Consider the following 64,497-nt stretch of genomic DNA (forward strand, 5'->3'; position numbering starts at 1 on the left):
CCGCCGTATTTATAATCGATATCACGCGTTTCTAGTATTTAGGCTGCTGTACATTTCCACGTGATGATAATCAACTTCGTTGAGCCATCATTTGTGGCCAGGCCACTTCTGAAAAAGAGCGACACAGGCCAGTGGGCCTTACCTGGTAAAAAAAACGAAAAGTTTCAAAAGTTGTAATGGTCATCATACTTGCAATGGAGATGCAATCCAGGGAGGTCGCCCGTTCTGTTCGGCTCCCAGCGCGACAGTTAAAACACTGGGCAAGTCGTTTAAAGCCCCATCCGCCTTCACACTGAGGATATAAGCAGCTCGTGACTGGTGGGGCAAAGCGTAGGTACTCCAACCTCCACCCTCTTCTCTGGCCGGCGTGGAAGAGTAGGCCGAATACCCTTCTTTAGATCTTAACTCGAGTTGGGAGGGCCCTACCACCAGCAGTGGTGGCGTGAGCAGCAGTTGCAGGGCTGCGCCTTTAACCTGACACTGAGATTGTCCCCCGCGTGCGTTGAGCTGTCAGTGAGAGAGAGAGAGACTCCAGTCGACATGGAACCAACGCAAAGTATTTATTACAAGTAAAATGTTTAAGATCACAATAAAGCTTTTGTGTGTAATACAGCTCCTAATATCATCACAGTCACTCAACGACATCAGCCCAAGCCGAGCAGTAACACAAACAACACACAAAGACAAAGATCCCCCGTATAGCCTTTAGCAAGCTGTTGGAAAAGTGCTGTTAGCGAGCACCTATTAAGGCCGGCACGGCACACGAGGGGGTGAGTGGCCAGCACCACGCCCGGCCGCCTTTGTCTCCCCAGTAGCGGTGATTATAAAACACCGCACCAGGTACTCATTTGAGGCTGAGTCGACCTAGGGGAGGACCCAGCGAGGACCGGTTCAGATATTCGCTGTCACTGCTGTTGGTGCGCCGTGAGCGGGAATCGAACTCGGGTCGCCGCCGGGATCGTGGCGCAGCGCGCTAACCGCTGCGCCACCGCTCCCCACACAGACGCGTGCACACACACGATACATCAGGACGATAGATAATTCATAATTATGCAGCAACGACCGCTACTTAAGGATAAAAAGGTACACAGACTCTTCTGAAATGTGACTTCTAATAACGATGACTCTAGGAGTAAAAAAAATTACACACAACACAGAGAAAGAATCGAAACCCCCGAGTGTGTGCAAGAGGTGGCGGAGGAGGAGCGGGGTGAGATGGGAGGATGGGGGGGATGCATGTGGGCAGTGTTAATCTCGTTTGCACGTTTAACTTTAGCCGCAGACTCTGCCGAGTCGGCGTGAGCTGGCGGATTTTAAACCCAGACCGTGAGCCGTGCTCTGCTGAGTCGCAGCTCGGCTCTGGCTCAGCTCCTGAGCCACTCAGCGGCCTCAACTCGTGAAAGAACCTGAGCTGCGCCTGGGACCGTGACTCAGAGGCGGCTCACGTGGAGCGCGGCGGCTCGGAGCTGGCTCCACGTGAGCCGCAGCCAAGCCCGAGCCGAGCCGAGTCTGGGCACAGCGCGTGTGGATTTCACGTCATTCGTGATCGATTCGTTTGAATGAGATCGCGTAAGTAACTGTGTCGTACACCCTCCTCCACCCGACGCGGCCAATCAATCCGACCCCAAACATCGACCATGAGCCGCACCCGTGCGGAATTGCACAGCAGTCAATCCCCTCCGTCTGGAGGAGTGCCAGCGGACACGCGTCCCGTCAAGACACTCGCAAGTGATGCTGATGAGCTCAGCCAATCTCGCCGTGTCCACACGGAGAGTGGCCACGTGTCCACACGGAAAGTAGCCACGTGTCTACACGGAGAGTCGCCACGTGTCCACGTGTGCGGGCTCCGTCTGCGCGCTGCAGCCGCTCCCGCCTCGGCCCGCGTCTTTATTCAGACGCCTCGCCTCGTCCGTCAGGAGCGCTTTGGTCTTTGGTGGCGATGGTAGTGGTGGTGATGATGATGATGGTTCTGATAGTAATAATGGTGATTGTGGTTCTGCTAGTATTGGTTGTGATGATGAAGGTGGTGGTGGTGATGATGCTGGTGACGATGGTGGTGGTGATGATGAAGGTAGTGGCGGTGATGGTATGGATGATGGTGGTGGTGATGGTGGCGGGCAACAGTCGTAGTCATCATCACACGTGGAAATTTTCGCCCACTCACAGTCATGATTTCGTTGAAAAATTTCGTCAATAATTTCCTGAACGTAATTAACACTGGAAGGGGAGGGGGGCTGAGATTGGTGGGGGGGAGGGTTGAATGGGGGGGGGGGGGTAACAGGTGAGGGCACGGACCCCCCCCCCACCCACACCTCCACGTGGGCCCCACCCGACCCCACGAGTCCTGGTGGTGGACAACGTCCCGTGACTTGACAGGGAGCGGCGAGGTCTTCCTGCGCCCCTCGTGCCCCCTCGACACGGGCACTTGAAGCGCGGGGCACGAGGGCCACCACCGCCACTTCCAGCGTCATCAGCAGCAGCACCCGATCACAGCTCACGTCATCACTTCATAATGACCACTCGCCAAGTCGCTATCCTCTCCACCGCGAGGCAGTCTCTCTCCCGCGCTGCGGAGGAGACATCTGAAAGGCACTAGGAGTCAGATTCGGTAGCGAGGGATGTAACTCAGATTGCTGTTGGTTGTCTGTGGAATCTTTCACCAAAATTCTGCCGGTTTTTTCGAACATATTCCTCTGCCTCTTCTCAGATTGATCGACAAATGTTCAGCCGTCTCAAATGTGTTATTTTTAAGTTCCCAAACAACATCGCCTCGAGAACGATCTGTGGGGTTTCTTCCCAGCGCGTTCCACGGGGTCCTGTAGATGTGTGGTTCGCTCCAGACTGCTAAGAGGCTTTACCATTTGCGGCATAAACAGGAGGGGTTTAGATGTTCAAACAGCAAATAAACACCTATCTCAAGGCATCATCAGGTCTGCACTAACCACACGTGGCCGTGGTAAAACATGCAAACAAACGTGCTCTGACAATGTGCGCGTGGTTCTTGAAACTGATCGCCCAACGCCGGAGACCGCCTCCTCTGTGCCTCGTCTCGCCGGAGAACAGCGCCACGTGGCGAAAATCAGAGACAATGGAGACGTCAGAGCCCGAACAGCTTGGGGTTGAACATCTCAACTCCTGATCCATTATTGCCCAAACGGGTACAGCCGATTGTTTCCCATCATTTTTATACCGGCAAAAAGTCTCGCATAGATATGCGATGGATTGTCTCAGATTCTCTACGTGTCTGGCCAAGCCACTCACCCCCACGTCACCGTTTCTCAATGTAACGCAACCAATGAAGACGAACGATTTCAAACTCGTGTGAGACTTTGGCTTTAAACGTGGTCCAGTGCGGCCCCCCCCCCCACCCCCGTCCTGGTGACACCCCGCGAGTCGAGCCACGGACGCCCCGATTTGATTATCACAATCATCGTTTTTGGCTCTCATCATTTGCGCCGTGATGAGACTCTCTTTGTTCACATTGTTCAGACTTTAACTTCTCCAGTTCGCCGTTTGCTAAAGATTTGTTCCCAACGCGCTCTCCCCAGGGATTCTAAATAAAATTAACGGATCGATTAACTTACGAATACATTAATTCGCTTAGGGCGACCTGTGACCGCGAGGCAGAGTCAAAGTGCACAATGATGGGCCCCAGAGGATGGGCGGAGTAGGGGAAGAGGGTGGTGGCGGTGGCGGTGGTGGTGGTGTGGCTTTGTGGGCTGAGGTGATGCACATCACACATACTGACAGAAGCACACCACACCAGGGAGAACACAACACACAACCCCAGACAACCACACACACAACACACAGCACGCAGAGAAGCACACCGCACCAAACACCACGGGACACGACAGCGCACACCGCACTACGCGTTACACAGCCACACCATGGAGCACGCCAGACAAAAGCACACCATACGAGACATCACACCGTGACACAGCACACCTTATACACTCAGAGAAAACAGCAGCCACCATCACACAACACGCACACCACCAACCACAACGCCGACGAATGTTTCCCCAAATCCGACACACACGTCACACGCGACACACGCGTCACACATGCATCGTCTCAATGCAGCGACGAGGTGAGAAGGAAGTCGATGCACGGCAGCATCCGCAGCTCGCCCCGGAGCATCTCAACGCCGCCACTTCTGGGCGGCCACCACCACCACAACGGGGCCACCACCACGGGGCCACCACCACCACGGGGCCACCACCGGGGCCACCACCACTACCACCACCACCACAGGGCCGCCACCACCACCTCCACCACGGGGCCCTCCCCCACGCGTGTCCCAACCCCACAGCGGCGTCTCCGCGTCCACCCACCGCTCCTGCCAAGCCCGGCCCCCGCCTCGAGCCCCGGCACGCGCGTCACTGCCGTGCAACACAGAGCCGTGGGACGTCTATTGGTACTCTGGCTCCTGCAGGACCTCGCCATGGTCTATCCGCCGCTGGCCTCATCATCATTTGCACTTCCAGGACGTCGCGACGTCGCGCTGGCAAAGCCAGGGGTGGATTGGAAGAGATGCTGCTCCCACCCGAAGAGGTGTGGAGTGGGCAGCGTGGTGAGGCAGTTCTCTGTGAACCACAGCAGCCAGTGGTGGTGGAACCAGGCCCCGTGACGAGTTGGGCGAGGGACAGGAATTTGATGACCTCCCTCCTCCTCCCATATCTTCCATCATTTGGAGCTGAGGACCTACTCCCCCTATCTCTCATTTCACGGACACTGGGGCCTGAAGTCCCACTGCTTCACATCTCCTGGATTTCAGGACCTTAAGATCTCAGGACCAATTCATTGTTTCCCATTTCCTAGAGCACAGGGCGGCAAAATCCTAGGATGTACTTTTCATCTCCGAGCCCACTGGGAGCCAAAGCAGCCCCACGTCCCACTCCCAGCCTCGCCACCTTAAGTGAATAGTCTACTACTGCCCGGCTGAAGTAACCACGGCGACTTAAATACAAACTATGACGAATAATAATCATCATGATTCTCATCATCGTCATCAAAAAATAAAATAATGAAGCGACTTGCTGTGGCAACATCACTATCATCAACATCACCGCCACCATCACCACCGCCATCATCACAGCCGTCGTTACCACCATCATAATCACCACTGCCGCCATCATCATCACCATCGTCGCCGCAAGTTACTGTAAAGCTAATAAGATTGCCAGCACGGGAAACACCCCGCGAATACAATACTGACGTCATTCCCAAAGAGAGACAAAGACGGAGGCCACTAAGCCCACACAGCACACAGCTCGCAGCCAATAAACATCGACGTCAACAATAGTATCAACAACGACATCAACAGTCATAGTAATAGTAGTAGTTATAGTTAATTGCAGATTCCCATAATTCTAAAAAATAATAACTCAAGAAGCTTTGCCGTGAAACGAACAATACCGTCGCCATCATAATAATAATCATCACCATCATCAACATTGTCACCACGATCATATTATATTCGCCATCGTGAACATCATCATCATCTCCGTGGCTACAGTACTTTCTGGAACCGAGGTGCACAACGCGAGCGATGGCGATGGCAGTAACCATGGGGACCGGAGCGAGTGCGGTCCACGTGGTTACCAAGGGGAGGGTGGAGGAGGGGATGGGGGCATTGGGGCGACTTCAACAGCAGCAGGCAAACAGCAGCAGGCAACAGCAGCAGGCAGCACAAAACACATCATCACTGCATACGCCCGGCAGCCAATTGAACGCAACTCACTCACACAAAGACCCCCCGTATAGCCTTAACAGACTGTAGGGGCAAGTGCTGTTAGCGAGCACCTATGAAGGCCGGCACGGCACACCAGGGGGTGGGTGGCCAGCACCACGCTGGACCGCCTTTGTCTCCCCAGTGGCGATGTTTACACATCGCACCAGGTACTCATTTAAGGCTGAGTCGACCTAGGGCAGGAAGCCCAGGACCGGTTCAGATAATCGTCAGTGGTGGTGGGCGTCAGCGGGAATCGAACTCGGGTCGCCGGGTTCGTAGTGCAGCGCGCTAACCGCTACACTACCGCTACCCGCACACGCGCACACGTGTACACAAGCAGCACACACGCACGCATTCTGCAGTTGAGTAGCAAGCACCAGCGCCACAACACCAACCCTCGTACCGCCCCAAATGGTGTTAGTTTTCATCCCACCACCACCGCTGCCGCCGCCACCCCCACCACCACCAACATCATCATCATCAGACATGTAAGAATTCAAGTTCATCCTGTTGGGAGTTCGTGACCGATTCAGTCATTGATCACATTTCATAATCGATTCGATGATCGATCACATGAACACCGTCAACGTCCTGCCTGCGCCTTGTTCACTCCGCGTGCCTCGCTCGTCCTGTCCGCTTCGCACGCCCGTTTCACGCCTTCCATCATTCTACAGTTTCATTTCATTAAAATGTCATTTGCATATAATTTGCATTTGTGTCCTGTATAGTCGATAGCATGATTCCACGCAAGTATCAATTAACGAGCTCATTCATTGAATTGTTACATGCCTAATTATCGTCATCACCAACACCACCACCATCATCATCATCACTAAGTCTACCACCCTTGTTAACAGCCTGTTACCCTCCCACATACATAAGCTGCAGTGTTCCATTGCTTCGTATTATATCTCTTAGTAAATAGATTATCAATATTATAATCAATATCATCAATATTAAATCTTTTACATTTTGTACAAAATAAACTGTGAACTCTGCACCCTGCAGCCCGAGAGGGCGCGATTGTCAGCGCGTGATGCGAGGAGCACTGGTCAACAACAACAACCACCAGTACCACCAACAACAACCACCAACGACAACAACAACAACCACCTTCCCCCCAGCCTCGCCTCCCTCTCCCCACCAGCTTCTCAGGGGTGGATCTTCGGAGAACCACCACAACTTGTGAACCGGGAGATATTCACCAGGCACCGCTCATATTGCGTGCTGCGATTGCTAAAGAGGGCCCCCCCTCTGTGAAGAGATGTCGGGACTGCCCCCCCCCCCCCCGCTCCGCACCTCCCCTTCTCGAGTCACCAGCGAGTGGCCGGCGCGTTACCGGGACGGACTGGCTGTGGATCACGGCGAGTTCAACTCCTGGTTGGGTTGGGCGGGGAGTTGAATCCTCATCTACCCTCCGTCCCGATGTGGCCTATAAACTAGGTACCAGCTTATCGGGGGGGAGTAAACAGTGGCTGTCTTACGGATAGACGCGTCCCCGTTCTAGGAATGTGGAGTTTCCACCGGCGGGTCGTGCGAGAGCAGGGAGAGAGTTTGCTGGGAGTTGAGATTCACGTGCGGGGGGGGGGGGGACCAAACGAGTGAGACTCGGCGCCACGGAGATGCTGTTGGCGCCGTCACCGGCAGTGACCGAGATCTAGGATCACGGGGAAAGTTTTCCGCCGCAAACGCACGGACGGGGGGGGGGGGGGGGGTGACAGCGGCCAACGGCGCCAGGAGCCTGCCCCCCTCCCACGGCCACGGCCCCATTCCTACGCTGATGGAGTCCTCCACACGGACACCCCGGCTCGCTCCGTCACCCCTGTGGGGTCACGCGGGGTCACGCTCCTATGGGAACATCGCCACCCCCCTTCTCATCCTCCTCCTCCTCCACCCGTCTCATCTTCCGCCAGAATCGCAGCGACGATCGTGAGAAGGAGCAGATGGGGGAGGAGGTGGGGGCCCACGGGGAGAGTGGCGGGGGCTGATGGGGGCTGGTTGAAACTGCCCATAGGAGGAACTGCCCTCGAGTAAAACATAAGGCACTTAGACATCCATCTCACGAGAAACAATCAACTCTTCCTCCACCACCACCACCATCGCTCGGTACATCAACAACAGCAGCAGTGGCCCGTCCCAGTAAACATGCCAACGTTGGCCCAACGTTAGCCCAACGTTGACATGTGTTTGGAACATTTGGCTCAACGTTGACCCAACGTCGAGCCAACGTTGGCATGTGGTTGGAACCGTTGGCCCAACTTTGTGTCAACGTTGGGCTAACAATGTTCCACGCTCTACTGGGATATTCGCTCGTGCTTCTCCATGCCGTTGTTGTTGTCTGCTGCTGCTGCTGCTGCCGACGCGTTAAACAGCAGCGCAGTGCGGGTTCGTGGAGCGTCCCAAATTCTCCGTTTTACCAAAAAGTGTCGCCACCCCCACCGCCACCGTCGCCGCTCCGCTGTCCGAGTTACAAAAATACTGTACAGGGTAAGTGTCGTATCAAAACTGCCGGAGCGCGTGTTGGATTTAGAAGCTTATGCGATCATATCGTATATATATTTACGTATATATATTTTTTATATTATAGTGCCGCACACACAAACTCTATCGTATACTTTTCTTAAAGCAAATACATTGAATTTTAGAATATATAATTTTGTTAAGATACATTCATTGTATGACAGCTGGCTTGAAGGGACCCAATAAAATCATGCCAACGGTTTACATCATGAAATACTTAAGCTCTCCTTCAGCCCGTCCATATAAATACCCCGACTGCTTAGACATAACCAACTTGCCCGCGTTCAAAAACGAAAAGGGGAAGCAATCATCGATTAAAATCAAGAACCTCTTGCGCGCGTTCGTTAAAAATTGATCACGTCCATAGCGCGGTGAAGTTCTAACCCCACCCAGTGCTGATTATTATTATAATTACTATTTAAGTTAAGCGCAAAAAGCCAGACTTCCCTACCGATCGCTGCACCAACTTCTCCACCCCACCGTCCCCCCCACCTCCCACACCCCGTGATCCGGAAACTTCCAAGCGAAAATAAAACAAGAAAATCTCGACGGTCGTCGGCCGACGGACGTGAAACTGAAATGTGTACAGTGCCCAACGCACGCACCACCAGCACCGCAATCGAAAACCGCTCTCTCGCTCCCTCCCTCTCGCACTCGCTCTCTCTTGAGAGTCCACGGACCCAGAGCAGGAATCGAACTCGTTCAAGCCGAGCTTGGCGTCTTGCTGACGAGGCACCGAACGCCGAAAACCGGCCCAGGCATTTCGCTCGCGGGGAACCGACGCCGCTGACATGACGCGCTCTGAGCCAACGGAGTCCCCTCCCTCCGCCCGTCCGTTCCCTCCTCCTTCAAATCGGTCCTTCATCACTGTTTGCCCTCTTTTGTTCTTCGTTTCATCGCCCTCCTTCCTTCCACGCTCCCCTCGTGCCCCTTCCCTTCCTTCCCCATCGGCACGTAACAACGTGAGTAACAGCCGAGCTGTTGTGTTCTGGAAACACCTGGCAACCCACAAACTCTCGCGGTGCGGAGAGGGTCCGGATTTTGCAGTTTGCACTAACGACGCTAAATAAGATAAAAGTATAATAATTATTATTGTTACGAAGTGGATGAAGCAAGCGCATTATTAAGTGGGAATACGATACGACAATCGAGGGTGGATCGTAGATTTTAGTCATGAGGCCAGCATGGATGCTCTTAAAATAAACATGGGTAAATATGAGTTTGATTCCCGCTCATAGCCATCAAACACCATTGAAGATTATTTGAACCGGTCTTGGGCCTGCCCCAGTGCCTGGTGCGGTGTGTAGTAAACATCGCCACAGGAAGACTAAGGTGGCCGGGCGTGGTGCTGGCCACTCAACCCCTCTCCTTCGCCATGCCGGCCTTCAGGCCTTCATAGGTGCTCGCTAACAGGACTTGCCCCAACAGTCAGCCTTTATCTTTTGGGTATGTGTAAGTGTTTCCAGGACAAATCTCATTGTGGCAATTCATGGTCTCAATTTGATTCAAATATAAATTATTTTGTTTAACATCGTGGTGAATGTAGCGGCCTCTAGTGGCTGCAGGGATCAAATCAACCCATCTCACACGGCGTATGTTGCTGCACGCATGGTTGCACGTGCTTGCCTCGACCGCGTGAATCAACTGTAACCAGGACTTAATTCCTTGCTGAACATTTTGCGAGAGCTATACTGGATGTGGTATGCCTGGTGCACAATGATTTTCTGGGTGGAGACCAGGCCAGGCCCGGCTTAGTCAAGCCCTGGTGACAACCAATGAATTGATTATTTGTTACGTGCCTCCATTCCTCTCAATCCTGGTGTTCATCCTTCACTCCACATCTCCTCTCTTTCCCACTCTCTCCATCTCGCGCCCTCTTCTTCCATTTCTCTCGCTCGTCTCTATTCCTCTCTCTCCCCATCTCATTCTCTTCTCTCTCTCCATCTGTCCATCTCTCTCACCTCTCCATCTCCACTCTCTCTCTCACATCAGATCAGCAGGTACTGTGCGACGCTCTGCTGCAGCACAGGGAAGCCTGGGTAGAGGCCTAGTCCTGTGCCGGGGTTGGAGCCTGCTGCCGCGGTTGCGTGGAGGGTGAGGTATGGCTGGCAGCGACCGCCCCCAAACATGGGCGGCTGCTGCGGCTGCTGCTGCGGCTGCTGCGGCTGCTGGCGCGCGGCACCGTAAGGCACGAAGGGTCCGGGCGACGGGGGGAGGTACCTGGCGGCCAGGCCTAGGCCGAGCGCGTGCTGCGAGTAGGCCGCCGCGTAGGCCTGCCCGCAGGCCGCGCTGGGGGCCGCCAGGAAACGGGGTAGGCCCGACGAGGCCTGGTAAAGATACGGCACGGGGCCCTGCATGGGGTATACACGCTGATGCTGATGATGCTGCTGCTGATGATGGTGATGTTGTTGCTGCTGATGATGATGCTGCTGTTGATGATGTTGATGATGGTGCTGGTGGCACGGGGGCTGGGCGAACGGTATCGGGCCTGGCGGAGCCTGGGCGTAGCCGCCGGTTGCCGTGGTCACCAGCGAGTTGTACCAGCACGCCGAGTGAGACCAGTTCCCGTTGGGCTCGGCGGGGAGGTGGGCCTGAGGGTCGGGGGCAGGATCAGAGGGCGGGGTTAAGGTTAGTGGGGTCAGGGGGCATAGACCATGACGGTTACATTTCTGTGCACAGATATTTCCTTGGGTGTCGGCGGTGAATTGGTCAGTTGGTCAGGGCGGATGTGTGACGTTCTGCTGTATCTGTGTGATGGATACAGACCTGACTGTAGGTAGTTGCATGCTGCTGCTGTTGATGTTGCTGCTGATGTTGCTGATGATGCTGATGGTGCTGTTGCTGATGCTGCTGCTGCTGTTGCTGATGCTGCTGCTGTTGCTGATGCAGCTGATGCTGATGCAGCTGATGCTGATGTTGCTGATGGTGCTGTCTCGGCTGGCCGCGGTATCCCAGAGCGCCGCAGGAGGAGGTCACGTGACCACCGGTCGTCACGGTGACCACGCGGTCACGCCGCGAGCCTGCGGGGGCGGGCCGCGCGCATGCTGTCAGCTGTGTTCTATCCACTGCTGGACAAAAGTCTTCACCCACCGCCGAAGCCATCGCCATCTCCCAATGGTCACACGACGATCAACCCAGCCCCCACGCAATGCGGCAATAAAATTCGTCGCTCCAACTCCGTCCTGGAAGCCCCCTCCCTCGGGCGGGCGTTCCTTCCCTCTTTTGGCGGCCGCACTGCCATTAGTCTCGACCGTCGGCCGTCGCTTCCCCTTCTAGCCGTGCCGTGTCCCGCCCCGGCCCCGCTCGACCGAAATAGATGATGGTGACCGACACACACGAGTGTGCAGAAACAGCGCGAAGCTGCACGACCCGCACACAAGCGGATCATTGCACGCTCATGTGCCATGTACGTGTGCCATGCACGTGTGTGCCATGCGCGCGTGCCATGTGCGTGTGCGTGCCACATGCGTGCCACGTGCGCGTGTGCCGCTCTCGCCGCTGCTCACCGGGATTCCGGTCGGGGTGGAGTCGCTCCTCTCCGGGTTGCTGCTGCTGCTGCTGCTGGGCGGTGGTGCCGGTGGTGGCGGTGGTGGCGGTAGTGGCGGTGGTGGCGGTGGTGGCGGTGGTGCACTGACTGACCAGGCTAAAGCTCCCCACCCTGGCGCCATCACACCGCGTCACAGCACATCACACCACGCCGCGCGACACACGTAACATGATGGTTAAAGAGAAGCGAGTATCACGTGACGCATGCGCTTGTGGGTAAAGGGAACTCGTGTCCTGCAGCGAGAGCGATATCAGACTAGGCAGGTCAAATGACGACCCCACGTGGTATAAAGATCCCCCGTACAGCCTTAACAGGCTGTTTATGAAAAGTGCTGTTAGCAAGAACCTATGAAGGCGGAGTACGGTATATGAAGGGTGATGGGGTGGCCAGCACCACGCCCGGCCGCCTTTGTCTCCCTCGTGGGGATGTTTACGCATTACATTAGGTACTCATTTGAGCCGACCTAGGGGAGGCCCAGGACCGGTCCAGATGACCGTCACTGGTGTTGATGGCCATGAGCAGGTGCGGAGCGCTAACCGCTGCACCACCGCTCCCCCTCACCTCGCCCGCTGGCTGCGCCCCTCCGGCCTCTGCGGCGACGCCGCCTCCTCCGGTCCCCTCCGTCTCCGCGGCGACAGCGTCAGCCTCTCCATGCGTTGCCGCGGCGACACAGGCGGGGAGGACGGCGGCCCCCCCGCGGGGGCCGGGGCGTCGGCCGGGGGGGCCGGGGGGGGCTGTCGCGGGGACTCGGAGTCGGGGAGGCTGGTGCCCAGGGCGCTGTCCGTGCTGCCCAGCGAGCACGAGGCCTTGCCCACGGCCACGGCCGCGGCGGCGGCACGCGCGATGCTCCGGCACGCCTCGCACGCCTGCGAGCCCTCGCACCTACAACCACAAACACCGCCACAACGACCACAACCACAACCGCAACCATCACAACCACGGTAACAGCAACCATCAACAATAACCACCACAAAAAACATCAAAAAACATCAACAACCACGACAACCATAACCACCACGACAACCATCAACAACAACCACAACCATTACAACAACCATCAACAACGTCATCACACCGTGCGCCGCCACACGAAGGGGTGGGTGTCCAGCACCACGCCCGGCTGCCTTTGTCTCCCCAGTTTTGATGTTTACCCACCGCACCAAGTACTCATTTGAAGCTGAATCGGCCGGTTCAGATGATCGTCGCTTTTGTTGGTTGCCGTTAGCGGGAATCGAGCTTAAATGACTGGGTTCGAAGCGCAACGCGCTAACCGCTGCACCACCACTCGCTCACACACTAACATACATGCTCACAAACTCTCACGCGCACACAAATCAATGTAATCCCACCTCTTCACACCCTTGCCTCCCTCTTCCTCCTCTTCCTCCTCCTCCTCCTCCCCTTCATCCTCCGCATCTCCTTCCTCCTCCTCCTCCTCTTCCTCCTCATCTGACGATGCCTGGGAACTGCTGCCCAGCGACAGGAGGCTGGTGGGGGGGCTCGGCGTCGCCATGGTGATGCTGCCGTTGTCAAGGCGATGGGTTCCTGTGGAGGCCCCCTCTCGGTAGGCCACAGAAGTGGCTGCGTGGGGCGGCTGCAAAGAAACGACCCCGGCCTCTTGAGTACAGAAAATGCTCGGAAAATCGGGTGGGCGGCGATTACAGGAAGATCCGACACACGCCGTGAGAGAAGACGCAAACACATATTAAGACATTATACGGGCGTCGTGCAGAGATGTCAATGCTGTGGGCGTGGAAGCGGTTGCTAGGGATGACCTCATCACTCTCACTGCACCAGCCAATCGTCATCCATGTTTAAGATGATGACGTTGTTGATGATCATGATGTTGGATGATGAAGATGATATCGACTGACGATGAGGATAATGATGATGACCTGGTTGATGATGGTAATGATGATGACGATTCTGACCCCTGACCTCGGGAGGTGGGGGGCCCGCTGGCCGTGTGGGCCCCAGGCTCTTGATGCTGCTGTTGTTGTTGTGCCAACGGTGGGGGGCCTTGCTGGGGGAGGGGAGGAAGCCGTCAGCACGCAGGGGGCCACTCACGTAGCTGGGGTAGGGGTGGGGGAGAGTAGAGCAGAGGAATCACAACACACATAGAGGCAACGCACAGAGATCACAAAGACAAAGATCCCCTGTATAGCCCTTGAACAGACTGTTTGGGCAAGTGCTGTTAGCGAGCACCTATGAAGGCCGGAACGGCACACGAGGGGGTGGGTGGCCAGCAGCCACGCCCGATTGAACATTTACACATCTTAACAAGTACTCATTTGAGACCTAGCGGAGACCCGGAACCGGTTAAGATAATCGTCACCGATGTTGGCTGTGAGCGGGAATCGAATTCTGGTGGCCAAATTTGTAGCGCAGCGCGCTCCCCAAAGGCACAACACACACACAGACACACACAGATCACAAAACACATGCAGACACAGACAGCAACACAAGCCACACAGTGACCAATGTAAACAGATGGTGCGGTTAGGCCTCACCTCCTGCCAGGCCGCAGTGGCAGCCCGCTCAAGCCTGGTTGCCATAGTGATGGCTGCACGCAAGATCCCATTGGCTGGGAGGGCAGGGTCATGTGACCAGACGTGGACGGCTGTGGAACGATCCCGTAGTGACCTGCACACAGCTGCAGCTTGCTGCATCAACAACAACAACATAAACACACGAACACATAAACACAAACCCCAACACACACACATAAATGTAAACATTAACAAATGCATAAACAGCATAAACAAAATACTACAACAAACAACAACACAAGCAAAAATTTGGCAATGTCGTCAGGGAACTTCGCACGGGAATATCACACGGGATTATCACGTGGGATTCTTGCACGGGATTCTCGCACGGGATTCTCGCACGGGAATCTTGCTCACCCGATGTCGGACTGTGGCTGCCCATGCCAAGTCGCCGAGCCATCGCTGGGCGCCATCCCGCCGGGAATTCCACCGCCCGGAATGCCGTTGGGAATTCCGCCGCCCGGGAGGCCGTGGGTGCCGAGGATCCCAGGCATGCGCTGCCAGGTCTGCACGGTCACGACGGGCACAGGGTGGCCACCCCATGCCTGTGTGGCACACATAGAGACAAAGATAAAGATCCCCCATATAGCCTCAAGAGATTGTTGGGGCAATTGCTGTTAGTGAATTCCTATGAAGGCCAACACGGCACACCTATGAGGAGGGTGGTGTGGTCAGCACCGTCTTTGTCTCTCCAGTTCTGATATTTATTACACACCGCAACAAGTACTCATTTAAGACTGAGCCGACCTAGGGGAGGTCCACGGCCGGGGTTAAGATGTTCGCCACTGATGTAAGATTTGAGTGGGAAATGAGCGCATACGCAAACACACGTACAGACCCACACGCACACACGCAGAGACACAGATGTACACATGCACCAAATACACACACACATGTACATACATGGAGATGCACATAATCATACAAAGACAAAAGACAAACATCTTCCGTATAGCCTTAACAGACTGTTGGGGAAAGTGCTGTTAGCGAGCACCTATGAAAGCTGTGAGCAGGAAACGAACTCGGGTCCCCGTGTTCACAGCGCAGCGTGCTAACCACTAAACTACCGCTCCCCACACACACAAACGCACACATCAACACGCACACACACACACAGGTGCATACAGAAACACGAACAGAATTGTACACACACACGTATACAGATATGCATACATACACACGCACAAACTCACACGCGCACACACATTGCCGTGGCAACACACCTGCAGTGGCGGCTGGAAAGGCAGGGGCTGCCCCGGTGGATTCTGGGAAACCACGGGAGCGGGCGCGTACCCAGGATGCTTTGCGATGGACGTCTGCATTGTTCCTGCACAAACAAAAAAACCCAGAAATTCCAAGAATTTATTAATTTAGCAATGAGACGCGTGGCGGTGAGAACTGCCCATGAGCTCACCGGGTGAGCGAGCTCAAGCGATGGCAATCATGCGGCGTCGACAAACGCTCGAGCGCCGCGCGACCGTTTCATTTGTTTGGCCGCGTCGGGTGGCGGAGGGTTCATAACAACCCAAATTTAGCCCAGATCGTCACGCCGTGGCCCGACCCAAAGTCGTTTTGCGAATCGTGAACTCCGGTTCCTCGGTAGTTGGGGGAGGACGCGAGTGACGCGGTGGACTGAAGGCGACGATGGCTCACGGCGACTCAGGGTGGCGGTGGGGAATCCGAGACGAGGTCTCGCAGCGAGTGGCGGCCGACTGAAGGAGGCGACACGCGAGATCGAGTTTCACTCAAATATTAACCAGCGGCCGAAGGGAGGGGAGCGGTGGGAAGAGTGGGCGGGGGGGCGGCGCTGTTACCTTGGTAACGGGGCGGACACAGCAGCAGGGGCTGCTGGGAGAAGGGGTCGCGGGGGGTCAGGTACTGCGTCGACCCGATTGGCTGAGGCAGGGCCCCGCCCACGTCGCGGCCGTCCAATGGGGGCGGAGCGCCGTAGCCTCGCCCCCCGTAGCCAAGGAGCGCCGCGTCCTGATTGGTCAGCGGGAGGCTCACAGCGGGGTTGGAGGTGAAGCCGCCCACCTGGTGGAGAGAGGGGTAGGGGGGGTCAGGGCTTGCGAGGTTAGGGGTGAAAGGTCAGGCGTGAAGAGCTGGGTAAAGATGATTGTGTTTGATCGTGCGCCCTCCTCGTGCTTGCCGGGGCATCTCGCGGCGCTTCCCACGACGTCTCGTCTCAGCGCAGCACGAAGGGGCACCCCTGGTGGTAGCCATCCCTGTGCAACGCAAGGCGATGCGTTTTCCCCAAGCGAGTGACGCGCCGGTCATTTCTACGATTGGTAAAGTTGGATCCCCGGCACCGGGACACAGCGGCCTGTTCGCTTAAAATGAAACCAAACTATGTTTATTTTACCAGGTAAAGCCCACTGAGCTATGTCGTTCTTTTTCAGAAGTGACCTGGCCACAAATGGTAGCGAAGCTAAGCGGTTTTTCACGTGGAAATGTATAGCAGACAAAAACTCTTAAATGCATGTTTCTAAATGTGGAGGGAAAACCGGAGGAGCCGGAGAGAAGTTCACACGAACACAGGGAGAGGAGAGACACGCAAACTCTACACAGCAGCAGGCGTCCTGCATAGCAGGCGCGGTAGTTAACATCTCCTAGCCACCGTGACGTGGGAAGGTGAAGGAGTAGGCGCCCTCCACGACGCCGAGGCACTGCAACACCACCCCTGCCACCCAAACTTTGTAAATATGCATTCTTTATAAGTTTAGATTTTGTGGCAATGTAAGGCTTTCAATGGATGTATAAATGAGAACATAGGACTTTGTCCTACAGCAATGTATCTTATGCTCCAAATTTGTACTTAAATCTACCGCACTTTTAAAAACAGGCAATTTTCTTGAAAGAAAAACTGTAGAAATCAGTGAAAAAAATTCATGTTTTAATCATGTATTATTTTCCTTAGAAAATAACACAACTGTCAAATTATCTTATCATTTTGGTTATTATAGGCCTCTACTGTATTTTACATCGGAATGGAATTACACTTTAAACTGTACAAAAACAGAATAGATTTTTGCACACGCGGCGACTGGCGGGCGCTGGCCAGAGTTCAGAGGACAGAGCCAGCAGGTGCCATGGGCTCACCGACTGAGGGGACTGGCGAATGCACCAGCTGCGCTCCCCCCGCTGTTCCAACTCGCCGCGTTTTACTCGCCCGGCGCTCCGCTCGTTGTTGTGAGCGCCGGGAGGCTCCGCTCACCTGGCCGTGGAGCCCGAAGGCCAGGCCCTCGCCAGGCGTCTCCATGGCGACCGGCGACAGGAAGGGCGCGTTGCCGAGCAGCGCCGGGTCGAAGGGCGGAGGTCGGCGCTGGCAAACCTCCATGGCCTGGTAGGACGAGCGGAAGCTGCGAGGATGAAGGAGAAAGAGGTGTGGTGTGAGCGATGCAAGTGACGGTAGGGGAGGTGGGGGGGGGTGGAGTGGGGGGCACGACAACCGTCAAGTTCTTGCTCTGGTGGGGGCGTTTCCGCCGGACAGCCACAAGAGGCCGCCATCTCCTGCTCGCCCAGCGCTCACTAACTGCTCACCAATGGCTCACCACCACCCACTCCTAACTTATCAACCGCTCATCAATAACCTCTCACCCACCGCTCACCATCACTCACTCTGCACTCATCATCCAGCACTCACCAACCACTTACCAACCACTCAGCACCACTCACTCATCACTCGTCCACAGCTCACCCATTACTCACCCACCTACCACTAACCCTTCACCAACCACCCCCACTAATAAAAAGGTGCAGCCCTGAAACTGCTCACTAGCGCCGCCGCTGGCGGGCGCCCGACAGAGGAAGCTCTCGAGGGTGTTTGGCCTACTCAGCCACTCCACACTGGCCGGAGGGGGCGGGGAGATACCCACACTTTACCCCTCCACGCGAGGCCAGCTGACCACACACGGCCCGGACGAATCGAGGATGATACAAATATAAACACAGATTCCGATCCCATATTGTAGCCATCCCTAGTGTCATCTTAAAACCGCACACGATCACCCCCCGCGGCTCCCCCGCCCCTCCCCCTCCACTGTGCGCCCCCCTTATCCAGATACCCCCTTCTCCCCCCCGCCCGATACCGACACGTCTAATTTGAGTTTGGGATTTTTTTTCCAAAGGGAGCACAGAGATGACCTTTTGACCTTGCGGTCTGCGATCCTGAGTTGTTCCGGCACAATCCATCCCCCACTTGGCATGGCCTTCCCTCCCCACCCCGGCCACATCCGCCCCCCCGATACCCCCCCTCCCCGTCCCTCCCCACCCCCCAGGAGGCCACCAGCCACCAAAATACTCAGGCGCCGTCTGTGTCAGTCTGGCGGAGCGACTGCCTGGCAGGGGGCCCAAGCGCACGTGGGCCCCACCAGCGGTTGGGGGGAAAGGGAAGGGGGGTTGGGCGTGAGCTGCGACCCTAAAACCAGGAGAACAATCAGGCACACGCAGCACGGCGGATTCTGTCGAAACTCCGTCCAACGCGAGGACTCGCACGCACGAGTCCTCATCGAGTGCTTCATTGGTGATGATGACGTGTCATTGGGCAATTATTTTATTTGAGAAATGTGTCCGCTTTTCTCTACGGCGAGTCCTCAACAGCAACAGCACCACTTCCCACGTATGACCAGTGGACTCTGGACTTTGTAATACTTACATACCTATGAACTTCGTGGATTAATTGCACCTTATAAATGTATTTTTTTATCATTATTATTATCGCCCTCTACGCCCGAGGTCACTCTTTCACAATGGGACTCCTCTCCTGGCCTCTAGAGTTCTTACTTGGTTCAGCAAAATCCACTGGGCACTCGAACTCACTCACTCACCGATGGACAAATGACATGTGTCTGTGTGTCCGTGCGTCCGTGCGTGTGTGCAAGCACACGTACTGCTGGGTGAGCTGATGCTCGAGCAGGTGGCTCATGGTGAGGAAGGGGTGAGCGAGCACTTCGTGAGGAGTGGCCCTCTGCTCCGTGTCGAGGCGCAGCATGCGGGTGAGCAGCTCCACAAACTCCCGGCGATCGCAGCGCTCCGCCAACCCCTCCAGCGCGTCGCACTCCAGCGACGGGTGCAGCTGTGCAGGCACAGAGAGAGAAGCAGCGATGGAGATCCCCCATGTAGCCAGTGCTGGCAGCTAACACTTTTGAGGCCAAGGCCACGTGAAGTGTCGAACGCCCACTAGCAGGAGGTTACGACGGGACAGACCCAGGTGCCATGGGTTGACTGACTGAGGTGACTGGCAGATGCACCACCTGTACTCCCCACTGTGCCAACTCGCTGCATTTTAGCCACCCGGCACTCCGCTCGTTGTTGTGTCACTCCTCCGCCCTCCGTTGTTGCTGCTAGAGAGCGACTGCCTCCAACTGCCCAGTAGCGTCCTTCATGAGCGTTCTCCACAGAGGCCGATCTTTGACACCGCTGGTACCAGTCATCGGCAAGTCCACTCAGCCCCACATCCTCCTGTACCACAGCAACTCCATCTCTTCTCTAACCCATGCCTCGCCGATATAGCTCTCACAACATCAGCACACACACACGCACACACATACTCTGCCACACGCACACACGTACGTGCACTCTGCCACACGCACACACACCCGCGCACCTGTGCGATGTCGTCAAGCGAGCTGAAGATGTACTTCCTTGCCTCCTTCGACTTGAGCCCCGTCTCAGCCTCGTGCTCCTGTGGCGTCTACCCAATACACACAAAGAAAAAGATCACCTGTATAGGCTCAACAGACTGTTGGGGCAAAGTGCGGTAAGCGAGTAGCACATTAGGGGGTGATGTCGCTTTGTGTAACCGCGTCACCTCGTACCTTGAGTCTCCACGAGCCGTAGGGCCCTTCCTGCCGGAAGAACTTGCAGGTCTTCGTGGCGATGTTCAGCAGACGGTTCGGGGGGGCTCCCTGCGTCTCCGAGATGTAGCGGATCTGTGCGGCGGAGACACGGGCAGAGACACGCGGAGACACAGGGACATTAGGACACGGAGACACAGGGACATTAGGACACGGAGACACAGGGACATTTGGACACGGAGACACGGCGACATGGGGACACAGAGGGAGGGACACGGATACATGGGGAAGCTGAGACACGAGACCATCACCATGACTGGTTGAAAGGCGACTGTCTAGCTAGTCACGTGAATGGCTAGTCACGTGAATGGCTGGTCACGTGACTGGGTAACGAGCGAACTCTGAAGTGAAGTGGGCTTCCGACGAGACGATCAGGAGGAACATTATGATGACGATGAAGGATGGCGATGAGCGAGGAGGTGGTGACGATGGTGACGATGGTGGTGATGATGAGCGAGGAGGAGGTGCTCACCTGGTCATACTCCAGGGCCCCCGGGTAGAGGGGCCAGCCCAGGTACAGCTCGGCGATGACACAGCCCAGGGACCACATGTCGATCGCCTCGCAGAACGGCAGCCCCAGGATGATCTCGGGGGCCCTGCCACAACCACAAGCCACAACCACAGCCATTCATACATTTCACCGCACGGTGACAGACGTGCTGCGATCCAGCGCTGCGGAGGCAGCAGCGAGGGTTGGTGGATCACCACGCAGATGCTGTGGAACTCCCTTCCCGTGGTCGTTAGGGAAGAGCCGTACGCTGGTTCTGCCGGAAGGCGGTGCAGCTAAACTGTCCCGTCTGTATGGGATAGAGTGTTTCCCCATCGCACTCGAGGGTTTTCTCCGGGTTCTCCGGTTTCCTTCCACGTGTAAACACTCAGTAATTCGACGAAAACACGCAAGAGTGGGGGCCCTGGGGGGCGCGGGCGGTGGGGGGGGGGGGGCGCAGAGGAGAGGGTGGAGGAAGAGGAAGTGTTGGGGGTAGAGAATTGAGGAGGGGTAGAGGAGTGGGGGGCGGGGTGTCCGGGGTGTAAGAGTGATTGGGGGGTCCCGAGTAGAGGGTAGAGGAGTGAGTATGGGCTGTGGCGCTGGAGGGGCGGGGTGGAGGGGTGGAGGGGTGGAGGGAGTGGGGGTCCCGGGAATGGGGGGGGGGTGAAGCTGGCAGCGAAACCCCTGAGCTCGCAGCGCGGGGGATGGGGGGGGACACCCGAGCCCACGGGGGGGCGGAGAGAGGGGAGGAGTGTAACTCACACCAACACACACACTCACACGTGCCCCACACACACGTGTGTGCACAGCGATTCAAACACACGTGTCACACACACGTCATTTTCGGCGCTTGTGCCAGGTTAGGTGCACCTTGAGGCCATCATGTGACGCGTCAAAGACTCTTTGTTGACAGACCCAGGTGCTATGGGTTGACTGAGATGTCACCCCAAAGACAAAGATCCCCCGTGTAGCCTTAACAGACTGTTGGGGCAAGTGCTGTTAGCGAGCACCTTTTTTGGCCGGAATGACGCACGAGGGGGTGGGCACTCCCGGCCGCCTTTGTCTCCCCAGCGGGGATGTTTACACACCGCACCAGGCACTAATTTAAGGCTGAGTCGACCTAGGGGAGGCCCAGGACCAGTTCAGATAAATCATCGTCACTGGTGTTGGTGGTCGCCGTGAGCAGGAATCGAACTCGGGTCGTGGGGTTCATAGCACAGTGCGTTAACCGCTGCACACGCGCACTCACAAAGCCCGCTGTGGTGCGGGGAGTGAGTGGGGCCGCTTCCCGTGGGAGTGTTGTCGGGGGTGGATTTGGGGTTTTGGGGAGATTTCAGATTTCGGTGTTGAGGTTTTCTGGACTTGTTCTGTTTTTGTTTATCTGCGCTAAGCCAGACAAGACTCGCGCGTACACACCACCACGTGCACACACACACCACCACGTGCACACACACACACACACCACGTGCACACACACACACACCACCACGTGCACACACACACACACCACCACGTGCACACACCACCACGTCCACACACACACACACCACCACGTACACACACCACCACGTGCACACACACACACACACACCACGTGCACACACAACACTCCACATGTAGACAGACACTTCGTGGGTAGCCTCTCGCACACACCCGTGTGTGACAAAGATCCACCGATCGTGGAATCGGCTGTTAGCCAACAAAGACATCCCCCGTACAGCATCGACCTTTCGAGTAAATGCCAACACCACGCCCGACCGCCTTTGTCTCCCCAGTGGCGATGGTTACACACCGCACCAGCTATTTATTGGAGGCTGAGTTGACCTAGGGGAGGCCCAGGAACGGTTGAGACAATCGTCACTGGTGTTGGCCGTGAGCGAGAATCGAACTAGGGTCCGCCGGGTTTGTAGCGAATCGCGCTAACTGCTGCACCACCGCTCCCCCCCCACACACACACGCAGATACACACACGCGCGTGTGCGCGTAATCGCAGGTCACAGCACCCCATACCAAGTTACACCAACACGCACACACGCGTACACACGCACGCGCCTATTTATAACACAGCTGCGAGCTAATCTCAGCACACACACACGCGCACACACGCGCACACACACACGGGCACACACACATAGGCACACACACACACAGACACACAACAACAACAACCGCCATTCGCCACTAAGTGGTGGTGACATCACCACGACGCTTGTGCCAGGCCATGTGCACCTTGAGGCCACGTGAAGTGTCGAACGCCCGCTAGCAGGAGGTCACGGGGCAGACCCAGGTGCCACGGGTCGACTGACTGAAATGACCGAGATGACTGGCTGACGCACCACCTGAGCCCCCTACTGTGCCAACTTGCTGTGCTTTAGACACGCGGCGCTCCGCTTGTTGTTGTGAGCATCACTCCTCCGCCCTCCGTTGTTGCTGGAGGGCGACTGGCTCCAAATGCCCAGTAACGTCCATCACGAGCCTCCTCCACAGAGGCCGATCTTGACACCGCTGGTACCAGTCATCGGCAAATCCACTCAGCTCCACGTCCTCCTGTACCACATCACTCCATCTCTTCTCTAGCCCGTGCCGCGCCCGTTTAGCCCCCTCGATCCGGCCGAACAAAAGCTGTTTAGGTATGCGGTGGCTGGGCATGCGGGCTACATGACCAAGCCAACGCAGCCTTGCCTGCCAGAGGAGCTCACCGATGGGACTTTGCCCAGATCTTTCAAGGATTTGCAAGCTCCTCACACAATCCAGCCTGTTTAAACCCAGGATGGATTGTTTCCAACCGGCGAAGATGCTCCATTTGGGGGGTCCACGTTTCGCAAGCGTAGAGAAGGGAGGGAATGACTGTGGCCGAGAAGACCTGAAGCTTCGTGCGGAGCGACAGACCAGGTAGCTTCCACAGAGAGTTACGCAACCGACGAAAAGACATTGCCGCTCGACTGATTCGGAGTGAGACCTCTGCTGTTAAACTGGAGCCGGTCATAAGCACACTGCCCAGGTATGGGAAACTCTCCACTCTCTCCACTACTGCCCCATCACCGATTGGGAGTTGTGGGGGTGGAGTGTCCGATGGTACAAAATACCCAGGCAGGTGCTTCGTTTTGGTGGGGATGATGGTAAGGCCCCACCTCTTAGTGGCACTCTCCAGTCTCAGCAGCAGCGTCTCCAACTCCTCCTCTGAATGAGCAGCTATTACCAAATCATCGGCATACATAACGTGGTTGACCAATAGGAAGCCATCCCTTGATCGCACCCGGGCATCGATCAGCCTCCCATTATATCTGTACCAAATGGAAATTCCCCCGGTACAGCTATTGAAGGCTTCAGGAACTACGTGGTCAAAATAGATGTTAAATAATGTGGGAGCCAGAGGACATCCCTTTCACACCCCAAGGTGTACAGGGAAAGGCTCTGACTCCCGGCCACGTAGTTTTACCCGGGCCCGCTCACCATCATGAAGGTCCTTAATGATCGTGAGCAAAGGGTCAGGGACTCCGAAAGCACGAAGAACAACCGAGAGCCCTGGCCTAGCACCACAACCACCACCAGCACCACCACCACCAGCACCACCACGAGAGGCAGGGGGAGACGCGCAGGAGTGCACGGCGCGGGTCCCACGTCGCCACGGCCTCTGCGCGACCCCCCAGGGAAGGCGAAGCAAACCGAGCCCGTGCCTCCTCCTCCTCAACGTGCCTCCCGCAGCGCCACCGCTTGAGCGCCTCCACGCCGTGGGCAGCGACACCTTTGAGCCGTGAGCGAGTTCATGGATCCTCCAGGCGGAGTCCCCACGAGCGACGCGGCCTCACGCCACCATCGTCGTCGCGTTGGTGTCGGATCGACGACCTTCACGAGCGGTCACCGTCTCTGCCCCCAGGGTTATGGGCGGGAGTGGCGTTTGGGCGTGAAACACCGCGGCAATCGGCCCCGACTGGCAGCCCAATGGCCCCAGGGTCCCTCTCGCTTGGTTCAACATCACGAGCCTAAATCTTGAGACTGGATCGTGAAGGAGGCAGCTCGCTTTGACCTGCAGCTGAGCGTCACATCCTTATTGAGTGTATGACAACGACAACACTCACGCACGAACCTACACGCAGTTCAGGTAGCACACGGGGCACCAGTGTACGCCTTGCGTGTGTGTGTGTACACTGGGGTGTGTGTGTGCACACTGGGAGCGGTGGCGCAGCGGTTAGCGCGCCACGCGACACACGACGACTCAAGACGAATTTCTGAACCGGTCGTGGGCCTTCCCTCGGTTGACTCAGTGCGGTGTGTAAACATCAACACTGGGGAGACAAAGGCAGCCGGGCATGGTACTGGTCACAACATTGGTGACCATAACAGACTGTACAGCGAAGCAAACACAGACGACCCGAGTTGGCAGTGGTAGGCATGCACAGACAACGCGACACGCTCGCCAACAGCAACACGGTGCCCTTAGAAGGAAGGTAAGGGCAGGTTATATGACTGCACAGGTAACCCCATGCAGGTGAGAGCCATCGCCTGAACAGCTGAGCCAGGGCAAGGTCTATGACTGCACAGGTGAGCTGGCATCACTGGGCGCAAGGTGTACACGGGTGTACAGGTGGGAACAGCACGGCGAGTGCCGCAGGTAACCTAACACAGGTGGGCTCCACCACCGCCGCCACCACCGCCACCACACGGCAGGTCCCAACACTTTCCTCGCACCGAACCACTGGAATTTCCCTCCCATCACCAACGTCTCTTTAACCCCCGCCCCCTCCTCCAAATTCTCACAACAAGAACATCGCTCAACTCACGAACCGCGATCACTCTTATCTATCTTCGTCATCGATAGTGCTGATTGTTGCTGGTCGCTTGGGGCCGGAGCTGTGCAGCTCTGATTGGTTAACAATTCAGTGCACAGGTGAGCAAGCACAGGTGAGCAACCACAGGTGATGGCTGTTCTCCCCCCGCTTGTCCATATTGCACCCCCCCCCCCCCCCCCCCGTTTCACTTCCCATTCCAGTCCCTTACCAACCACTACCACCCGAGCCCTCAACCCCCGCCCCCCACAACTACCACCCCCACCACGTGGCCCCCACCCCTTTAACTACCACCCCCACCACGTGGCCCCCACCCCCACAACTACCACCCCCCACCACGTGGCCCCCACAACTACCACCCCCCCCACGTGGCCCCCACCCCCAGAACTACCCCCCCCACCACGTGGCCCCCACCCCCAGAACTACCCCCCCACCACGTGGCCCCCACCCTCACAACTACCCCCCCCCCCCCCCACGTGGCCCCCACCGCACCTTTGGCGAGGCGAGAGTCCCTCGGCCCGTACAAGGCGAGGAGTGGCCGCAGGGGCGGGGCTCGCCGGGCCAGGCTCGCGACGCGATTGGTCGAGAGAGTTGGCGCGTGCGGAGGAGTATTTTTGGCGGGGGTCTGAGCACGTGGTCACGGATCGGGCAAGTCGCCTGCTGTCCACGTTTAGTGTGTGTACCCACTTCAGTAGTGGACTGTGTGTGTACCCACTGTGGTAGTCCACTGTGTGTGTACTAACTGTGGTAGTGCACTGTGTGTGTACCAACTTCAGTATTGGACTGTGTGTACCCACTGTAGTACACGTGGACCTTGCGTGTTCAGTACCAACAACTGCAACAACACCTATCACTCCTCTATAGCTACTATCACGGTTCTGTTCCCGCGAACTTCAACCATGGATTATGTCACCCGTGTTGAGGGCTCGGTTGATACCACACACTGACTGTTTCGTCTGAACTGTCACCACCACACTGTGTTCAAGCACCACACTGCAGGTCACCACAGTACACTCACCCACTCACCACACTGCAGGTCACAGCAATTCACCCACTCACCTACTCCCATCACCCAATCACTAATCCACTGATCCATCCACTCACCCACTCAACCACCCACCCAATGCCGGATTATCCTCGTAGCAAAAGTAGCTACAAATGCGACGGGCCCCGCACTTTCAAGGGCCCCGCGCTAAATTCTTTCTAGCTAACAATTCCGGTTCAGCGATTCTGCACTTGCTCTATCACTATAGTACTATACCGCCTTCAAATTTTATGAACCACTGGGTGTTTAAGGTTCGCGATTTGTCTGGCTGTATAGCAAATGAAAAAATGTAATTACTTTACTATGCAAGGTAATATTTGTGTTTTTTGTTTTATTTAGGGCCCCTTTATAACCTCATATGCTCCAGGCCCCGCATGAGGCACTGACCACACCGCAGGTCGTCATCTCACTTCTCTGTCTGCGTCCCTCGCACCCCTCCACTCCGGGAATTCTCTCTCCCATCATCATCGTCTCTCCCCCCCCTCCCTCCCAAGCTATTAAATAAAAAACCTCCCCAAATTCAATAAACGCTTGGCTATTACAACTCTGAGAGTGCTGTTTGTTGCTGACTGCTTGAAATGTCTGGACTTTTAGGCCCCATGCTCAGCAGCTGTATGAAAAGATAATAGCTTTTACTCTTTCTGGCAATAAAAAAAGGTGTTAAGATGGTCGAACACCAAATGGAAACCTTTTTCAAGGAATCGAGTCTGCATTAACCACACACACGGTACTTGTGGTGAACATGCAAACAAACACGCTCTGATAATTTTATTTGGGCATTGCCTTTGGAGCTGATTGGCCTACACCAGAGACCACCTTCTTTAGGGCCCAGTCTCGTCAGTGTCGAACCAGGGAACGCCAAGCGGCGAACAGCACAAAGACATTGCACTTTCAGGACATGTATAGCTCGGAGTGAGCAGTTACAAAGTGGGACCTTTTTGCCAGTATCAAAGTATGAAAAAACAAGAATAGGGTAAAACCTGAAAATTAGAATAGGGCAAAACCTAGTCTCATTTCTTCATACTTTAATTCTGGCAAAAAGGTCCCATTTTCCCAGCAACTGTTTACACAACAACGAAAAACCGGTAACCGGGTTTAACCGGTTACCGGTTTTAACCGGTTACCGGTTTTAACCGGTTACCGGTTTTAACTGATATCCTTCATGCGATAAGATCCCCAGTCGTACGACAGGAGGGAGTTCCCAGGAGTAACCGGCACTCGAGTCTCAACTCGACCTGGCAGCTGCAGTTCACATTCGACACAAAACGCCTCCAACTCATCCTTCAACAACACCGTCGCCTTAAAATAAAAATAAATTTCTATACAATCGGCGACGTTTCGGGCAATTGTCCTTCATTCCACGTAAAAATGTGCTCTGAAGATGGAACACTGTCCGAAATGTCGCCAATTGTGTATTTTTTTTAATGTTATTTTAAGACAAAGACCACCAGTATAGCCGTAACAGATTGTAAGAGCACGGCCAACTCCAGTGACGATTATCTGAACAGGTCCTGGGCCTCCCCTAGGTCGACTTAGCCTCAAATGAGTACCTGGCACGATGTGTTAACATCGCCACTGGGGAGACAAAGGAGGCCGGGTGTAGTTCTGTCCACCCACCCCCTCGTGTGTCGTGTCGGTCTTCATAGGTGCTACTCGCTAACAGCACTTGCCCCAACAGTCTGTTAGTTTTAAAGCTACACACACACACACACGCGTTGTTGTTATTGACACGGGTCGCGTTGAGTGTGGTTGTTGTTGTTGTTATTATTGATGTTATTGAATGGTGCTTGTGCACCACCGAGGGCAAAAAACGAATTCGATCCACGGCGAATTTTCTTTTGACCCAGAATTCGGTCGCAGTCAAAATGTCCCGCGCGGGCCCCACTTGCGTCACTGAAGCGGGACAGGAAACGGCGATGGAGACGTGGAGCGCTCCGACGTGAGGCGGTTGGGAGGAAGACTTCAATGGGTCACTCGGCACGCGGGTGCTGGCAGCCACAGGAGGAGGATGCTTCATCCGATTGCTATTTGTTAAGTTATTACTATTATTAGGCAGGCGACCTGGAGACCCGGCCAAATGTGGCGTCGTGAAACCCTCCGCCACGAGACACAAACACACACGGCAACATTCAATCGAAACGTGGGGTACACGCGATTTGACAATTAACCGATGAAGTTGAAGAGCAATACTCGCAAGCAGATTCAGCAGAAGTGAAGAGTCTACATTTGGGACAATGGCTCAAAGAATAAAAATCGCTTCCGTTGATTTATCCTCAATGCTGCTGCTGCTGCGGATGAACAAGGTTGGGCGTCGTCAGGTTTATGTACCAAGAGACCGGCTCTTGTGAGAAGATGATCGTTAAGTTTTACGATGCTTGCTTTTGTTCGCAGCTGGCAGCTGACGAGAAGTGGGGGAGTGGTATTCCTGGCCCGAGAAGGAATGTACGTGGTTAGTACCCCCCTCTACCACCCCTACTGCCTCCTCCCGATCCCCACACGAACCACAACCTCCCCCTGCCCTTCCCCATCAAAGCCCCCCCCACCCCACAGACAGAATTGAACTTATGCTTTATGTTTACCTGCCTCACCACGTGCTCTCGAATTCACCTACGCACCACGTGCTTTCAGGTGTTGGGGGGGGGGAGTCTTTGTCTTTGTATGGGCATGGGTGGCTATGAACCTGGCGACCCGAGTTCGATTCCAGCTCGCACCAGTGACGATTATCTGAACCGGTCCTGGACCTTCCATAGGTCGACTCAGCCTCAAAAGAGTACCTGGTGCATTGTGTAAACATCGACACTGGGAAGACAAAGGCGGCCGGGCGTGGTGCTGACCGCCCACCCCTTCCCCCCCGTGTGCCGTGCCGGCCTTCATAGGTGCTCGCTAACAGAACTTGTCCCAACATTCTGCGAAGGCTATACGGGGGTCTTTGTATGGAGGTACATGTGAGTGTATGTGTGGGGGTGTGTGTGGGTGTAAATGTGTGTACGTGTGGGAGTGTGTGGGTGTGCGAGCATGTTTACGCGTCAGTGGCCCAGGGCGCAAGCTCACTCCTGCACAGACTCGCACCAGACGCGCTCCGTGTGCGGGTCAATTGAGGAATTCACCGCGTGTTTACACACACACATACTACACACACACACATACTACTACACATACTACTACACATACTACTACACACACTACTACACACACTACTACACACACATACTACTACACACACATACTACTACACATACTACTACACATACTACTACACATACTACTACACACACACTACCCACGTGCAGGCAAAGATCCCAGTCGTTCGCGAGCACCTATGAAATGTGGCACGGCACACGAGGGGGTGGGTAGCCAGCACCACGCCCGACCGCCTTTGTCTCCCGCGTGGCGAAGCTTACACATCGCACCAGGTACTCATTTGAGGCTGAGTTGACTCACACGGCAGACTCGCTCGCACACTTAACTGGGACAGTCGAGCCCGAGAGAATGTGACCAAGCGATGATGGTGGTGGTGGTGGAGAATGCGTGCGCGTGCCCCTGCACGTGGAGAGCGGTGGCGCAGTGGTTAGCGCACCGCGCTGTGAACCCGGCGCGACCCGAGTGGGATTCCTCGGTCGACTTAGCCTTAATTACCACGTGGCCCGGTGTGACGTCAGCATTGGAGAGACAAAGGCAGCCGGGCGTGGTGCTGGCCTACCCACCCTCTCGTGTGCCGTGACAGCCTTCATAGGTGGTTACTCGCTCTCAGCGCTTGCCTGTGAAAGGCTACGGGGAGCGGCTTTGTCTGTGCGCTCTCTGCCCGTGGCACCACGGCCGTGTTTGCGAGCTCCTATTTGTCGCCTTTGATGTTCTCCCGAGGTCGGCCTTTTGTACCTTGATGTGTTCAGTTACAATGAATGGTCACGATCATGCATATTCACGACTCATTCATGAATATTCACGTTTCACATTCATGCCTATTCATTGCAGATTTCACATTTTTATTACAATTATTATTAATAGTACACTTGCTTACCCCGGAAAGCCTCGCTGAGTCTCAAGACTCTCTCGCAGGGGGGTCCTGCTATGCGTACGCAGTAAACACCTCCGATTAATTATCACGGTTGGCTACGTACGGCGCGAAAGACGTTCAGCATGCGTACGTGCAACTTGCCGTGTAAATGTTAGCGTTTGGCAAATTTGGACCCTGACGCCCAGCTCACGATGGCCTCCTCTTCTTCTTGGGGTCTTTAATGTCCCCGTGAAGCTGACGGCGGTTGTGGGTGGTGGCTACGCTGCACGTCACCCCGTGATCCGGCGCTGTGTGCGGAGGCAGCAGCAGCAGCAGCAAAGGTTGGTGGATCACGCACAGATGTTGCGAAACTCCCTCCTCCTTCCCGTGGGTGGGGGGCGTCGAGAAGGAGCCGTGTCCTGGCTCGCCCAGGAATCAGGCGACGCGGCAAAGTGTGAACCGACATCCCATCTGTGCTTGGATAGAGCGTTGCCCCCTCGCGCGCGTGGGTTGTCTGCGGGCGCTCGGGTTTCCTCGCGCGCGCACAAAGCACTCGCTGTGATTGGCTGCAGGAATGCGAGTCGAGGGCGGACAGACGAGACGCTGCGCACGGCGGTGGACTGTGCAGGGGAGCGAGCTGCAGGCTGCACGGACGACGCCGCTCGAGGCAAACGCTCATCACACGCGCCAGGGTCAGGGTCACACCGACGCCCATCACCGCGGGTCAAGTGAGTCCGCCCCGGGGTTGCAAAGGTCAGGGTCTCGTTGTTTCCTCTAACGCTTAGAGAGGCTCCTGTGATCCGCATGTCCCCTGTTGGAGTACCCCTAACGCTGCCCCCCCCCCCCCTTTAAAGGGGAACCCCCAAAGTCACACAGGCAGGTCACAGCAACTGCTCTCTCGCTGCTTCTCTCTCCCAGGGGAAACCCCCGTCCCCCGCAGCTCTCATGTAAAGGTAAAGGTGGAGCCCTGCAATTGCTTGAGATAGGAGGGGAGAGAGGGGGGAAGTGGAGATGCAGGGGAGAGTAAGGGGGAGCCGGGGTGAGAGGGGGAGACGAGGGGGAGGGAGGGGGAGGGAGGGGGGAGGCGAGGGGGAGGGAGGGGGGAGACGGGGAGAGTAAGGAGACAGAGTGTTTGGCGTCACTAGCCGCATCTCCAAACTCTGACCTCTGCTGACCCCCCCCACTCATCCCCCCGCTCCCACCCCCTCTCCACGCGTGGGTTCCCATGGCCGGGATGAGACGCGTTCAACAGGGGTCATTACTCAGCCAAGAGGGGGTTGAAGGGGCGCAGAAGATGAGAGGGCACTCACAAGCCACGCAAACACAAAGATCCCCCGTGTAGCCTGAACAGATTGTAAGAGCAAGTGCCGTCAGCAAGTAGCACCTACAAGCCCGGCTCGGCACGCGAGGGGGTGGGTGGCCAGCACCACGCACGGCCGCCTTTGTCTCCCCTGTGGCGATGTCTACCGACCGCACCGGGTACTCGCGTGACCCAGGCCGGCGTGCTAACTGGTTTCATCGCTCCATCTCTTCACGCCGGACGTGTGCTCTCCGTGATTGCGGCCGAATGAGCGACGCAGATTTTCAGATTTTTCAAGTTTATAAATAAATTCAATGGAATTCAAACTCACATTCGGGCGTTTTGTCCGCCGTAGGTGAGCAAGAGAATACGGCTACAAAGATCGGGTGATCTATGGTTGTGGAACCGGAACCAGTGAATTGGTTGCTGGTGAACGAAGAGTCGGGAACTGGTAATCGTTTTGAGAATTGTGACGTCATATTGTATGTGACGTCACAATGACCATGTGAATGTGACGTCAGCGGACGAGAGATGGCGCACGATGATTTCCCCATTGATACCGAGGCAGGAGTTTGTCCCATCCAGTTATCAAAATCACCACCCCCCCGTGTCTCTGTGGGTCACTTCGTCCCGTTTCACTCTGTGTGGTCGAGTGCTATGTGCAGTATCAGTGCGGCTGTTCCATTGTTGGAAATAGTATTCACTATTTAAATAGAGAGAGTATTTTGGGCTGGCATCTAGTGGGGTTATTGCCAGCTATCTATTCCAGCTGGGATTTGTTCGTGCCCGTGACCCCATATTTCCACCTACGGCACACCACGTCAATCATACCTCTCGCTAAGGACTGTGGCTAGTACAAGGCCAGCACTGCTGACTACACTCCACCAGTGATCCATCGTAGGTGGTGGCGGTGATACTGCTGCTGCTGCTGCGTGGTAGCGTTGCGGGTGAGTGGGAGGTGATATTGGTCTGCGGTGGTGGGTGGTGTCTTTGTGATAGTGGTTGTGGTGGTTTGTGTTGTTGCGGCTGTGGTGGTGGTTGTGTTGGGTGCTTATCGTGGTATGTGTATGGCGATGATGGTGGAAGGTTGGTACTGCGTGGTGGTAGCAGTTGTTTCAGATGTGGTGATAGTGGTGGTTGTTGTTGTGGCGGTTGTGCTGTTGTTGTGGCGGTGGATGCTTGTCATGGTGTGTGGCTGGTGGTGATGGTGGAAAGTTGCCACCAGCGGTGGTGGTTGTGTGTTGTTGTGGTGGTACAGGCTGCCACCAGTGGTGGTGGTTGTGTGTTGTTGTGGTGGTGGTGGTACAGGCTGGCACCTGCGGTGGTGGTTGTGTGTTGTTGTGGTGGTACAAGCTGGCACCAGTGGTGGTGGTTGTGTGTTGTGGTGGTGGTGGTGGTACAGGCTGGCACCTGCGGTGGTGGTTGTGTGTTGTTGTGGTGGTGGTACAGGCTGGCACCAGTGCCAGGTTAATGAGTACCCGGCGGCGGTCTCTATGCCGAACGGTCGCGCGGTGACGCGGTGACTCCGAGCACCGCACCCAACACGACCCCGAGAGAGACAGTGCCGCACCACGGCGCCGCCACTCACCGCTGCCGAGTTTGACTCCAATACATCCCGTTCATCTCTCGCTCTCTCTAAACCAGCTCAATCAAGCCTCCAGTAAATCGCGTGGCTTCTGTTTGGCCACCCCCACTCTGAACCCCTCCCCCTCTCCCCGCCGCCCGCTGTGAAAACAGACGCCGCTCCTCGTCCGTGCAGCAGCAGCAGCAATGCCCTCATGCAGCCTCTCCCTCCCCATCGTCATCTTTCCTGAACCATTTGCTCCCGTCTCTCGGTTCCTTCTCCATCCTGGTCCCCTTAGTTCCTCTCTCTTCTCTCTGCCTATTCCCATCCCTTTTTCTTTTGCCAGGGCATTAGAACCCTGACTCTGCCCCCCCCCCCCCTTCCCGTGGTGCGTACGTCGTGAAGGACGAGACAAGAGAGACGCGTGGCAGATTTCATGGCAGACGGTGACGCCCGTGCAGCGAGCCGCACGTCACCAATTCCGCGCGGTCGCAGGCGGATAGAATCGGCAAGCGGTCTGGTGAAAAGCGTGCGCACGCCGCGACTGGAGGCCGCTAGCAAAGAAGCGATTTCGTTTCGGAAAAAAACAACCTACAAGTGGCTAAAAATTACACGAATAATTATAAAAAAGGGGAAATATCGATGGGAAAATGTGACTTGTTTCCCTTCGTCAATGGAAACCCAGTGAATCAGCAGGTTCGCTCGATTTAAATACAACCCCTGAATCTCACAAGGGTACAGGTGCAGCCCTGCAACTTCTTGAATCTGCAGGTAACATGCTTTGATCCGTGCAGGCACCGTCCTTGGTCTATCCGCTGCTGGATAGTGTGGCATCTCGGCTTGGTTCTCCGCATTTGAACCTCACAGCGCGAGAAAAATAATCACGCGGGTGCTATGATTTTACACATTTTCTCACACACGTGCTCGCTCTTACACACTCTCACAAAACAAAGACAAAGATACCCCATATAGACCGTCGGGTCAAGTGTGTTGTTCGCGAGCCGCCTTTGTCTCCCCAGTGCTGACGGTCTACACACCGCATTAGTATGTTTGGCAGAGTGCTATTAGCGAGCACCTATTAAGCACAGCACACGAAGGCCAACACGCCCGGCCACCTTTATCTCCCGAGTGACGATGTTCACACACCGCACCAGCTACTCATTTGAGGCCAACTCGACACGCACAAACACTCTCACAAAACATAGATAAAGGTCCCCCATATAGCCTACATAGACTGATGGAGCAAGTGATGTTTGCGAGCACTGACACGCACACATCCTGTGACGAACGCACTCAGACCTACATGCTCATACACATTCTCTCTCTCTCTCACACACACACACACCATTTGACACGCTGCTGCCGAAAGCGCACGCTTACACGCACCCTAACCACACTCTTACACTGCCTTAAATACTGAAACGCTGACACACTCTTGAATACACTGTGACACACTCTCTCTTGCACATATTCTGACACTCTCTCAAACTCTCTCTATCTGACACACTCTCGCTCACACACTTTCTAAAACGCACTCTCCCTCTCAATGACACACTCGGGTCATCGTGTTCGTGGCGCAGCGCGCTAACCGCGATGCGACCGCTCCCCACACGCATAAACAAGACAAAGATCCCCCGTATAGCCTTAACAGGCGTTTTGGGCAAGTGCTGTTAGCGAGTAGCGCTTATGAAGGCCACGCCCGGCCGCCTTTGTTTCCCGAGTGGCGATGTTTACGTACCACACCAGGTACTCATTTGATGCCGAGTCGACGTAGGGGAGGCCCAGGACCGGTTCAAATATTCGCCACTGTTATTGGCCGTGAGCGGGAATGGAACTCGAGTCGCGAAGAGGTTGCAGTACAGCAAGCGGGTTCATGCGTAGCGGAGCTATGGGTGTCCCCCCCTCGTACACAGCAGCGCGGTGCTGGGTTCTCTCCGGGTTCTCCGGTCCCGTGGCCACACGAAGCCGCGGGACCCTCACCGCTCAGGGCCCAAGCACCTCGGCGGAGCGGCACCCTCCTGACACGGAGTCTTGAGACTCCGTGACGATTGCCCAGACACACCAACCACCCACCACCACCGCCCACCAAACGTGGAGGATGGTTGGTGGTGGTGTTTGGTGGTGCTGGTGGCGGTGGTGGTGGTGGGTGATTAGTGGTGGTTGTGGATGACCGCGGGAGGTTGAGTCCAGATAAAGCCACCCACTACTGCAAGTCGGGATGTTTGTGACATATGCTAATGCCCCCCTCCCTGCCGACCCCCCTATGAATGGTATCACCCGCACTGCCCGCATAAGCAAGAAAGGAGGGGGTCACGCGGACCCCTGGGATTGGACAAGTGTGGGGGGGGGGGGGTAAGGAGAGGGGGGGGGTCTCTGCTGGGGGTCGGTAATGAGCACCCGCAGTGACGTCACCACAACCTATCTCGAGTTACTCGACTCAAGCAGCTGCCGAGAGAGAGGGTGATGGGTAGCGAGGAGCGGTGAGCAAGGTGGTGAGGAGCGGTGTGAGGATGGTGATTCAAGTAGGATCTGCCCGGATCGGCGACCCGCAGGAAACTTCCCCGCCCGGCACACCGCATCCAGCATAGCCCTCGCTAACCATGCTGCGGCTACTGACGCTACAAGTCACGTGCTACCTACGCCAGCCGACACAGCGACTGGGAATATAATCATTGACAAATGAAGACTTGGCGAGGATGGTGACGATGATGGATGATGATGGTGGATGATGATGATGGTGGATGATGATGATGGTGGATGATGATGGTGGATGATGATGATGGTGGAAGGCGATCCTCAATTATTCTGCGATGACGATTATTGTAACGAGTCGTGATGGTGAGGATGTGGCCGATGCCCTCTGCCGCACCCACACAACAGCCAACATTCACCACTAAGTGCCGGTGACCTCACCACGACGCTTGTGCCAGGATAGGTGCACTTTTATTGCAAAATACACACTCGCCCGTCCGCAACACGCAAACTCACACTCGCACTGACCCCCACACAAAGAAAAAGCTCCCCCGTATAGCATTTAGGAGACTGCTGGGGCAAGTATCGTTAGTGAGCACCTATGAAGGACGGCACGGGGCACGAGGGGGTGGCTGGCCAGCACCACCCCCGGCCGCCTTTGTCTCCCCAATTCTCGTTTAAGGCCGAGTCAACCTATGGAAGGTTCAGGACCGGCTGAATATTCGCCACTGATGTTGGTGGCGAGCGGGCATTGAACTCGGGTCTCTGCCGGGTTCGTAGCGCAGTGCACTAACCGCTGCGCCACCGCTCCCCCCACAGACACACAAACACACACTCCCTCGCTGTACCACCGCTCCCCCCACAGACACACAGACACACACTCCCTCGCTGTACCACCGCTCCCCCCACAGACACATAGACACACACTCCCTCGCTGTACCACCGCTCCCCCCACAGACACACACTCCCTGGCTGTATCACTGCTCCCCCCACAGACACACAGACACACACTCCCTCGCTGTGCCACCGCTCCCCCCACAGACACACAGACACACACTCCCTCGCTGTGCCACCGCTCCCCCCACAGACATACAGACACACACTCCCTCGCTGTGCCACCGCTTCCCCCACAGACACACAGACACACACTCCCTCGCTGTGCCACCGCTCCCCCCACAGACACACAGACACACACTCCCTCGCTGTGCCACCGCTCCCCCCACAGACACACAGACACACACTCCCTCGCTGTGCCACCGCTCCCCCCCACAGACATACAGACACACACTCCCTCGCTGTGCCACCGCTTCCCCCACAGACACACAGACACACACTCCCTCGCTGTGCCACCGCTCCCCCCACAGACACACAGACACACACTCCCTCGCTGTGCCACCGCTCCCCCCACAGACACACACTCCCTCGCTGTGCCACCGCTCCCCCCACAGACACACAGACACACACTCCCTCGCTGTGCCACCGCTCCCCCCACAGACACACAGACACACACTCCCTCGCTGTGCCACCGCTTCCCCCACAGACACACAGACACACACTCCCTCGCTGTGCCACCGCTTCCCCCACAGACACACAGACACACACTCCCTCGCTGTGCCACCGCTCCCCCCACAGACACACAGACACACACTCCCTCGCTGTGCCACCGCTCCCCCCACAGACACACAGACACACACTCCCTCGCTGTGCCACCGCTTCCCCCACAGACACACAGACACACACTCCCTCGCTGTGCCACCGCTCCCCCCACAGACACACAGACACACACTCCCTCGCTGTGCCACCGCTCCCCCCACAGACACACAGACACACACTCCCTCGCTGTGCCACCGCTTCCCCAACAGACACACAGACACACACTCCCTCGCTGTGCCACCGCTCCCCCCACAGACACACAGACACCCACTCCCTCGCTGTGCCACCGCTCCCCCCACAGACACACAGACACACACTCCCTCGCTGTGCCACCGCTCCCCCCACAGACACACAGACACACACTCCCTCGCTGTGCCACCGCTCCCCCCACAGACACACAGACACACACTCCCTCGCTGTGCCACCGCTTCCCCAACAGACACACAGACACACACTCCCTCGCTGTGCCACCGCTCCCCCCACAGACACACAGACACCCACTCCCTCGCTGTGCCACCGCTTCCCCAACAGACACACAGACACACACTCCCTCGCTGTGCCACCGCTCCCCCCACAGACACACAGACACCCACTCCCTCGCTGTGCCACCGCTCCCCCCACAGACACACAGACACCCACTCCCTCGCTGTGCCACCGCTTCCCCAACAGACACACAGACACACACTCCCTCGCTGTGCCACCGCTCCCCCCACAGACACACAGACACCCACTCCCTCGCTGTGCCACCGCTTCCCCAACAGACACACAGACACACACTCCCTCGCTGTGCCACCGCTCCCCCCACAGACACACAGACACCCACTCCCTCGCTGTGCCACCGCTCCCCCCACAGACACACAGACACACACTCCCTCGCTGTGCCACCGCTCCCCCCACAGACACACAGACACACACTCCCTCGCTGTGCCACCGCTCCCCCCACAGACACACAGACACACACTCCCTCGCTGTGCCACCGCTTCCCCAACAGACACACAGACACACACTCCCTCGCTGTGCCACCGCTCCCCCCACAGACACACAGACACCCACTCCCTCGCTGTGCCACCGCTTCCCCAACAGACACACAGACACACACTCCCTCGCTGTGCCACCGCTCCCCCCACAGACACACAGACACCCACTCCCTCGCTGTGCCACCGCTCCCCCCACAGACACACAGACACCCACTCCCTCGCTGTGCCACCGCTTCCCCAACAGACACACAGACACACACTCCCTCGCTGTGCCACCGCTCCCCCCACAGACACACAGACACCCACTCCCTCGCTGTGCCACCGCTTCCCCAACAGACACACAGACACACACTCCCTCGCTGTGCCACCGCTCCCCCCACAGACACACAGACACCCACTCCCTCGCTGTGCCACCGCTCCCCCCACAGACACACAGACACCCACTCCCTCGCTGTGCCACCGCTTCCCCAACAGACACACAGACACACACTCCCTCGCTGTGCCACCGCTCCCCCCACAGACACACAGACACCCACTCCCTCGCTGTGCCACCGCTCCCCCCACAGACACACAGACACACACTCCCTCGCTGTGCCACCGCTCCCCCCACAGACACACAGACACCCACTCCCTCGCTGTGCCACCGCTCCCCCCACAGACACACAGACACACACTCCCTCGCTGTGCCACCCGCTCCCCCCACAGACACACAGACACACACTCCCTCGCTGTGCCACCGCTCCCCCCACAGACACACAGACACCCACTCCCTCGCTGTGCCACCGCTCCCCCCACAGACACACAGACACACACTCCCTCGCTGTGCCACCGCTTCCCCCACAGACACACAGACACCCACTCCCTCGCTGTGCCACCGCTCCCCCCACAGACACACAGACACACACTCCCTCGCTGTGCCACCGCTCCCCCCACAGACACACAGACACCCACTCCCTCGCTGTGCCACCGCTCCCCCCACAGACACACAGACACACAATCCCTCGCTGTGCCACCGCTCCCCCCACAGACACACAGACACACACTCCCTCGCTGTGCCACCGCTCCCCCCACAGACACACAGACACACACTCCCTCGCTGTGCCACCGCTCCCCCCACAGACACACAGACACACACTCCCCTCGCTGTGCCACCGCTTCCCCCACAGACACACAGACACCCACTCCCTCGCTGTGCCACCGCTCCCCCCACAGACACACAGACACACACTCCCTCGCTGTGCCACCGCTCCCCCCACAGACACACAGACACCCACTCCCTCGCTGTGCCACCGCTCCCCCCACAGACACACAGACACCCACTCCCTCGCTGTGCCACCGCTCCCCCCACAGACACACAGACACCCACTCCCTCGCTGTGCCACCGCTCCCCCCACAGACACACAGACACACACTCCCTCGCTGTGCCACCGCTCCCCCCACAGGACACACAGACACCCACTCCCTCGCTGTGCCACCGCTCCCCCCACAGACACACAGACACCCACTCCCTCGCTGTGCCACCGCTCCCCCCACAGACACACAGACACCCACTCCCTCGCTGTGCCACCGCTCCCCCCACAGACACACAGACACACACTCCCTCGCTGTGCCACCGCTCCCCCCACAGACACACAGACACCCACTCCCTCGCTGTGCCACCGCTCCCCCCACAGACACACAGACACCCACTCCCTCGCTGTGCCACCGCTCCCCCCACAGACACACAGACACCCACTCCCTCGCTGTGCCACCGCTCCCCCCACAGACACACAGACACACACTCCCTCGCTGTGCCACCGCTCCCCCCACAGACACACAGACACACACTCCCTCGCTGTGCCACCGCTCCCCCACAGACACACAGACACCCACTCCCTCGCTGTGCCACCGCTCCCCCCACAGACACACAGACACACACTCCCTCGCTGTGCCACCGCTCCCCCCACAGACACACAGACACCCACTCCCTCGCTGTGCCACCGCTCCCCCCACAGACACACAGACACCCACTCCCTCGCTGTGCCACCGCTCCCCCCACAGACACACAGACACCCACTCCCTCGCTGTGCCACCGCTCCCCCCACAGACACACAGACACCCACTCCCTCGCTGTGCCACCGCTCCCCCCCACAGACACACAGACACCACACTCCCTCGCTGTGCCACCGCTCCCCCCACAGACACACAGACACACACTCCCTCGCTGTGCCACCGCTCCCCCCACAGACACACAGACACACACTCCCTCGCTGTGCCACCGCTCCCCCCACAGACAACACAGACACACACTCCCTCGCTGTGCCACCGCTCCCCCCACAGACACACAGACACACACTCCCTCGCTGTGCCACCGCTCCCCCCCACAGACACACAGACACCCACTCCCTCGCTGTGCCACCGCTCCCCCCACAGACACACAGACACACACTCCCTCGCTGTGCCACCGCTCCCCCCACAGACACACAGACACACACTCCCTCGCTGTGCCACCGCTTCCCCCCACAGACACACAGACACACACTCCCTCGCTGTGCCACCGCTCCCCCCCAGACACACAGACACACACTCCCTCGCTGTGCCACCGCTCCCCCCACAGACACACAGACACCACACTCCCTCGCTGTGCCACCGCTCCCCCCACAGACACACAGACACCACTCCCTCGCTGTGCCACCGCTTCCCCAACAGACACACAGACACACACTCCCTCGCTGTGCCACCGCTCCCCCCACAGACACACAGACACACACTCCCTCGCTGTGCCACCGCTCCCCCCACAGACACACAGACACACACTCCCTCGCTGTGCCACCGCTCCCCCCACAGACACACAGACACACACTCCCTCGCTGTGCCACCGCTCCCCCCACAGACACACAGACACACACTCCCTCGCTGTGCCACCGCTTCCCCCCACAGACACACAGACACCCACTCCCTCGCTGTGCCACCGCTCCCCCCACAGACACACAGACACACACTCCCTCGCTGTGCCACCGCTCCCCCCACAGACACACAGACACCCACTCCCTCGCTGTGCCACCGCTCCCCCCACAGACACACAGACACCCACTCCCTCGCTGTGCCACCGCTCCCCCCACAGACACACAGACACCCACTCCCTCGCTGTGCCACCGCTCCCCCCCACAGACACACAGACACACACTCCCTCGCTGTGCCACCGCTCCCCCCACAGACACACAGACACCCACTCCCTCGCTGTGCCACCGCTCCCCCCACAGACACACAGACACCCACTCCCTCGCTGTGCCACCGCTCCCCCACAGACACACAGACACCCACTCCCTCGCTGTGCCACCGCTCCCCCCACAGACACACAGACACACACTCCCTCGCTGTGCCACCGCTCCCCCCACAGACACACAGACACACACCTCCCTCGCTGTGCCACCGCTCCCCCCACAGACACACAGGACACCCACTCCCCTCGCTGTGCCACCGCTCCCCCCACAGACACACAGACACCCACTCCCTCGCTGTGCCACCGCTCCCCCCACAGACACACAGACACACACTCCCTCGCTGTGCCACCGCTCCCCCCACAGACACACAGACACACACTCCCTCGCTGTGCCACCGCTCCCCCCACAGACACACAGACACCCACTCCCTCGCTGTGCCACCGCTCCCCCCACAGACACACAGACACACACTCCCTCGCTGTGCCACCGCTCCCCCCACAGACACACAGACACCCACTCCCCTCGCTGTGCCACCGCTCCCCCCACAGACACACAGACACCCACTCCCCTCGCTGTGCCACCGCTCCCCCCACAGACACACAGGACACCACACTCCCTCGCTGTGCCACCGCTCCCCCCACAGACACACAGACACACACTCCCTCGCTGTGCCACCGCTCCCCCCCACAGACACACAGACACACACTCCCCTCGCTGTGCCACCGCTCCCCCCACAGACACACAGACACACACTCCCTCGCTGTGCCACACGCTCCCCCCACAGACACACAGACACACACTCCCTCGCTGTGCCACCGCTCCCCCCACAGACACACAGACACCCACTCCTCGCGTGCCACCGCTCCCCCCACAGACACACAGACACACACTCCCTCGCTGTGCCACCGCTCCCCCCACAGACACACAGACACACACTCCCTCGCTGTGCCACCGCTCCCCCCACAGACACACAGACACACACTCCCTCGCTGTGCCACCGCTCCCCCCACAGACACACAGACACACACTCCCTCGCTGTGCCACCGCTCCCCCCACAGACACACAGACACACACTCCCTCGCTGTGCCACCGCTCCCCCCACAGACACACAGACACCCACTCCCTCGCTGTGCCACCGCTTCCCCAACAGACACACAGACACACACTCCCTCGCTGTGCCACCGCTCCCCCCACAGACACACAGACACACACTCCCTCGCTGTGCCACCGCTCCCCCCACAGACACACAGACACACACTCCCTCGCTGTGCCACCGCTCCCCCCACAGACACACAGACACACACTCCCTCGCTGTGCCACCGCTCCCCCCACAGACACACAGACACACACTCCCTCGCTGTGCCACCGCTCCCCCCACAGACACACAGACACCCACTCCCTCGCTGTGCCACCGCTTCCCCAACAGACACACAGACACACACTCCCTCGCTGTGCCACCGCTCCCCCCACAGACACACAGACACACCACTCCCTCGCTGTGCCACCGCTCCCCCCACAGACACACAGACACACACTCCCTCGCTGTGCCACCGCTCCCCCACAGACACACAGACAACACTCCCTCGCTGTGCCACCGCTCCCCCCACAGACACACAGACCACACACTCCCTCGCTGTGCCACCGCTCCCCCCACAGACACACAGACACACACTCCCTCGCTGTGCCACCGCTCCCCCCACAGACACACAGACACACACTCCCTCGCTGTGCCACCGCTCCCCCACAGACACACAGACACACACTCCCTCGCTGTGCCACCGCTCCCCCCACAGACACACAGACACACACTCCCTCGCTGTGCCACCGCTCCCCCCCACAGACACACAGACACACACTCCCTCGCTGTGCCACCGCTCCCCCCACAGACACACAGACACACACTCCCTCGCTGTGCCACCGCTCCCCCCACAGACACACAGACACACACTCCCTCGCTGTGCCACCGCTCCCCCACAGACCACAGACACACACTCCCTCGCTGTGCCACCGCTTCCCCAACAGGGACACACAGACACACACTCCCTCGCTGTGCCACCGCCCCCCACAGAACCACAGACACACACTCCCTCGCTGTGCCACCGCTCCCCCCACAGACACACAGACACACACTCCCCGCTGTGCCACCGCTCCCCCAACAGACACACAGGAACACACCACTCCCTCGCTGTGCCAACCGCTCCCCCCACAGACACACAGACACAACACTCCCTCGCTGTGCCACCGCTCCCCCCACAGACACACGGACACCAGACACACAGACACACACTCCCTCGCTGTGCGGTCTCAGCAGAACGCGACTCCGACCTCGGCCTGCTGCCAAGCGGCTCCGTGATGCGAGGGCACACCCCGACTCACACACCCCGACTCACACACCCCGACTCACACGCCCCGACTCACACGCCCCGACTCACACACCCCGACTCACACACCCCGACTCACACACCCCGACTCACACACCCCGACTCACACACCCCGACTCACACACCCCGACTCACACACCCCGACTCACACACCCCGACTCACACACCCCGACTCACACACCCCGACTCACACACCCCGACTCACACACCCCGACTCACACACCCCGACTCACACACCCCGACTCACACACCCCGACTCACACACCCCGACTCACACACCCCGACTCACACACCCCGACTCACACGCCCCGACTCACACGCCCCGACTCACACGCCCCGACTCACACGCCCCGACTCACACGCCCCGACTCACACGCCCCGACTCACACGCCCCGACTCACACGCCCCGACTCACACGCCCCGACTCACACGCCCCGACTCACACGCCCCGACTCACACGCACCCGACTCACACGCCCCGACTCACACGCCCCGACTCACACGCCCCGACTCACACGCCCCGACTCACACACCCCGACTCACACGCCCCGACTCACACGCCCCGACTCACACACCCCGACTCACACGCCCCGACTCACACGCCCCGACTCACACGCCCCGACTCACACGCCCCGACTCACACGCCCCGACTCACACGCCCCGACTCACACGCCCCGACTCACACGCCCCGACTCACACGCCCCGACTCACACGCCCCGACTCACACGCCCCCGACTCACACGCCCCGACTCACACGCCCCGACTCACACGCCCCCGACTCACACGCCCCGACTCACACGCCCCGACTCACACGCCCCGACTCACACGCCCCGACTCACACGCCCCGACTCACACGCCCCGACTCACCACGCCCCGACTCACACGCCCCGACTCACACGCCCCCGACTCACACGCCCCGACTCACACACCCCGACTCACACGACCCCGACTCACACGCCCCGACTCACACGCCCCGACTCACACGCCCCGACTCACACGCCCCGACTCACCCGCCCCGACTCACACGCCCCGACTCACACGCCCCGACTCACACGCCCCGACTCACACGCCCCCGACTCACACACCCCGACTCACCACACCCCGGACTCACAGCACCCCGACTCACACACCCGAACTCAACACCCCGACTCACACACCCCGACTCACCAACGCCCCGACTCACACACCCCGATCTCACACACCCGACTCACACAGCCACCGACTCACACACCCCGACTCACACGCCCCGACTCACACGCCCCGAACTCACACGCGACCTCACACACCCCGACTCACACGCCCCGACTCACACACCCGACTCACTACACGCCCCGACTCACACACCCCGAATCTCACACACGCCCCGACTCACAGCCACCCGACCTCACCACACCCCGCGACTCACACGACCCGGACTCAACACACCCCGACTCACACACCCCCGCACTCAACACCCCGACTCACACGCCCCGACTCACACACCCCGGACCTCCACACTCCCGACTCACCACCCCGACTCACACACCCCGACTCACACACCCCGACTCACACACCCCGACTCACACACCCCGACTCACACACCCCGACTCACACACCCAGACTCACACACCCCGACTCACACACCCCCGACTCACACACCCCGACTCACACACCCCGACTCACCACCCCGACTCACACACCCGACTCACACGACCCCGACTCACACACCCCGACTCACACACCCCGACTCACACACCCGGACTCACACGCCCCGACTCACACACCCCGACTCACACACCCCGACTCACACGCCCCGACTCACACACCCGACTCACACACCCCGACTCACACACCCCCGACTCACACGCCCCGACTCACACACCCCGACTCACACACCCCGACTCACACAGCCCCGACTCACACACCCCGACTCACACCCCCGACTCACTACCACCCCGACTCACACGCCCCGACTCACACACCCCGACTCACACACCCCGACTCACACCCCCGACTCACACGCCCCGACTCACACACCCCGACTCACACAGCCCCGACTCACACGCCCCGACTCACACAGCCCCGACTCACACCCCCGAATCACACGCCCCGACTCACACGCCCCGACTCACACACCCGACTCACACACCCGACTCACACGCCCCGACTCACACACCCCGACTCACACACCCCGACTCACACACCCCGACTCACACGCCCCGACTCACACACCCCGACTCACACACCCCGACTCACACACCCCGACTCACACGCCCCGACTCACACACCCCGACTCACACACCCCGACTCACACACCCCGACTCACACACCCCGACTCACACACCCCGACTCACACGCCCCGACTCACACACCCCGACTCACACACCCCGACTCACACACCCCGACTCACACACCCCGACTCACACGCCCCGACTCACACGCCCCGACTCACACGCCCCGACTCACACACCCCGACTCACACGCCCCGACTCACACACCCCGACTCACACGCCCCGACTCACACACCCCGACTCACACGCCCCGACTCACACGCCCCGACTCACACGCCCCGACTCACACACCCCGACTCACACGCCCCGACTCACACACCCCGACTGACACCCTGACTCACACTCCGACTCACACACAAACTCACACCCCACTGACACCCCTTCTCTCACACAATTTGCCAATTAATTAAAAAAATGCCACCTCCCCTTACTCCGTGTGCATTACAACCAGCAGCAGCAACAGCATCGCCCCCCTACAGGCAGACGACACCTGTCCGTCAAACACCGCGCCCCCCCTTCGTGACTGCACGACGCGGATACAAAACCACAGACTCAGTTCCCCGTCACGCTGGCACCACCTCCAGTGAAGACGGTTGACTAAGTTCGACATCCGTACACCATCACTCACCGCCACCGCTCGACTCAACCCAGCCGCGCTCCACCACCACCGCGCCCCCGCCACCTTGCCCACCACTCACCTGTAATATCGCGACTGCAGGTAGGTGGAGCACACGGCCTTGGAGACGTGGCTGGCCGAGCCAAAGTCGATGACCTTGACGCGGTAGGGCTGGCGCGCCGGGTCCACCAGCATGATGTTCTCCGGCTTGAGGTCGGCGTGGATGAGGCCCAGGCTCTCGAGCTTGGCGAGCGCCACGGCCACCTGCTGCAGGACGGGCCGCACGGCCCAGAGGCCCAGCGGGCGGAAGCGGCCGCGCTTGAGGAAGTCGTAGAGGGAGAGCGCCAGCAGCTCGAACACGAGGCACGTGTGGCCCCGGTGGGAGAAGCTCTCGAAGGCCCTCACCAGGTTGTGGTCGTCGCCGTCCCCCAGCTGCGCCAGGATGCCGGCCTCCACGCGGGCCTGCCGGGCGTACGACGCCGGCCGGCGCTTGAGCACCTTGACGGCGACCAGCCCGCCGCGGGCCCTGGCGCGGCACCGGGCCACCTGGCCGAAGGTGCCGCGGCCCAGGAAGCCGAGGACCTCGTAGCAATCGCCGGGCGAGCGGAGGACTTCGTGCGGCACCAGCTTGTAGTCCCCGCCGCCCCCGCCGGCGGTCGCGGCGGTGACGCGGCCGCCGCCGCCGCCGTCGTTAGCGGTCGTGCCGACGCCGCCGACGCCGCCGCCGGTGATCATCGCCGAATCCACGGCGCCGTCGTCGTCGCCGTCACCGTCGTCGTCTTCCAGAGGCAGGTGGTCGGGGCAGCAGAAGGTGTGGGGGGGCACGGCGGTGGGGGGGGGCGCACCCCCCCCTCCGCCGACGCCGCACCGCCCCTCGCCGTGCGCCGCCGCCGCCGTCGCCGGAGGGAGAAGCGGAGGTCCCCGTGCGGAGATGGAGCAGTTTGGCCGGGCGGCTGCGTGGGAGGAGGGCGCATCTCCCTCTAGGTGGATAGCCATGCCTGTGGGGGGCGGAGAGACACGACGGACGAGGGGTAAAGGCGCAGTCCCGCAACTGCTCACCCACGCCGCCCGCCGCTGGCAGATGCTCCTCCACCTCTGGGAGCCCCACGGAGCCCCCTCTGGGGGAGTAGTTGCCCACTCTTCCAGCCTGGTCAATTATGGGAAAAGGTCAGGGGGTCCCCACTCTTTACCCCCCCCCTCCCCGCCCCGTCACACGCGACCCACCGTGGTGGAGGACACCTACGCTGCTGCGTGGACAGAGGAGGTGCTGGGAGGAAGGTGACCTCTGCATTGTAAGTGTACTGGCCGCTAATGATATATGGTGACCTATGTAAGTCTACGTCTCTCTGTCGAAGTCAACCTTCACTCGGTAGGAGTTTGATCTGCGAGCCTCGGTGGTGATGATTCTTATTCAGATTAGTTACCCAGGAAAGCCTCTCCGAGTTTCGAGACTCTTTATGAGGAGGGTCCTGCCATGCTTTTCGTGGTCGGGAGGAGGTGTTGCTGCTACTGCTGCTGTTGTGTAATCTGCAGGGGATGTCTCAGCATTGGGGGTTGTTTTGGCCAATGCCCATTACATTCTATGGGGTTTTTTTTGGTATGGGAGGAAACTGGAGAACCCGGAGGAAACCCAATCCAGAACTGGGGGAGAGAACACAAACTCAGAAAGATGCCAGAGTCGGGAATATAACCTGGGGGCGTCTTACTGGGAGGCAGGAGTGTTACGACTGCGTCACTCTGCAGCCCTACGCGAGCCTCACTGATTGAAACTAAACCCTATGGGAGACGTAGTATGGCTCTGTGAGCCTCGGTGATGAACACTGAACCCTACAGGAGCCCGAGTCTGGCTCTGTGAGCCTCAGTGATGAACACTGAACCTTACAGGAGCCCGAGTCTGGCTCTGTGAGCCTCAGTGATTAACTCTGAACCCTACAGGAGCCCGAGTCTGGCTCTGTGAGCCTCAGTGATGAACTCTGAACCCTACAGGAGCCCGAGTCTGGCTCTGTAAGCCTCAGTGATGAACACTGAACCCTACGGGAGCCCGAGTCTGGCTCTGTGAGCCTCAGTGATGAACTCTGAACCCTACAGGAGCCCGAGTCTGGCTCTGTGAGCCTCAGTGATGAACACTGAACCCTACGGGAGACATAGCATGCCTCTGTGTATACTACAGCAGAACACATCATTCCAGAGAGAACAGAATAGTTCATGACACAGGGTACATGGCACACTTGGTATACTCAATAGAGTCCACATCACAGTACACGGTAGAGTGTAATACACAGCACTGCAGAGTACACACACAGCAGTACAGTGAACACGATAGATGAGAGTACACGATGTAATAGTACACGGAATAGCACACGAGAGAGTACTAAAGAGTCAAATGCACACTTGAGTACTCAACGCAGCAGAGTGCATGATATAAAACACGTGACAGCCGAGTAGAGAATACAGCAGGCTGCAGAGCCGAGTACTCATCAGCGGAGAGAAGAGTCCACGATGCGATCGAGCGAGAGAGCAGCATGCACGCCGTACCTCCACACGGGACCTCTCGCCTCCCCGCCGCCCTGGACCCCTCTGAGCCCCTATCCCTCTCACAGAGGGAGTCCCGATATAGACCCCCCCCCCCGCCAGAGACACGACCCCCGTTCGGGGTCCCTGGCCGGGCAGGGGAGGGGTACTGGGGGATGGGCAACTTCCCTACTGAGTTACAAACCCCAGGTTCCTCTCCTGGGCGACTCTTCCTCCTCCCGTCGTCCCCGTCACGCTCCGCTCGCTCGCTCGCTCACGACCCCTCTGCACTCTGGTACTTCCTTCACCTAAGCTCGACTCCCGACCTTCTTCGGCGGCAGCGGCGGCGGTGGAGGAGGGTGAGAGGTTGAGTGGTCGGGATCGAGGGAAGGAAGAGCGGTGAGGAAGAAGGCGAGGAACGCTGGGGTGGTGGGGGGCTGAGGGTTGAGTTGTAAATGGTGATGCTGTGCTGTGCTCTGGTTGGGTGATGTGGTTCGGTGGGGGGGCTGGGGGAGGTGGGGGGGAGGGTTGTGTGGCTTTGACAGGTGCAGATTTTCCTCCGCTGACGACCACGAGTCAAACCTCCCCCCCTCCTCTCCCCCCCAATCCAACTCTCGTCTCCCTCCACATGCCATCAGTAGCAGCTGCCCCCCTCCCCTCCATCTCGCACCCCCTCCCCTCCATCTCGCACCCCCTCCCCTCCATCCCCAATCCCTCCCCTCCACCCCCCACCACTTCCCTCCACCCCCACCCCTCCGCTCCATCTCGCACCCCCTCCACCCCCCACTCCCCCCCAACATCCCCCAATCCATCCACCCACTCCCTCCCCCACCTCCATCTCCCTCGCCAAGAGTTCTCAACCCCCCTAAACAAGACAACGATCCCCCGTGTAGCCTTCACAGGCTGTTGGGGCAAGTACTGCTCGCGGGCACCACCGATGAAGGCGGTCACGTGGGGTGATGTGGCCAGCACCACGTCTGTGTGTCTGTGTCTGTGTGTCTGTGTGTGTGTATCCAGTGTCTGTGTGTCTGTGTGTGTGTCTTTGTGTATGTGTGTGTCTCTGTTTGTGTATCAAGTGTCTGTGTCTCTGTGTGTGTGTCTTTGTGTCTGTGTGCGACTCTGTGTCTGCGTGTGTCTGTCTAGTGTGTGTGCTGTGTATGTTGTGGATGTGTGTTGTGTATTCGTGGTGTGTACGTGTGTTGTGCATGTGTTATGTACGCTGTGTGTCCTCCGAGTCTCCGCCTTGAGTTCTGTTTAAACAGGCGAGGCCTGCTCAGGGTGCAGTGCCTATTTATAGCCTCGGAGTGCGAGAGAGAGTCTTTGTGGGTGTGTGAGAGTGTGTGTGTGTGTTTAGTGAGTGACTTCATATGTGCTGTTCCGCTCACAGCACTTGCTCCAAAAGTCCGTTCAAGGCTATACGGGGCACCTTTGTGTGTGCGTGTGTCGGTGGCACATCTGCCAATCCTCTTGGCTAAGCCATCACAGCGAGCCTCGACATTTACAGTCATCGCACTCAAAGTGCACCTAGCCTGGCACGAGCTCTGGCCGTGGTGACATCACCATCAATGATTGTAGTGGCGGCTGTTGTTGTTTGTGTGGAATGTTTGTGTGCGTTACTCTTTCCACTCGCGCAAGAAACCCCACCCCCCACGTCACCCCCTCCCCTATCCCCTAAGGCCCCCTATCCCCTCCCCCATCCCCTTCCCCCCGCCCCCTATCCCTTCCCCTATCCCCTTCCCTCCCACCCGCCCCCTTTCTGGCCGACCCCCTCGCTCTGTCGGGGAGATAAGGCGCGTGCTGTCGCAAGTCTCGCGGTGGCGTAACGCGGTGACCCCGGGGGGGGGGTCCTGCGATCCGGGGACTCGAGGGGGTCGTGGCATCGGGTACCTTGGCTCAGGGGTATCTAGGGGATAGAGGCCGCAGGGTCAGGTGTACCTGTGGTAAGGGGTACTTGCAGATACTGTGTAAGTGCACAATGGTGTATGTGGTGTTATAGTGTTACATTACCGTGGTGTTTTCATACGTAAGTATGTACGTACGTGCGCACCGGGACACAATCCCCTTCTTTGCATGCAACATGTGACACTATAGTGTTACACAATTGTTTATATCCATCCACACATGTGCTTCACAACAGTGTTACAGTGTTGTGTACATCCAGACACAATCGTGTTGCTTGTATACACAATCGTGTTGTTCCACCATCGTGGTACTTGCATGCGCCCCTGTGCACGTGCACACTCCACATTGTGTTGCCGGGAACACAATGCCAGCCCGTGCACAATAGCAGCAGGGAGCACAATGCACCGCCTGTGTTGACGTTACGACACTGCGCCCATTACATAACTCCCCGCGTCTCCTAGCGACCCCTGCAGAGGCCAGCCGAGGTCAGGTGAGTGAGTAGGGTGAGTGACGGGGGCAGGGAGCAGGTAAACCACCAGGTGAGGACTCACCCGGGAGCTCACGTGAGCGACCAGGTGGACGAAGAGGTGAGTGGGTGAGTGACTAGACGAGTGGCCAGGTCAGGGTTCGTGAGTGGATAGGTGGTGTGGGAATATGCGAGTGGGCAGGTGAGTGGCCAGATGAGAGTTGAGGTGAGGGTTCAAGTGAGTGGGCACGTGAGTAATCGGGTGAGTGGATAGGTGAGTAATCGGATGAGTGGATAGGTGAGGAGCAGGCGAGTGAGTGGATGGGTGACTGACCGAGTTGAAGGATTGGGCTGCCAGACAGTGGAAAGTAAAGTGATGGATTATAGAATCCATCTGTGCGGAGCTTCGAGTGTCTCCCCCTCGTATACAGCAGTGCGGCGCTGCGTTGTCTCGGAGTTCTCCGGTTTCCTCCCCACACGAGGCCACGAGACTCACTGCTCGCGGAGTTCAGTGTGGGTAATCCCACCTCTTCTGAGACGTCTGGCCAGCGTAGAAGAGTAGGCCAAAGCACTGCTCTCGCGGGGCTCTCGAGAGCTCCCTCTCATGTGGAGTGAGGGCTCTTTTTCATCAGCAGGGGGGTGAGTGGGCACTTGCAGGCCTGCGTCTTTGCCTCCGTTACATTGCCCCTGTACGGCACTCCACAGTGTTGCCTGATCTGCCATGCAGAGCCGTCCCGAGGGTACGCCCCGGGCCCCGCGCTTTGGGGGGTTGGGGGGCGGGCAATGCGCTTCGCCGTCACGGTGTGAGATGTAAAATACTTGGGGGTTTAGTCTGAAGCCCACACAATGCGGTTCGCCCCGGGCCCCGCGCCCCCACCCCCCCTGTACGGACGGCCTCACTGCCATGGACCACCCCTTCCTCCGTCCCTCCCTCGGGGCGCGGGGACTGTATACTCTGGTGCCCCGGGGGCATCAACATCTGTCTACTCTGGTGCCCCGGGGGCATAAACATCTGTCTACTCTGGTGCCCCGGGGGCATAAACATCTGTCTACTCTGGTGCCCCGGGGGCATAAACATCTCCGTCTACTCTGGTGCCCCGGGGGCATCAACATCTCCGTCTACTCTGGTGCCCCGGGGGCATCAACATCTCCGTCTACTCTGGTGCCCCGGGGGCATAAACATCTCCGTCTACTCTGGTGCCCCGGGGGCATAAACAACTCCGTCTACTCTGGTGCCCGGGGGCATAAACAACTCCGTCTACTCTGGTGCCCCGGGGGCATAAACAACTCCGTCTACTCTGGTGCCCGGGGGCATCAACATCTGTCTACTCTGGTGCCCCGGGGGCATAAACAACTCCGTCTACTCTGGTGCCCCGGGGGCATCAACATCTGTCTACTCTGGTGCCCCGGGGGCATAAACATCTGTCTACTCTGGTGCCCCGGGGGCATAAACATCTCCGTCTACTCTGGTGCCCCGGGGGCATAAACAACTCCGTCTACTCTGGTGCCCCGGGGGCATCAACATCTCCGTCTACTCTGGTGCCCCGGGGGCATCAACATCTCCGTCTACTCTGGTGCCCCGGGGGCATCAACATCTCCGTCTACTCTGGTGCCCCGGGGGCATCAACAACTCCGTCTACTCTGGTGCCCCGGGGGCATCAACATCTCCGTCTACTCTGGTGCCCCGGGGGCATCAACATCTCCGTCTACTCTGGTGCCCCGGGGGCATCAACATCTCCGTCTACTCTGGTGCCCCGGGGGCATCAACAACTCCGTCTACTCTGGTGCCCCGGGGGCATCAACATCTCCGTCTACTCTGGTGCCCCGGGGGCATCAACATCTCCGTCTACTCTGGTGCCCCGGGGGCATCAACATCTCCGTCTACTCTGGTGCCCCAGGGGCATCAACAACTCCGTCTACTCTGGTGCCCTGGGGGCATCAACATCTCTGTCTACTCTGGTGCCCCGGGGGCATCAACATCTCTGTCTACTCTGGTGCCCCGGGGGCATAAACATCTGTCCGTGGGGGGTCCTGCCCAAATCCCACTCGCCAGTACAACACAACATGAATCATTCACGCGATTCGGATGATATGAAGGCTCACTGCCCGAAACGTCGCCTATTAGTTACCGTTTAGAGACAATGCGGATGATCGTGCCCCCAACGTCTTCTTTGATCCTCGTGCGCCTCCCCCCACCTCCTCCCCCCCTCTCGCTGTCTCTCAGCGTCGTTCCCAGCACGCGGCTCTCAACGTTTCTTTGCGCACTTCGGAAAAAAATTTCACGACAAAAATGCGGGCGGCGTTTCCTGTTCGTGCGTACACGCGCGTGTGTGTGTACACGTGTGTGTGTGTACACGTGTGTGTGTGTACACGTGTGTGTGGGGAGTGGTAGTGTAGCGGTTAGTGCGCTGCGCTTCGAACCTGGCGACCCCGGTTCTAATCCCGCTCACGGCCAACACCAGTGACGATTATCTTAACCGGTCCTGGGCCTCCCCTAGGTCGACTCGGCCTCAATTAGGTACACAGTGTGGTGTGTAGTAAACATCACCACTGGGGAGACAAAGTCGGCCGGGCGTGGTGTTGGCCACCCCCATGCCGGCCTTTATAGGTGCTTGCTAACAGCACTTGCCCCAAAAATCTGTTGAAGGCTATACGGGGGATCTTTGTCTTTCATGAACATGTCTCCCCTCCAGCCCAGAGACCACCTGGGACTTGTTTACGATGTCAGGAGTTTTAATGTTTATGGCCCCACGGGGTAAAGTGTGAAGTCCACCTACATGCCAGCTCTGAAAAAGGGACATTGCCCGAAACGTCAGCCGTAGTTTTTTTCATCGGATTATTGGAATATAGGGTGGAATAATGATTAATTGTGAATTGGGTTATGTTGTACTCTCGTTGTAGTGCCTTACGCCGATAACCCCTGACTCCAAACCCGACTAGCAGCGCCCCGGACCATGTGGCGTGACAAGTGAAGGGCTGGGGGGTAGAGGCAGCGAGTGAGTGGTGACGGTGCCGTGAGTCGTGGCGATAGCGCGCGGAGCGAGCACTATCGCTCGTACCCTCACCCCCCAGCTCACCCATCACCCCCCAGCTCACCCATCACCCCCCAGCTCACCCATCACCCCAACACCCCAAACCTCACCCATCACCCCCCAGCTCACCCATCACCCCAACACCCCAAACCTCACCCATCACCCCAACCCTCACCCATCACCCCCCAGCTCACCCATCACCCCAACACCCCAAACCTCGCCCATCATCGCCCCCCAGCTCACCCATCACCCCAACACCCCAAACCTCACCCATCACCCCCCAGCTCACCCATCACCCCAACACCCCAAACCTCACCCATCACCCCCCAGCTCACCCATCACCCCAACACCCCAAACCTCACCCATCACCCCCCAGCTCACCCATCACCCCAACACCCCAAACCTCACCCATCACCCCCCAGCTCACCCATCACCCCAACACCCCAAACCTCACCCATCACCCCAACCCTCACCCATCACCCCCCAGCTCACCCATCACCCCAACACCCCAAACCTCACCCATACTCTCCAGCTCACCCACCACCCCAACACCCCAAACCTCACCCATCACCCCCTAGCTCACCCATCACCCCTCCTCGCCCTCCAGCCTCGCCCAGCCACCACGCGCAGCGCTTGGGCCTAGACGCGGAGGTCGTAGGGGAAAGTGCTGCGCGTGGCGGGGAAACACGTGGGGACACGTGGGGACAGAGACACGCAGAGACACGTGTGGACAGAGACACGCAGAGACACGTGAGGACAGAGACACGCAGAGACACGTGAGGACAGAGAGACACGCAGGGACACGTGGGGACATATACACGCAGAGACACGTGGGGACAGAGACACGCAGAGACACGTGGGGACAGAGACACGCAGAGACACGTGAGGACAGAGAGACACGCAGGGACACGTGGGGACATATACACGCAGATACACGTGGGGACAGAGACACGCAGAGACACGTGGGGACAGAGACACGCAGAGACACGTGTAGACAGAGACACGCAGAAACACGTGAGGACAGAGAGACACGCAGAGACACGTGGGGACATAGACACGCAGAGACACGTGGGGACAGAGACACGCAGAGACACGTGGGGACAGAGACACGCAGAGACACGTGGGGACACGTGGGGACAGACACGCAGAGACACGTGGGGACAGAGACACGCAGAGACACGCGGGGACACGTGGGGACAGAGACACGCAGAGACACGTGGGGACACGTGGGGACAGAGACACGTGGAGACACGTGGGGACAGAGACACGTGGGGACAGAGGGCCACGTGCGACACGCGGTGACACGTGGGGACAGAGAGACAGGCGGAGACAGGGAGACTCCGTTGAACAGAGACAGCGAGACACACATCCACACATACAAGAATGAGACAGAAACCGGGAGCTAGGCGATAATGGGACAGGCAGACACACAGACATTGGGCCGTGAGATACTGGAGAGACGGGGACACACACACGTGAGACACAGCGAGACGTGGAGACAGAGACAGGCGAGGTGGGAGACACGGACACAGCGTGCCCCCCCCCCCCCCCCCAGTGCAACACCACGTGGAGCAGTCACAAAGGGGAAACTGGACAGGGTGGTGATGATGATGGAGGTCTAGGGTCAGGGTGGGGAGATGATGATGATGCTGCTGCCTAGTTAGGTTCGGCGATGGTGATGTTACTGTTGGTGATCGATGTCATGATGATGATGCTGCTGCTGTTGATGATGATGATGGACGGGATAGTGTTGAGTTTCGGTAATAACGATGCAGCATTAGGTTTGGGTGATGTTGGATTATGGTTAAGTTATGGTGGAGGTGGTGGTTATGGTGTGGATGGTGCGGATAATTAGCCCATATATGGTATGTGATGATGGTGGTGGAGAGTATGTGAGACTCGCCCTCGCATGCACAGAGACAAGACACAGGGCTACAGAGACGCGTGAAGACACACAGCCATGGCGAGACAGAGAGAGAGAGACAGAGTTGTCATAAACTTCAGCAGTCGCGACTCGCCATCCTCCTCCTCCTACCGATCTCATGTATGGGCGCCATCGTGGAGTCGCGGCGACATCCCCGCTCCCCTCGGTCCTCTCCGCCTCCTCCTCGTGCCTCCTCCTCCTCCCCGGCGGCGGCGGACGACTTCACCTGCACATCGGCCCGCGCGTCCGGGACGACGCGGACGACGCCATCTGCGCGTCCTCCTGCACCGCGCACGGACAGCACGGGGCCACGGCGGAGACGAACCCGCAGCAATAATCCACTCGCGATGATTCCTCCTCTTCCTCTGCTGCTGCTGTCTTCAACCTCCTTGCCCCCCCTCTTTTCTCGCAAGAGCGTTCGAAGTCTCTTCCGCGGGTTGTCGAAGGAACGAATCGCCCCGTGCTCTCAGTGCGTCGAACAAACACCAATGGCCATCGCCGTCACAGGAAGAAGGCGAGCCGAGAGACATCAAACGGTGACAAACATGGAGAAGGGAGATTTTCTAAACGAGATTTGTAACTCGAGTGGCCTCGCTGAGTGGTGGCGACGGCCGACGACGTCGCTGCTGCTGCTGTTGTTGTTGTTGTGGTGGTTGTTGTGGTTGTGGTGGTGGTTGAGAGGGGCCCCCTGTCAGCTGCTCTAAAGGGGTCCTCACTCCGGCTGGGGTCTCGGGGTCCGCGCGGGGTCAGCCCCGGGGGTCCGCGCAGTCTGGCGGCACGGGCCTGCGTCGTTGGGCGCTGGGCCGCGTCAACTCAACATGTCGCCTGTCGGCCCGCGTGCCTCTCGCCTGCTGCCGCTGCTGATGATGATGCCGCTGATGCTGCTCCCGCTGCTGCTGCTGCCGCCCGTGCGTGGGGAGGGTGCGGGGAGGAGGAGGGGCGAGGGCGCCGTGCGCGAGTGCGTGAGTTCCTGCGGCGTGACGCCACGCTGCGTGTGTGTGGGGAGCACGGGGCGGCGTGCGTGCGTGTGTGTGCAGTGTGTGTGGATGAGAGAGTGTGTGTGTGTGGATGAGAGAGGGTGTGTGTGTGTGCACGAGAGTGTGTGTGTGTGTGAATGAGAGGGTGTGTGTGTGTGTGTGGATGAGAGGGTGTGTGTGTGTGTGTGTGGAGGAGAGAGTGTGTGGATGAGATTGTGTGTGTGTCGATGAGAGAGTGTGTGTGTGGATGAGAGGGTATGTGTGTGTGTGGATGAGAGAGGGTGTGTGTGTGGATGAGAGAGTGTGTGTGTGTGTGGATGAGAGAGTGTGTGTGTGGATGAGAGAGGGTCTGTGTGTGTGTGCATGAGAGAGTGTGTGTGTGTGGATGAGAGGGTGTGTGTGTGTTGATGAGAGAGTGTGTGTGTGTGGATGAGAGAGTGTGTGTGTGTGGATGAGAGAGGGTGTGTGTGTGGATGAGAGAGTGTGTGTGTGTGTGGATGAGAGAGTGTGTGTGTGTGGATGAGAGGGTGTGTGTGTGTTGATGAGAGAGTGTGTGTGTGTGGATGAGAGAGTGTGTGTGGATGAGAGAGTGTGTGTGTGTGGATGAGAGGGTGTGTGTGTGTTGATGAGAGGGTGTGTGTGTGGATGAGAGGGTATGTGTGTGTGTGGATGAGAGAGGGTGTGTGTGTGGATGAGAGAGAGTGTGTGTGTGTAGATGAGAGAGTGTGTGTGTGTAGATGAGAGAGTGTGTGTGTGTGGATGAGAGAGTGTGTGTGTGTGGATGAGAGGGTATGTGTGTGTGTGTATGAGAGAGGGTGTGTGTGTGTGGATGAGAGAGGGTGTGTGTGGATGAGAGAGGGTGTGTGTGTGTGGATGAGAGAGTGTGTGTGTGTGGATGAGAGGGTGTGTGGATGAGAGGGTGTGTGTGGATGAGAGAGGGTGTGTGTGTGTGGATGAGAGAGGGTGTGTGTGTGGATGAGAGAGGGTGTGTGTGTGAATGAGAGAGGGTGTGTGTGTGGATGAGAAAGTGTGTGTGTGTGGATGAGAGAGTATGTGTAGATGAGAGAGAGTGTGTGTGTGTGGATGAGAGGGTGTGTGTGTGTGGATGAGAGAGTGTGTGTGTGTGGATGAGAGAGTGTGTGTAGATGAGAGAGAGTGTGTGTGTGTGGATGAGAGAGTATGTGTGTGTGGATGAGAGAGGGTGTGTAGATGAGAGAGTGTGTGTGTGTGGATGAGAGGGTGTGTGTGTGTGGATGAGAGAGTGTGTGTGTGTGGATGAGAGAGTGTGTGTGTGTAGATGAGAGAGTGTGTGTGTGTGGATGAGAGAGGGTGTGTGGATGAGAGAGTGTGTGTGTGTGGATGAGAGAGGGTGTGTGTGTGTGGATGAGAGAGGGTGTGTGTGTGGATGAGAGAGTGTGTGTGTGGATGAGAAAGGGTGTGTGTGTGGATGAGAGAGGGTGTGTGTGTGGATGAGAGAGGGTGTGTGTGTGGATGAGAAAGTGTGTGTGTGTGGATGAGAGAGTGTGTGTGTGTGTGTGTGGATGAGAGAGGGTGTGTGTGTGGATGAGAGAGGGTGTGTGTGTGGATGAGAAAGGGTGTGTGTGTGGATGAGAGAGGGTGTGTGTGTGGATGAGAAAGTGTGTGTGTGTGGATGAGAGAGTGTGTGTGTGTGTGGATGAGAGAGGGTGTGTGTGTGGATGAGAGAGGGTGTGTGTGTGGATGAGAGAGGGTGTGTGTGTGGATGAGAGAGTGTGTGTGTGTGTGGATGAGAGAGGGTGTGTGTGTGGATGAGAGAGGGTGTGTGTGTGGATGAGAGAGGGTGTGTGTGTGTGTGGATGAGAGAGGGTGTTGGCTGTAATAGGTGCTGCTCGCTAACAGCACTTTCCCAACATTCCGTTGAGGCTATCAGGGGGATCTGTGTCTTTGTGTAGTGTCAACGACAGAGTTTCTAGGAGGCACTTTCTTTATTAACAACTGTCACGGTCTAGTCCACACACTCTCCACAGCAGCTCAGTCTGTACACAACACGGCGCTGACTGAGATAGCCGACTACTCTCCTTCGTAGCGCAACGTCCAGCGGAGACGTTCAGCGACGACGGCGACGAGACGACAGCGACGACGGCGACGAGACGAGTCCACTCCCAGCACCGGCAGCCCCGAGCTCCCCGCTCTCAGCTCCTTTTATGCTCCCGGCGCGGCCCGGCTCCGCCCTGACCACGCCTCCTTCTGGAACCCGCCGGCAGGTTCCAGGGGCCTCCAGACGGGGTCCTCCGTGACCCTTGCCCCAGTTCCTCCGCCTGCCCACACGCCGTGCTCACGCCCTCCCCGGCGTGTGTGCTGCTGTCCACCAGGCGGCGCTATTGCACTGCAGGTGCGCTCGGGGAGCAGTGTGGTTGGCATGGGCCCTGACGTCGGGGATGCAATGGGGGGCCCTGCGCCGGCGCAGTTGCACCGCCTGCACCGCCGGGATGCATGGCATGGGGGACGTCGCCACTCTCACCCCCCCCCACCCTCCCCCCAGTTCTCCCTCCCTCGCCCCTCCACCGTTCCAACCCCCTCCAACCCACAGCGATTACCTCCACGAATCGATTATATTTGTATAGATTATATTTGTATGGATTATTCTGTTTCTCACTGTTCAAATAAATCTGCCATTAAAATTATAGACTGATCATTTCTTTGTCAGTGGGCAAACGTACAAAATCAGCAAGGGATAAAATACTTTTTTCCCTCACTGTAACTAAAATAATCCTTGCCTATAATAAACACCTGGCAGCTCCCCGGTTGATGTGAACCGAACTGCTGATGAGACGCGAAATGACGAACCCGGTCCAGAGTGTTGCTTGTATTGCTGCTGGGAAAAATACATAAATAGAATAAAATAAATTATTGTTGCTTGTTTTGCTCCTGAAATGATGCACTTCCAGTAGATCCGCGTGGCCAATGAGATGTGTAGAAAACATCGTGTCGATTTTTAATCTAAACGATGCTTTAAATCGGTTCGCGTGGAAGAAAATGTTGTAAACTCCCCTTGGCACACGAAGGGCTCACAAGTGTTGCCATCACATCTACGCCTCTATTTAAGGAAGGAAACAGGAGGAGGATTTCTCCACAAATCTGGCTGCCGCCTGATGAAGCTGGTTGTAATTACTGCCGAAACGTCGTACTCAGATTGTAAATGTTGTGGCTTGGCTCTCCAACACGCCGGTGTGCTGTACTGGTATACTACACTATACACTACACCATACACTACACCACTATACACTACACTATGCACTACACTACGCACTAGTGCTGTACTCGTGACGAATTGCCACGTTCTGTTGACGTGACAACCCTTACTAGTTGGCTGTGTCGGGTGGTGGCGGTTTCAATGACACATTTATATATTTACGCGATCAATACAAAAAAACCCTGTACTATGGATGATATTGGTCGCGAAAGCCTTACAACGTGGTAAACTTCTTCCAATGTGGACTCGAGGCGACTATCACCCACAAGTATATACAATAATCGATTCTAAAATGTAATCGATCCTGAGTATCAAAGAGCAGGATCGAATTGTCACACCCCTTGCAGCTTCCTGCACCAACATGAGTTCCCTCCGGCAGTGGCGGCAACAGGCGCGGCTGTCGCGACCTCTCGTGGCTGCCGGGGGGGGGGGCGGGCGAGAGGATCTCCACTGTGCAGAGGGCAGTGGGAGACCACCACCACCACCACCTCGCAGATTAAACAACAACACACACACACACGCTCCATATACGATTGGTCTTCTTACAGCAGTGGACAGACTGTGATGACGATGATGATGACAGCATGGAGAGACAGTTTAACACGTAATAGGACTCCGCGATCAATCTTAGCCGTAATAAAGGGTTTTTGTTTGGGTTAGATCGCCAATTAGTAAGGCTTGTCGCGTAAACAAAACGTGGCAATTAGTTGCTACTAACCCTGACTATCGAGTTTTTTTTATTTGTTTTCTATCTACGTGACTTTACCGAAAGAACTAAACAATATAACCCTATTATAATAGGGTTTTCCACTTTTTTGTGGCAACAAAACAGGTGTTGAGATCTTCTTGGTTCTTTCGGTAAAGTCACGTAGAAGGGAAGTAATAAAATAATAAAAATAAAACATAATAAAACAATTCTCACGACGTTTCGGCCACAACGCAATTTAGGTGTTGAGATGTTAAAACACCAAACTGAAACCTTTTACAAGGAATCATGTCTGCATTAACCACAATACTTGTGGTCAGAATGCAAACAAAAAACACTGATAATATATGCACTGACTTTGAAACTGATTGGTCCACACCAGAGACAGCTTTCTTTTGAGCCTCGTCTCAAACGGTGTTAGACCAGAACGCCAAAAGGCGTACAGCCCAAAGACAATGCACTATCAGAGTAATCAGGACAATGCATATATTATTAGAGAATGTGTTTTGTTTGCATTCTGACCACAAGCATTGTGGTTAATGCAGACATGATTCCTTGTAAAAGGTTTTAGTTTGGTGTTTAAACATCTTATCACCTGTTTTGTTGCCAGAAAAAAGGGGAAAACCCCAATTATCATATTTTGGTACTGGCAAAGGAGGTCCCATGAAATATAACCCTGACTACTTCATCAACCCTGATTCATTGGCTGTGTCGGGTGGTGGCGGGTTTAATGACACATTCATATTGACGCGATCGAACCCCAAAACAACTTTACTTTGAATTCAGAGACAGTGAGAGGATCACGTGGATCAGAGACCACTCGCGGGATCGAGGCAATCGCCCACGCTGTTCGGAGGAGGTGAGTGGGGATCAGGCAGGAGGCGTCTCGGTCAGGAGGCTTCGAAGATGGCCCAAGGTCGAGATGAATAACGGAGCGGCAGCCGAGGAATGGAACGCGTCCGAGAGGACCTCCATCGTGGACATGGAGTGCTCAAATCAGCTCGCATGTAAAGCAGACGGCGGGCGGATCGATATATCTCAGGGGGTCGTGAGAGGTGGCTACGGCTCGGGGAGGACGCCTTCATCCAGCAGCGGATTGACCATGGCTGATGATGACGGTGGTGGTGGTGGTGGCGTAGGAACGTCTCCATGGTCCGCACGCCGCCTAGTGGCTGGCCCGAGTGAAGGACCACGAGGCAGCATGTCCCAGATGTTGGAGCTGATAAACCCAAACATCACTCACCACGCGGCCCTTCGTCCGAGCAGCAGAGGACTGAGCGAGAGGGGGGGGGCTGTAAGGTTCAGAATCGTGTGGCTGTGAGCGCCGCCAGCAATGAGTGACCACGTGCCTTGTCGGCGCGCCGGAGGTGGGGTCAGGCTCAGGTATCGAGCTCCTACTCGTTGCTGGTAGGGGGGGGGGCAGCGTTCTTCACTCATTTTTAGAGGGGGCCACTTCCGCGGATAAGACGTAGTCAGTGCAAGGCCCCCCACACATTTGAAACCATTGTGGGTTTGACAGCGGCACGACGATGATGGTGGGAGTGCTGTCACTGTGTGTGTGTTGTCACTCTGTGAGTGTTGTCACTCTGTGAGTGTTGTCGGTGGTCGCACATCAGGGGCCGCACTGGAGGCCACCAGGGGCCGCCAGTGGTCCCCCGCGGGCCTTGCAGTGAAGGGCACTCGGTGAGGTGTCGAGCTGACCAGGCCAACTGGTTCGGAGTAGTCGGGTTAGTAGCAGTGGGTGGGTATGGGTCGAGTTCGTGCCAGTTAGTGCCACTGTCTGGTTAGTGGGGGTCCCGGATAGATGTGGGAATGCACCGGGGGGGGGGGGCAGGAGAGCAAAGAGGCACAGACGTTGGTTTGGGGGTGGGGGCTGTGGGGGGTACAGGGGTGGGTGGTGGGTGGCTAGTGGATGACTTCGTGAATTCTCTCCGCGTCACGGCACAGGCCGCCACTGCCCCCGCGCTTATTATAGCGGCGACGAATGTCCTCCTCAGCCTTGGTTTAGCGACATGGGGAGGGGTAAGAGGGCAGGGGGGGGGGCAAGGGGGAGGTAAAAGGGGGGTTTGGGGGGTGAGTGGAGGGAGTGAGAGGGTGGTGGAGAGGCGAGTGGAGAGTGGGGTTAGTGGTGTGAGTGGTGAGTATTAAGTAGGTGGGGTGGGTGGTTTGCGGAGTCAGTTGAGAATGGTGAGTGAGGTGAATGGGTGAGGTGAGAGCGAATCGTGGGAAAGCGCCGCGCGTCTCCCCATCCACCACAAGAAGGGTCTCAGGATCGTCCCTCACCACCACCATCACCACCATCACCACCACCACCATCACTACCAACAATAGCCGCCATTCGCCACTAAGTGGATGTGACGTCACCACGACGCTTGTGCCAGGCTATGTGCACCTTGAGGCCACGTGAAGTGTCGAACACCCGCTGGCAAGAGGTCACGGAGCAGACCCAGGTGCCATTGGTCGACTGACTGAGATGACTGGCCGATGCACCACCTATGCCCCCTACTGTGCCAGCTTGCTGTGCTTTGGTCACCCGGCGTTCTGCTTGTTTTGGTGAGCGTCGCTCCTCTGCCCTCCGTTGTTGTTGGAGGGCGACTGCCTCCAACTGCCCAGTAGCGTCCTTCACGAGCCTCCTCCACAGAGGCCGATCTTTACACCACTGGTACCAGTCATCGGCAAGTCCACTCAGATCCTCCTGTACCACATCACTCCATCTCGTCTCTAGCCCATGCCGCGCCCGTTTAGCCCCCTCTATCCGGCCGAACTAAAGCTGTTTAGGCATGCGGTGGTT

At 57.8% G+C, this 64,497-nt stretch overlaps 1 protein-coding gene across 5 annotated transcripts; it reads right to left on the bottom strand.

The window, feature by feature from the left end:
- Window positions 1-543: 543 nt before the first annotated feature.
- On the bottom strand, window positions 544-57,830 carry LOC133351484 (homeodomain-interacting protein kinase 2-like). 5 transcript variants are annotated; one of them, XM_061566735.1, is made up of 17 exons: window positions 56,903-57,830; window positions 47,039-47,954; window positions 20,681-20,804; window positions 20,170-20,283; window positions 19,959-20,045; window positions 19,243-19,427; window positions 17,568-17,712; window positions 16,168-16,387; window positions 15,577-15,680; window positions 14,711-14,898; window positions 14,315-14,467; window positions 13,743-13,875; window positions 13,154-13,398; window positions 12,366-12,686; window positions 11,764-11,915; window positions 11,024-11,277; window positions 544-10,848 (listed from the first exon to the last, which is right to left on the bottom strand). In XM_061566735.1, exons 1-17 carry the CDS (start codon window positions 56,922-56,924, stop codon window positions 10,246-10,248), a joined length of 3,966 nt encoding a protein of 1,321 aa, XP_061422719.1. In that variant the 5' UTR covers window positions 56,925-57,830; the 3' UTR covers window positions 544-10,245. The 5 variants fall into 5 exon arrangements, with proteins under 5 accessions (XP_061422719.1, XP_061422723.1, XP_061422721.1 ...); XM_061566739.1 differs by lacking the exon at window positions 56,903-57,830 and adding an exon at window positions 49,794-49,916; XM_061566737.1 differs by lacking the exon at window positions 56,903-57,830 and adding an exon at window positions 49,776-49,898.
- Window positions 57,831-64,497: the final 6,667 nt, after the last annotated feature.

Source organism: Lethenteron reissneri, chromosome 37, assembly GCF_015708825.2.
Source record: "Lethenteron reissneri isolate LAM-NWPU_2019-01 chromosome 37, ASM1570882v1, whole genome shotgun sequence".
Taxonomy (NCBI): Eukaryota; Metazoa; Chordata; class Hyperoartia; order Petromyzontiformes; family Petromyzontidae; genus Lethenteron; species Lethenteron reissneri.

Coding starts and splice junctions, on each gene's coding strand:
- LOC133351484 (XM_061566734.1), bottom strand. CDS start 48,247: ATGCAGAGGTCACCTTCCTCCCAGCACCTCCTCTGTCCACGCAGCAGC. Junction 20,805..47,038: donor CTGCAGTCGCGATATTACAG/GTGAGTGGTGGG, acceptor TGGTTGTGGCAG/GGCCCCCGAGATCATCCTGG. Junction 16,388..17,567: donor CCTTCGGGCTCCACGGCCAG/GTGAGCGGAGCC, acceptor TCTCTCCACCAG/GTGGGCGGCTTCACCTCCAA.